The 72,089-nt window shown below is 38.8% G+C and overlaps 3 protein-coding genes across 7 annotated transcripts; all 3 read left to right on the top strand.

Annotated features, from left to right (window-relative positions):
- Positions 1 to 9,259: 9,259 nt before the first annotated feature.
- On the top strand, positions 9,260 to 10,835 carry LOC103699800 (transcription factor bHLH14-like). The gene has a single exon (XM_008781807.6). It carries the CDS (start codon positions 9,270 to 9,272, stop codon positions 10,668 to 10,670), a length of 1,401 nt encoding a protein of 466 aa, XP_008780029.5. The 5' UTR covers positions 9,260 to 9,269; the 3' UTR covers positions 10,671 to 10,835.
- Positions 10,836 to 35,202: 24,367 nt separating this feature from the next.
- Positions 35,203 to 58,432, top strand: LOC103721343 (RNA polymerase II degradation factor). 5 transcript variants are annotated; one of them, XM_008811515.6, is made up of 16 exons: positions 35,203 to 35,924; positions 36,007 to 36,057; positions 36,157 to 36,396; positions 37,290 to 37,388; positions 37,488 to 37,543; positions 38,500 to 38,611; positions 41,831 to 42,010; positions 42,203 to 42,469; positions 49,491 to 49,712; positions 49,843 to 50,013; positions 50,104 to 50,211; positions 50,342 to 50,653; positions 50,764 to 50,862; positions 50,945 to 51,471; positions 51,581 to 51,613; positions 58,033 to 58,432. In XM_008811515.6, coding segments are annotated over exons 1-16 (2,589 nt in total). In that variant the 5' UTR covers positions 35,203 to 35,813; the 3' UTR covers positions 58,034 to 58,432. The 5 variants fall into 5 exon arrangements, with proteins under 5 accessions (XP_008809737.3, XP_008809735.3, XP_088568801.2 ...); XM_008811513.6 differs by having other exon boundaries at positions 49,810 to 50,013; XM_088712677.2 differs by having other exon boundaries at positions 35,215 to 35,924; positions 36,163 to 36,396.
- Positions 58,433 to 67,486: 9,054 nt separating this feature from the next.
- On the top strand, positions 67,487 to 68,893 carry LOC103721342 (uncharacterized). The gene has a single exon (XM_008811512.6). The coding sequence runs from the start codon at positions 67,618 to 67,620 to the stop codon at positions 68,626 to 68,628; it is 1,011 nt and encodes a 336-aa protein (XP_008809734.1). The 5' UTR covers positions 67,487 to 67,617; the 3' UTR covers positions 68,629 to 68,893.
- The last annotated feature ends 3,196 nt before the right edge of the window (positions 68,894 to 72,089 follow it).

Below are 72,089 nucleotides of genomic sequence, written 5' to 3'. Positions count from 1 at the left end.
CACCATATCAGTCATATGACTCTGCCTCATCTCCTCTATACTTGTCTCATATGACTGCTTTATCTGTGCCATCTCTGTCTTCAAACTACAAACCTCTGCAGTGCTAGTACCTTGTTTGGCATCTTGGGTATATCGGCTCACTTAAGATAGCTGAGTGGGGGTAACTCCGACACCGTAACCCCTCACGCGACCATAACATTCTGGGCCCATCAATTCAGCATAGACCTGAGCCTCAATGCGACTGGCCGCGTCGGATGATGATGACTCCCCGACACGCTCTGAAATAAGATTTGTAGCTCTTTCCTATATCTCTCTCATAAAAAAAACAGTCACATTAATATTTTAAAAGAAGTAAAATTAATAAAAAAAATTGTAATTAAATAAAAAATGAATACATACAACTATATCTCTCGACTCGTCCCGGACAAAGTTGCCATCTCGGTGGGTGTGGGTCATCTTATAAAACTCTACCTCACCAGGCTCCCTTCCATGCTCTACTATCTACACATACGGAAAGTATATTGGCAAACTATATATTATGATACGTGTTATATGTTAGTAAAGTTTCAAATAGTTTCAAAAGAACTTACGAATTCATTTCTACGTCTCGCATAACTCTTCGAGCCTAAAGTATGAGGAACTGCTTGAGATGCTCGTGCAGCTCTACCAATATTAGAATATGTCTAACAAAATAAAAGCACACAGTATAATATGATTCAATGTATATATTTGCAATCTATATTAATAATAAAGATAATATAAGATATTAAAATAATATACGTGACCTGTCCTCTTTCAGAAAACTAGTAGTGAACAAGCTCCCTCCACTGCTGAGGGTATACATCAGGAGGAGTCACACGAGCAACCTCCTCCTCTGTCATACCCTCGCGCTTGAAGTTCGTCTTCAATTTTGCTTTATATTCTTTCCATTTGCAGTTGAGGGACTTTAGCACCCAATCATGGCTCTCTGGAGGGAGTACAAACTTACCCTACAACAAGATACAGAATGTTATAATAATATTAAACCTCAAAAGTAAAATTATGGTAGTAAGCAAATTAACACACAGGAGGTGTCAAATTAAAAAGAACAAATTCAATTCATTACCTGTATAAGTCTAAGAAGCTCAACCTTATACGAAGGAAGTATGCCATTCCACTTTGTATAGTTGAGCGGACTATTAAAGGAACCTTAAAGGTTCTTGGAAAAGCTGGGGGGTTGGATTTGTTAACTGATCCTAGGCCTATTAATCTCCAAGGAGGAAAAAAGTCCCACATGATTCAGGCCGGAGAGTGTTGGGTTGATAAAAATGGTACTCAAATGGGCTTACAAGCCTATAAATTCAGTAGAAAATTCAGTCCAAATCTTGATAGATTATCTAAATAGGCTCTTAGGAGAACTGATTTGATACTTAATTTTTTAACTTAGCCAAATAGCAACAAAATAATAAAAAATAATAATTGTTCAATGTGCATCAACGATCATACTTATCAGGGTTGCCGCTCGATCGAGGTTTGAGGTCTGCTCGGACGGCGCCGGAGAGGAAGGAGGAGGAGGAGATCCTCGGGCGGAGGCAAAGCTAGAGTATCAGTAAAAAAAGAAAAAAATACCCATGAACACATGAACAAGAAGAGGCGGAGAAGGAGGAGAACAAGTGAGACGAGAAGGAGGGAGAGAGGAGGGAGGAGGAAAAAAATACCTCAGGTGGAGGTCGGGGTTGGTCGGTCGGCGCCGGAGAGGAAGGAGGAGGAGAGGAGGTTGGAGTCGGACGCTCAGCACCGGAGAGGAGGAAGACGGGTGGCAAAGACAGCGCCGGAGAGGAGGAAGATGGAAGCTAGGGCAGTGCCGGAGAGAAGGAAGACGGAAGACAGAAGCCGAAGAGGAGAAATAGGGCAGAATGAGGGAGGGATCGATCGGGGTCGGGCGCTGGGTTTTAAGGGTTTCTAGCCTTAGACGACGCTTATAAGCGTCGTCTTTGATCGACGCTTATACGCGTCGTGTTTACTCGACGCTTATAAGCATCGTCTTAGGCCGGGGACAACAATGACGCTCAAAAGCGTCGTCCTAGGTCCAGTTCCCACGCTTCCCAGCAACGCTTTCGCTGGCCGACTTTGACGACGCTTTTAAGCATCGTTGATTCTTCAAAATGCCGACGCTCTTAAAAAGAGTCGGCAAAATTTGGCACGGCAGAAAATTTCGCCGACGCTTTTTCCTAGCATCGGCAAAAAAGGGTCGGCTTTTTCTAATTTTACTGTAGTGTATATTTTGGACTTGTTATAGCTTGGAAACACAATTAGACAACCCTTGCTATTAAAAGATGAAAAATTCATGTACTGCCATACAAGTAAACTTGGTCAAAACATGACAAAATATCAGCTTAATAATCATATGCCAAAGTATTCAACACCAATGTATTTCTCCTCCACTGTCGTTATTTGAACGTAACAAAGCGAACATTTAATATAAGAATACATAAAAACATATTCTGACATTATCCATAGGGTAAGAAATGCAATCCCACCCATCATTTGACAAGCAAAACAGATTGAAAAGTACAGAGAAGGCACATCATTTAACAAACAAATATAATAGATGTAAAGATTAGTATTTGATGTTCAGATTTTGCATTAAGATAATAACTTGGGCACAGCTAGAATAGAAAGGAAATATATTGGAAAAAAAATGCTACTAATAATTTTGATATCAAAAGTAATGATTGTTGCATACTACTTTTCTTAGATCCAAGTGCTTGTCTCCTCAGACATTCTAAAAGAAAGAAGCAAATCAGAATAATTTACAACATTATTTGTTGACTTAAACTGTATATGAATCTTGCAAAAAACAATAATAAGAATTAGAAGTAGTATACTAATAAGTCAAACTGCAGCATAAATCCACACCTTCTGAAATAACCTGCAACTGTGCTAAGGAAAGAGTCAATTATTTATATAATATGACAACACATTACATAAAACTGCACAGCTATTAAGATTCAACAAGCAATTTAATTATCAAAATCACCTAAACCAACCAACAATAACCCCACACAATGCTAATCCACAATCATAACCAAATACTTATCTTAGTGTTGCACCATTGTTGTCAAATAGCTCAGGTTAGTCTAGGTGATGGACCTCGCTATAATCTAGGGGATAGCCCAGGTGATTAGGCAATTGCCTAGGCGATGGAATTTTTTACATCATTATCAAACAATTTGTATCTTCTTACATATCAAATGCTTTGATGCTAGAACATACATGATTGACTTAGTGGGTGTGGGTTGAACCAACATTAGATGCAAAACTGGGGTGCATGGATCATGGGACTGTGCGGCGTACATGGGTCCTAACTCCACGGTCGCGGGTCCCAGCCGCATGGGTCACGGATCCCGGTAGCATGGGTCGCAAGTCATAGCGGCACGGGTCTCAGGACACAACTAATTTTTGAAGATTAGTTATTTTTCTGCCTTAGTTAGAAAAGTTAAAGTTAGCTAATTCTAGAAACTTTTGATTTTTTGTGAATTTTCTTTTTGAGAACTTTTGATATTATTAGAAAAGTTAGCAGTTAAGGTTCTTTGAGTTAGAATAGGATCTGGAATCCTACATTGAAAAGTTGAAGAAAAGAGTCCCCTTATACTACTTATAAATAACCCCCACTAGGGCTCCTCTTGTCGTCATACTTAGGAGACTTGAGTTATTTATTAGTGAAGATTCTATTATGGGAACTACTCTTTTCTTGCCTTCTCTCTATTCTCTCTCTCCTTCCTTTTAGTGGATTCTTAGAATTTGCGAGTGAATGTGTGAGAGTTGTATCCTTGGAATAGCCGGCCAAAATGGTGTTTTTGGCCTTAGAAGACATAGTGGGGGTTCTACCTTACCACAATTAGTTATGCCAACATATCATTCCTCCTTCAAATTTTCAGCCCATGTTCCGCACCATCCGACGTCGGTATTGTAGCATGGTTTCAAGATGTCGCCCCACCACTATAGCATTGAAGGGCATGTTCAATGTAAGCAAGATCTACAAGAAATCAAATTAGACGAAATACACCTACGTCTTCAACAACTCTGACAAGAAAATCAGCAATAAGAGCAACAGGAACATAATCATCATCAGGGTTCCAATCATGGCTCCAACAGAAAGCCCTTTGGTGATGAAAGCAAGCGTTCCAATAAACAAGTGAAAAATTTCAATATGTTTTTCAATAGAAAAGCATCTTCATTAGGCGAAGAAAATATCCGGCACAAATGCGAACGAAGACAACATCGCAACCATCGTGGCTTTGATATCAAAAAAATTGACATCCCCAATTTTGAAACTTGCCTGCAATCTGACGAGTTCGTCGATTGGCTCCACACTATTGAACAAGTTTTGGAGCTTAACGAAGTTCCTGACAATTAATATGTGAAGCTAATCGTCATTATGCTTAAGAAGTATGCATCAATTTTGTGAGAAAATTTGGAGCGATGATGTGATCATGAAAAGTATAACAAGACATGAATATGGGATAAGATGCATCGCAAATTCAAACGTAAGTTTTCCTCTAAAAATTCACCAAAATAAATTTCTTAAGCTCCATAATTTTCAACGGTGCAACATGACCATAGAAAGTACACAATAGACTTCGAGCAGCTCCTTCTAATATGTGATATCAAGAAGCTTGAAGAGCAAACAATAGTGCAATACAAGAAGAAGGATAAGTGCATCCTCAGCAATCCTAACCATTCCAACACCAGTGCCTCCAAGCCTCGCACGTATTTCAAGTACCAGAGGTTTAGGCATATTGCAGCCAATTGACCAAATAAAAAGCTCATCAACTTGGTGATGGAAAATCATGCATAGGAGAGGAGGAAAAAGATCGACCAATCAAGTAGGACGAGAAAAGCCCAAACGAGGAAGAGCTAGTGCATGCCGATCAAGGTGAAGCCATGGTGGTCTACCGCGGTCTTAATGTGACCGTGGTAGCTAATGAAAAAGATTAGTTACACAACAATATATTCCACACTGAATGCACTAAACACGGAAAGGTTGTTCTAGATTTGGATTTCTGTGATAGAGTTGCAAAAGAATTTTTAGTGATGGAAGGTAATATTGCTTGCAATTATTCGACCTATCCGGACGTCGGGTACCATTGCTAGATGGTCACTTCGATTAGTATAGGAAGTCGTTCTTGTGCTAGCGGCTTAGGTTCGAACCTATGGGGTCACATGCATAGAAGTTTTTAGGTTGATCCAATGACTGATCGACGATTAAGAATCGTCCAGGGATACATCAGTCAATTCGATTGACAAATTACCCTAAGCAAAAGTTGCAGTAAAATAATTATTGAATTATTGAAGGATTAATTAGCAATTAGATTGCTAATGAACTCAATTGATTGAATGATTGAGCTTAGGTTAAGCCAAATTGAATAAAATTCAATTTGGGCTACATTAGGGTTTGACCTAATTGGATTGGGTTCGATCCGAGTTGATTAGGCTCGACCCAATTAATTAGACTTGACGATTGGGCTTGACTCGAGCCTATTAAAAGTCCTTATTTGATAAAGATTATAAGTTCAAAAATTTAGAAATTGATAAGAAGAAGAATCCCTAAATTTTAGGACCCTAGCTTTCTTTCTTAGAAAAGAAAGATACCTCATCTTTATCCCTAAAAGCAGTGGTGCCTATCCTCTTTATTTTTGGACAATTTTTGGCATGAGAAAAGAGGAGGCGTGGGGCTATTTTTCAGCAAAATATGGCGCCTCAAATCTTCCTAAAAAAATAGAAATCAAATCCCTAATTTGTAAGGACTGCATGGCACATCAAGTAGGGTGGCGTGCGGCTTAAGTTTGGGGCGCAATAACCCCCTGATTTTTAGGGATTCATGGCACAAGATTATAAAAAGAATTTGTTCATCTCTTAGCTTCCAATTCATCAGAATTTTTTGGAAATTTTATCAACCAAATTCGTTGGCCAAAAGAGGTGTGAGGCTTGGGGGGTCTTTTGTCTATAAAAAGACCCCCATGCCTAAGGTTTGTATGAGATAGTCTTTAGAAAGGGTTCTAAATTCTGAAAAAATTCTGAGAGGTAGCCGTCCTCTCTCCTCCTTCTTCTCCTTCATATCCATCCTTCATCCTTTTGAAGAAGAATCAAAAGTTGAGTGTTTCGAGGAAGAAAAGTTCAGCCACTGCAGCACCTCTGCACGAGCTAGCACTCTTGCAGTTGTGGATCTTCCTAGAGTTTCGCGTGGACTATCCGTAGAAGCCGGATGCGTGTGCAGCTACACAAGGTGATCAAGGCATCATCAAAGTTCTCAAAGCAAAAAGGTATAAGATCTGATCTCAATAAAAATTAGGATTAAAAATCAACTAGGTTGCTGAAATTCTGCATGACTACATGTTAAACATAAAATCATGCATACTTGTTTAGGATAAATGTTTAAAGTTCTGGATCTATTTTTGTTGTAGAGATATGATCTCTAGCATGCATAGAAGTTAAATAGTTTAATTCATACTTCTACTGTAGAATCTTTAAAAATATATGCATGCGACCACTAGGATTCCCAACAATAACACTAACTAATCTTCTTACAGTAAGTTGCATATCATGTTGCAGTAAAGTTCTTTAGGACTGTTGGTCTGCTGGCAGTATGTCACTAATCATCTAGGGAACAACCTTCAGAACAAATCACGTGCCAACGAATTAGCCTCCATTGGCGAGGTCCACAATATAGAGAGGTCGAAATTCAAATAATTCTAGATTTCATATTTCAGTTCTAAGATCATGAGGTGTCAAATCAATCAATCAAATCTATAATAAAATCATATATCGTTGTAATATACTAAAATAATATATTACATAATAATATATTATCCATCAAATTCATGCATCATGAATAATACCACTAAAATTTACAAATATAAAATAATTTAATGATTCCTGATAAATTTAAAAAAAATAAAATATTACTTTCCATGCAAATATAATCCAATTAACAGATCCAATTAATTCTGAAAATCTTTCTTAAAGCCTAATTATTATTAAAATTTTTTATTAAAATTTTATCATAATTATTAAAAAAACTTAAATTCTAACATCCTTGCAGGGCTGACCAAGCGAAAATGCCCGACACCTTGGTTGGTCCGAACAAAGTAAAATTCATCGAATAATTCTCGGATTAGAGCATAGATGGTTCAACAAGGATCAAGGTGATCAAATCTAACAGTGTTTGGCAGGGGCCAGGGTGGGGGCTGATACGCCGCCCAACGACTCTAGGTGAGAGCCATTCACCAGGGTCAATTTAAAATCACTGTGAAGAGTTTCTACTAGATTCAACTACCTTAGAGAGAGTAGAGAGATAAAGTTCAGGTAGAGATAGAAACTTTGTAGAGAGAGAAAAATAAGAGAGAAAAAGAGAGATGAGAGAGAAAATAAGAGAGAGACACAAAAGAGGGATGGCTCTCTCTTTCCTCCTCTTCTTCTTCTCTTCTTTCTTTCTTCTTCTTTCTTAGCAAAATAGAGGATGAAGGAGGCTTTAACTGGTGGCTGACAATGACGGTCCAGCAATGTGGCAGCAAGCGGTGGAGAAATGAGGCGGAGGGCGGCCGGTGATGGCGGTCGGCCGGTCAAAATCGAACAAAAAAAAGGGCCGAACTGAGATGACTTCTTATCTTGGTGTACTCGAATCCCAGCCTGCTCATCGACGACTACAGGTCAAGCTCTAACTGTGGACCAACATGGGAAAGCGGTCGATGGCTTCGGCGATGAACGTTAACGAAGGGCATTGCTAGAAAAAGAAAAAAAAGAAGCAAACCATGGAATCCTTATCTGGTCGACTTTTGGCCGATTTCATAGTCGGTGGCCATTGCTCCGGGTCATGAGAAGAAGAACAAGGAATGGAGAAGAGGATCAGAGTATTATCTTAGCTCAATCGGCATCGTCGGCCCTAATTTCGGCAAGCACAATAACTAGGAATCGGCGACACATAAGAAGAAGAAATGGCAAAAGAGGCGATGATGGTTGGTGATTGTCGGTGGTGCTTGAAGAAAAGTTAGAAGAATCTTATATAGTAGCGGAGGCTAGGGTTATCCCAACCTCCGACGGAGTTTGTGGTGGACTTTTCCTCCTCCTTCTCCACGATCTACTAGGGCACTGCCCTCTTTCTGATTGAAACAGGTTTTTTTTTTTTGGTTAAAACGGCATTTCATATAGCTCTAACGTGAGTACAGCCTGACAGGTTAAACGAAAGTAAAAGATACAGAGAAGGAGATAAAACTACCAATGACGTCCACATGAACTTCCTGGAGTGGCGAGCTACAAATGAGGCGATCCAGTCTGCTGCTCTGTTCGTCTTCCGAAACACATAAGCTGCTTGAAAAAAGATAAACTTTCTGGTCAATCGACGTATCTTCCTAATTGAAACAGGCTTTCAGGCTACTGGCTTTGCACCAGGCCGGTGCAGTAAATCTGGTCCTCACATCAGTCCTACTAACTATACTTGTTTTTGCAGTACATCAACGTTGTCCACTGCCATATTCCTATCCATTTACGTCGTGCCCTTTGCCTCTTGCTTTCCGGAACCAAAGGCATGCTGGCAGAACTAACTGGGCGTCCGAATGTCTAAAAGGCGAAGGCCTAAACGACAGCCCTACGGTTCCTTGCGCGCGCCACCACTTTCCATGACGTTTCTCCTGTCGTCGGACTCTGCAACCTCTACTTGCCGTCCGGAACAAAGAATCTACTACCCCCACCGAGGCGGAGAGAGCCGCGCAACGGAACAAAGCCCGGCACGGTGTGGCCGCGCCGTTCGAGGCGCCCTTCCCGGTGACTAGGCGTCAGAGGGTCCTCGTCGGACGGAAGCCCTCACGAAGCATCGCTTCGTGTCCATATCCCCCATAATATCTAGATCTCTAGCCAGCATCTACTCCCCCGGTCCCGAACGGATAAATGCTCCGCACGGTGTCACGGATAAAGTAAAAAATATACGCAAGAGAAAGAGATAAATAAAGAGGTTCAAAGGACAAGGGACCAATCATTGTACGGGGTTTTAAGCCATGTGACCATTTCTCGCCTTCCCCCCCCTCCTCACGCGCAATGAACAAATCCCCGCTTTAACCAGCCTCCAAGGTCTTTTTGTATCACTTTCGGGGCCACGTGGTTCTGTGCCCCAGCCTCCAGCTCAGGCCTTTATACAACCAGCCATTCGCCTCCCAACCTCTCCTAGGTTACAACAAACCAAGGAACCCCATTCCCCCATTATTCATTCAACTTCTACTCCCATCATTCCTCCCATGCAGGCCCAAGGAGTAAAACCCCCGACCACATCATTTCCACCCTCCAATTGTCCGATACTCGAGAACCTTGATCACATGGAAGAGCTTATCTCGCCATCCTCCTCCTGCTCTCCTCCTCCTCCCCCTCCCCCTCCCTTCCTCCCTGTCCCTATCCTCCAGCCCACCGCGGCGGCGCCAAACCTCCAGCACCGCCTCCAGCACCTCCTCCATGCCCACCCCGAGTGGTGGGTCTACGCCATCTTCTGGCGTGCCACCCCGGACCACCACCTCCTCTCCTTCGGCGAGGGTCACTTCCGCGGCACCCGCGACGTCGACCGGAAGCATCGGGGGCCACAAGGCAGCGTCGGCGGCATCCAGGCCCTCCTCAGCGACGTCAGCGGTCCCGCAGCTGGCGACATCGCCTCCGACGGCGACGACTCCGAGTGGTTCTACGTAATGTCGCTGACCCGGTCGTTCGCGGTCGGAGAGCCGGCTGTCCCCGCCCGTGCCTACGGGTCCCTGGTGCCCGTCTGGGTGGCGGGCGCCGACGCGCTGCAGACCTGCGGCTGCGACCGCGCCCGCGAAGCCCAACTCCACGGCATCGAGACGCTGGTCTGCATCCCCCTTTCCGGGGGCGTCCTCGAGCTCGGCTCCAACGACCTCATCTGGGAGAACTGGGTCCTCGTGCAGCAGGCCAAGGGTATTATCTCTGCGCCCGACGACGCCATCGTCGGGCCGGTGGTCCCCGCCCTGCCCCTGGTGATGAATAAGGATGCAGGTGCCGGCGTCACCGGTCTGTCATCATCGGTGGACTCGGAGCATTCCGACTTGGAGGGGGCGCTGATGGTGGAGCGGCGCCGGCCGAAAAAGAGGGGGAGGAAGCCGGGGACAGGGCGGGAGACGCCGGTCAACCACGTGGAGGCGGAGCGACAGCGGCGGGAGAAGCTGAACCACCGCTTCTACGCGCTGCGTTCGGTGGTTCCGAACGTGTCGAGGATGGACAAGGCATCGCTGCTGGCGGACGCAGTGTCCTACATCAAGGAGCTGAGGGCCAAGGTGGAGGAGCTGGAGGCGGAGGGCAAGAGGGTCAAGAAGGAGACAGTAGTGGACCATGGCGTCAGCGGGGCTGCTGCTACTAGTACTACCACCACTGAGTTGTCAGGGCGGGTGACGATGGAATTGGAGGTGAAAAAACTTGGGCCGGACGCGCTGATCAGAGTGCATTCAGAGAATCTGAACCACCCTGCGGCAAAGTTGATGGGAGTTCTGCGGGACCTGGAGGTGCACGTGAACCATGCGAGCGTGTCCACCCTGAAGGAGGTGATGCTGCAGGACGTGGTGGTGAGGGTGCCCTACGCGCTACAGACCGATGACATCCTCCGGGCAGCGCTGCTCAGCCGGCTGGAGAGAACTGATTAGTTTCACCTCTTCTTGCTTGTTTGTCTTTGGTCTACCGTGCACGTAGAATGAAGTCTTTGTGATGAAGGTTCTAGATGGTTAGACTGTGTAGATTGGACGAGGTTTAGTAGGGTAGGGGTAGGGTTGCCCTAAATTTAGGAGAGCTTGTTCTCGAACAAATAAAAGGTTAGTCGCTGATGCTGAAATTGCGGGACCAGTATAAAATGATGTAGTAGTTGCACATATATCGAGGGTGAGAAGGCTACCAACCCTCTTCGGTATGCCAAATTCCGAAGTGATAAGCACTTAAAACTACCGATGAGCGTAATTTTTGGACAACGAAGCTACGAGAGAGAAGCCTTAATTTGCCTTGGTGATGAACCTTCGAGGGCCTATAACTATTTGGTATGATAGGTAACATAAACTAATTTTATAGGTTATTTAGGCCTAAAATTGTTTTTTTCAGTTGTTATTGGAGTTTCAAACATCTGCCTGTGGAATCATGGATTAGAGTCGGAATTCAAAGAGAACGGACATGATGCCAGTGATGAAGTCGGGCAATTTTGATCAAATATCTTGACAGATTTCACTACACCAAAAAAGAAAATTTCCGACTCTTATTTGCCGACGCTTGGAATTCAAAGAGAACGGACATGATGCCAGTGATCAAGTCGGGCAATTTTGATCAAGTATCTTGACAGACTTCACTACACCAAAAAAGAAAATTTTCGACTCTTATTTGCCGACGCTTATTCCAAGCGTCGGCAAAAAATTTTTTCCGTCAACATTTGCCGACGCTTTTTAAAAGCGTCGGCTAATGACGACGCTTAAAAGCGTCGTCAAAGTTGATACGTAATTCACGACGCTTTTAACAACGCTTTTTAGCGTTGTTAAATAACGACACTTTTAAGCGTCGTCAAAAGCGTCGTCGGAAGCCAAAAAACCACCTCATTTTAGTTCCACATCGGCGGATCTGAAAAGAAAGAACTGTTTATATAGCCAAATCCAACCACTCTGCATAAATGGAATGAAGATACCGATCGGGGAGGTTATTTATATTTCTCTTTGTGTTCCATCAGCACTAAGGAATGGAGGAAAAGATGCAGGCCGCCAATGGTAATTTTTTTGGCAAATGGTAACTAACGACGCTTTAAAGCGTCGTTAAAAAGCGACGCTTTAAAGCGTCGCTAAATTGTAATTAGCGACGCTTTTGAAAGCGTTGGAAAATGTTTTTTCCACTGTAGCATAGGCGACGCTTTACCGACGCTTTGTAAAGCGTCGGAATGGTTTCTACCGACGCTTAAAAGCGTCGCTAATAGCCAAAAAAAGCGTCGCTAATGTCCAAGTTTCTTGTAGTGCTTGGCATTAAAAAAATAAAAAAAAGCCATGTAATGCCAAATATCAGTATTAAAAAATTCAAAAACTCTCGGTTCACTTGGATTTCCATATATGTATATATAATAAATAAATATTAACTTATATATACATGTGTACGTATATGTTTATGTATGTAGATGTTGAAGGAAATAAAAAATAAAAGTTTCAAGGAATGAAAATATTAATTATCATATTGTAGAATTATATTGAGTCTTACACGCCATTACTCCAAATTGCTTTTTGCTGTGCAATTGAATTTCCTTAGCAACGCCTTCCTTCCACGTCTCTGTCCATCTAATGGTATGGACTACCCTATAAGGAATTGAAGAGAGAATTAGGGAGCAATACTATATATAAAGATGAAGTGAACAATAAGTCTTACCCATCATGGACTTTATCTCCTTATCTCTCTTATCATATATTATCTTCTCTTATCAAAACTTGATAAGATTAAACTGATTGAAATTATAGAACTTAATCCATATCTGTAATCACAAGATAACATGTGACTATAGTACATTTGTTACAACAATAAATGATCAAGGAGAAGTGGTGCGATTAGGTTCATCCGGCTCATAATCCTTGTGGCGATGTGAGTGCACTAAGAAACTCTTCAAAAGTCTTTGGTCGGAACCTCCAAGCCTACCTCAAAGCCAAGACGAGCAAAACAGAAGTAACCAACATTTCCCTTAGCTTAGCTCGGCGACCTTGGCTGAGTAGAACCTCCACCCCAACTGTGTGTAAGGTTCCAGCAATTCCATTATGTGCCAGGCAATTATGGCATGACCTCAAGTTGTTGTGCCATGTTAGAAGTTGTTATGGCACCACCAAGAGTTTGTTAGGATACAATTTGTTGAAGATGTAAGATCCTAGATATAAAAAGTCCTAAAATGCCATCTATGAAGATAAGAGAGAAGAAGAACACACTACTCTCTAGTATTGACATTATTATCTTTTTCTCCTTCTTCTTTACGTCCCACAAATAAAAACTCTCTCTGACTTAAGCATCAAAGGGCTCGGTCGGAGCCAATCCAACGAGCTTTTTAATTCATACTTGTCCTGCAGATCTACGGAGGCGGTTTATGTTAGTGTCTTAGGATTGGTAGCAATGTATTGGCGTCGTCGTGGGAAGGGAGGAAGAAAAATCATGAGACTCAAGAGAGCAACCATCGAGTATCCGTTCAGCCTACTCATGGTGGCTCCCTGTGCAGCCTTTCAAAATCTTAGTCTCCCCAGTTAGCTGCAGGAATTGTCAATGTAAATCGATTTGACCTGCTTGCCCAACAAGCGTAGGTCCTAACAGCAGCGGTGCAGAGCTTGCAGTAAGGAGCCAGTAACCTCCCTACCAACCGACTGAACCACCAAGATGCCCCAAGCAAGATAGCAATTGTCAACATCTCGAACACTCTAAGTAGGGCCGAAGGCATTATTACTCTTCCTCTAAGACAAATTCCAACCTTGGCAACTCCTCACACTGTCCGAAGAAAATCTGCAAGCAAGGGGCTGACCTCTACCGGTAGATCAAAGAGATTTGCCAATAAATTAAGGTACTACGAGAACAGAGGGTTGGAGCTAAAGATGATTTGGAAGCGATCAGTGATCCTGTCTTCACCAAGGACATTGGAAGAGCCTCTACCAAAGAGATTTATGTTGCCGCAACTCGAGCAGTATGATAGCACCATAGATCCAGTAGACTATTTAGGGAGCTTTAGAGCTCTCATGTTGCTCCAAGGAGCCAACAACATCATGATGTACTAGACCTTCCTAGCCACTCTTAGAAAGACTGCTCGACTCTGATTTTCGAGCCTTCGATTATGATTGATTGGCTCGTTTGATCAACTCAACCATTGGTTCGTCAGTCACTTTCTTAGCAGCAAAAGACAAATAGAGTCTCCACTAACCTGTTCTCCATCAAGAAAAGGAAGGATGACTCCCTCCGAAGCTATATTAGTCAGTTCAACACTGTGATTGTATAGTGATGAATGGGCCAAAGACATCACTCTTTTGCTTTTCGCTAGATAAGAGATCTCTGAACGATTTTGCCAAACTCCTCTCCTGGGAAGATAAATACATCCAAGCTGAGGAGGTTGTGGCAACTCAGCGGAGGTAGCAGGAGGAAGGAATGGCAAAAGATGCCCAAGTTACAAAGAGAAGGATGAGCTGAGAAGAAAGCATGGCCAAGAAGGAGGGGTTGCTATGCATCTTTGGAGCATGACTTGGAAGTTCGAGAAATACTTCCCCTTCAATGCTTGGAGGGCCCAAATCATGATGGAGGTCTAGAACCAGGGATATCCCTACCATCCCTAGAAGATGAAGGCCCCTGCTAATACGAGAGCAAAAATAAATTCTGCAGTCCCACAAAGACCACATGCACGACACTGAAGAATGCCTCTAGTTGAGGGATGAGATCGAAGCTCTCATTTGATGGTGACATCTCTATTGCTATGTTGGCAATCGATGGGAGAGTGATGTGCGCAATGGGCAAACTCTGGATAGGCAAGACAACAATAAGCCAGTTGCTAAGGTGATTGCCTCTATCCATGGAGGCATTGCAATAAGATAAAGCTCATGACCCGGTGACCTGAGTGACGAGACCAGATTCCAAAAAAAGTAAACTCTCATCCTAGGATATGATAGATAGTTTAAGTCTACTCCTAAGATAAAATTCTAAGGTAAAGATAAAAATAAAAATAAATTGATTGTCCCTTCCTTCTATAGAGTATAATTTCAATATTTATACTAATACATAATAATCATCCACCGTAACAGTTGTTATCCATATTTTCCACTTCTAGCGATTCTGGTAATTAATGTTGGCTATCTCCTAATATTGTACGATCATTATAATAGCAACTCCTCACTAACTGCCAGACTGATACTAATACTTTATCAGCCTTGACTTATTATCAATCTTCCTTCAGCCTATTCAAATATGGCTTGTGTTCACCATCTCTAATCATCTTGTAGCATGATCATTGCATCTTGGAACACCTTTAAGATCAATTTATCCGTCATGCATTATGGTCGATCATGACTAACTTGATCTTTTTGTCTTCTTGTAAACATCATAGCCGAATCCTCCTCCTTCAGGCTATCTCCCCATACTTAGTGGAATTTATCATGGTTGAACTCCATCAAGCCTCAAAAAGATCACATGACTTTTGTCTATTTGATTTCATCCAATTTGGTCTATATGGCTCTTGCTCCTTGTTGCTTTCTGGATCATTGAGATATGGTGGAAACAATCCCATATGCTTATCCCTTGAGAGTCTTTTAAGAAAATGACAAACGAATAAGTATGTTGGTTGAACGAGTAGTGGAGACCACTCAAAAACTACTTTTGCCATCAGATTACAAAATATAAGTCGATTTGAGTTACTTTATTTTTGACTTATCCTTATCTTGTACTTTAAATATACTTTGCATAAGGATTTTAAATTAGATCAATACAAGATTTGTGCAATGCACAAGATAAAGCAAAAAATTGTGAATATTTTCTAGAATTATGTTGATTGTAATCATGTTTTGTATGAAAAATAAAAATTAAATTGTACAAAAATGAGGTTTAGATATGTTTTATCATTTATTGTTACGTTCGGTGTTAAAAAGGGTAGTCTACCACAATATCGAGTCTCCATTGCTGTACCCATTGAGAATCACGATTGTAGATAGTTAGACTTAAAGCCCCATTACTACTTATTCCTTGGTTAACGCTTCTTTAGGGGGAACATCCTCCAACTGATTTATATTCAAGGACATATTTGGCCTATTTTCTAATGGTCCATTATCTCGAAAACCTTGTTGTAGTCCAACAGGACATTCAAGTTTGTTGTCTTTAAAATCAAAATTGTTAAACCTTTCTTCTAGGCCCAGGTCGAGTAGGTCTCCTAACCTCATTCTATTGATTTCAGGATCAAGCTGTTGAAAAGTATGAGTAATTTGATCAAGGCTTCTTTCTATAACTTGAATCACTTGATTCTCCTTAGCCCTTTGATCTTGTCTTGAGGCTTCTTGAGAACCTAGAATGACTAGAAGAAGGGATTGTATTGATTGAGCAACCACACCGCCAATTCTTTCATTGAGGCTTCATCAAATAACCCTTTCTCAAAATTTCTTGCCTTCTAGCCTTTATTATCAGGCTCACTAAACAGTGTCTTTGCCTTTAGCCATGATTTGGCTAGGCTAAGACAATTCGACCATTTCATGGCTTTGCAATTTAGGAACTTCTTGCAAAGTGAGTTAGAAGTCCTTTCATTACCATGCTGGTCAATAACCATTAGATACATCTTGGTTGAGAGGATTGTCATGTTCAATAATTGAAGGATGGACAGGTTTTTTATGGACATTCCTTTGAAAAATTTCACTGTAGCTTATTATCTTATAGATTTTCTTCAGCATTCTATTATACTATCTCCCACCAAGTGTGCTAAAAATTTTTCTTGAAAACTAAAATGATGGTTGATTGAGTCACTAGCAGGCCAGATGGAGCAATAGTTTTGATCTTGCCTCAGCAAGAGGATTTCACAATTTCTAGGACATGAATAACACAAAGAAATAAGACAAAAGGAAAGTAATAACTCATAGGTAAGTAAAACAAATTATTGATTTAATTAAGTGCATGATAGAAAATTCTTGAGACACGTCATATATATAGCCTACATGTATTTGACATGGTTTATGTCTAAGGCTAACTAAAGGAATAAAATGGTTCGACGCTAGGCCCTCGTCTAAGTTAGTTTTGGAAAGTCAATGCATATTAAGAAAATAATATTGGAGATATGATCAAATAAGGATGATATCATCAAATCTAGGCAAATTTTGAAAGACTCGATATCAGGATCAATAAGAGATCTTATCCAATCATGAGGAGATGCTTTCAATAACTACTTTCTAATTTTGTACTAAATCAAAACCCAGATTATAAGGAGATTCTTTTCTATGATTATTTTCCTCATTTGTAAAATCTAATATTTTTCCAGCAAGAAACGATTGTGAACACATTCATGGATAGGCTCAAAAGGCCCTACAACTACAAAGAGAAGAGCCTAGCAATTGTAAAAAGGTTATCTTGAATAAAAATAAATTTTTTATTATCTTTTCCATTGTCTGTGAGTTTGAGAGTTCATTATCGTTGCTTTTTCATCCTATCTTGTTACTCTTGAGAGTTCATTATTGTTGTTTTTTCGTCCTATCTTTCTACTCCACTATTGGGTAGATCTTCTTCCTTAAAGAGAAAAATCATTAGGTCTTCTCTTTGAGGGATCAAGATACACAAGGTTCATGGAAAGGTTCATCCCACTGTAGAAGTTTTGGGTAGTTGTTGGAGTGTCTTGGAGATGTCTTATTTGTGGCTTCAGCTTCCTTTCAAATTTAATAACTACAAGAAACTAATCACAGATAATTGTCTTAATAAATCGTTGACGCCCACGTTGCAGGGTAAATGGCAATGTTGCGGGAATCGCTTCGTTGCTCACATGCTAGTTTTAATTGCTCGTTAACTTGTAGTACCCATCAACCAACGAGGCCCAGTGTAGTCAAGTCAGCTTGTGTTAATCCAAATTTTCAGTTTCCGACTCTTATAATAGAAGGTCAACCATTATTTGCCACATAGTTGAAAAAATCCTGAGGGTTAATTTGGTTAGGGTATATCAAATTACGAGGTAATCTGATGGTTTTGGGGAATCATTTATGAGAAAATGATTGCAGGAAAAAATAAATTTTACTATATTTTATTGGTGGAAAAATTACTCCAAAAAATAGCACCTGAAAAAGTTACTATTTTTTTATTGAAAGTAATTTCACTACAAGAAAAAAAAGTTGCCTATGTTAAAGTGGAGAACTAAATTTTCCATGCTTTTGAAAAGCGCTGGCAAAAACCGGAGCTTTGCCAACGCTTTAAAGCGTCGTTAGAATTATTTTTTAAAAAAAATAAGAAAACCTAATTATTTTTTTGGGGAAAAAGTTTGTAGAAAAAAATTAACAAGAAATCCAATCTCTAGGCTCCTTTTGATTCTGCTTCTTCTAATAGCACAAGATATAACAGAAAAAAGAATAAAATTAGAAAAAAAATAATACAGAAACAACAGCAAATGCTCAATTTATTGATTTTTTTTTTACAAATTACAATAGAAATAACACAGGAAGCATAATTACAAATTATAAATTAAAAATTACAGTAGCAATGGAAGCATCCCTTGGCCTTCATCTTCATCTTCATCTTCATCTTGGTCTTCATCTTCTTTCTTTTCGAATCCATCAAATGCTAGCTCCCTAAGAATCTATCAAAAGCAATTTAAAATCCAAAAAGAGGATAACCTGAGAGCGAGAAGATATATAGAGTTGCAAAAAGGCGAGAAGAAAAACTCAGCTCGTTTCCAAAAGCTGAGAGCGAAGAATGATTTAAGGATTTGGTCGTTTCCAAAAACTCAGCTCATTTCAAAAAATATTGGAAAAAATTTTTCACACTGCTTATAGGCACAAAATAAGACTTAATAAATGGCTCTTAAACCATCGTCAAAGCAATGGTTCTTCAAGATTGAAGGCCGTTGTTGCGGAACAGAGAAAGTCGAAATAGGGAGAAAGAGAAGAGTACCTTCGATAGAAGCCCCACATGTGGTCATTGAGAACGTCGGAGAACCTAATTCCTAGAACTCTCCTCCCAAGAGGGAGGTTCTCATCGAAGACGAGCACCAGAATCTCATCCTTCTCCTCGAGGACGACCTCCTTGGGTCGTAGCTCGTGAAAGAGAAGGTGGCAGGTGATGAGAACCCACCCAAATCCAACAGTCGATACATAAAAGTTGGAGCTTACCCTAGGCGAATACCCCTAGGAGGAGGAGAAGGCTCTCCGGCGCGGGGAGGTCAGCCAGAAGGAGGAGAAAGAGGAGGAAGAGGGGGAGGAGGAGAACAAGGCCGGGAGGTGGTGGATGTCCTGGGTCTTGGTGGGGAAGGAGAAGGCGCCACGATTGAGGGCAAAGGTGGGGCACGATGCGGCAGAATGCCGAAGAGCTCAGCCTGGGGCCAGATCTTGTCCTTGAACTCCAAGGGGCATGAGGGAGGGCGGTGGTGGAGGGGGAGGGAGATCGAGGCATCGTAGTTGTGCCCTAGAATGCCCTTCTCAACTGTACGAGGTCGTCCTCGAGGCTCGGTGGGGGGTTTGGGGGGAGAGGGGTGGCCAAGTTGGATCTAGGAGGAAGGAGAGGGGAGGGGGGTAGTAGGGTGGGATGATGGCGATTAGGTGAAGGGGTTAGGGTTTGTTCTCCACGCACGCGAGAGCAAGAGAGAGAAAGGGTTGGGATCGAGGAGGGAAGAGGGGCGGGGGGTGTTTTACTACTGTTCTCCGATGACGCTTTAGAAAGCGTCGTCTTAGTTCCCATTAGGCCTCCGACGACGGTTGTTAAAGCACATTTTTGGAAAAAAATTAACCTGAAGATGACTAGATCTCCGACGGCACTTTGTAAAGCGTCGTCTTGGGGAGAGATTGGCCCAGAGATGATTAGGCCTCCAACGACGCTTTCAAAAGCATCGCGTTAGCTCACTAAGGCTTCCGTAAGAAAGTGCATGAAGGGATTGTTACGTTGCTTTTAAGCATCGTAGGATTCCGACGATGTTTTTAAGCGTCGTCTAATCTAAATTTCTTCCGATGCTACTAAAAAGCGTCGACAAATTTTGGCGTGGTGCCTAAATTGTCGCCGCTTCTTTCTTGCATTAGCAGGTAAGAGTCGGAGAAACCTATTTTTGTTGTAGTATCTTATATGCAAATATTGCTAAATTTCTAATAATATCCTTGAATAAACAATTCAAGTAATTATATTTTTTTGTTTAGTATATTTTTGGTCATTTATAACCCACTTATATGAAGGCTAATAGAATGGGCTATTTCAAATATTAAGATATATTTACCTGAGTTAATAAATATTTTAAAATTATTATACACAAATTAGAAATTATATTTTTTTATTACAAGTAAATTTTAGTATATTTTTGGTATATTAGTAAATATATTAATTAGAAATTTTATTACTGTATTTATTAATAAACCCTACATCAGATTTTTTAATAATTAATAAATTTTATTTATTATCTATTAATACTAGTAATTATTAATATATATTAATTATATTATTTATAAAATAATAATATTATTATTATTATATATTAATAATAATATAAATAAATAATGTATGCATATTAATTTTTATTGACTCAAAAGATTTAATTTTGATGATAAAAAATTTTTGAGTATAAGTTTACTAATTGTGTATTTTTGGAGTACTTAAGGATGCATGGAGGAAGCAAAAATAATCCCAACAAGATCTAAATAAATAGAGAAGAAATTAAATTAAAATGCTCAAGTTAGAAAGAATTTTTAAAGTATTTTTGATATTCTAAAGTAGAGGAATCGACCCCAAGACACAAGAAGTCAACCCCTCAATGCCCACAAGCCTAGATAGAAGATCTTGATTTTAAAGTGTTTCAAGAGTCGACAACGATTCTACACGAGTCGACCCCAACATATTGGAGAAGTCTGGCATGCTTTCACGAGTCGACCCTAGGTTCAACCAAGTGGGACCCAAAATAGTTTTAGAAGAAAAATAAAACGTAGTAAAAAAACATCCCTTTGCGAGTCGACCTAAGCAGCTCAAGAGTCAACCCTTGCTGGGCATAAGTCGACCCTAGGATTAATAAAATCGATCTTAGAATGGTCTCAGGTAAAAGACAAAAAGTAGTGAAAATTAGTATGTTTTCAAGTTAATTCGATGAAAGAAGAGTCGATTTCTAAAGATCACGAGTTGACCCTGAAGAATACGAGTCAACACCTACACATCTCACACTTCAAATAATAACTAATTTTCTACGAGCCCAAAATGGATTTCTTACTACCAACAGCTATTTTTGCCTAGAAATGGTATTCCAACCATTTTTGGAGATATAATGCATTAAAAACAAATTGGGATAGAAGAAAAAAATAAGAAAAAAGAAGGAAAAACAAAGAAGAGTGCCATTAAGTGAGATTCAAGAAAGCATTCAAGATCACATCTACATACCCTTGAGATCATTGAGGTGAAGCTTTCAAGCATCCAAGAAGAGCCTTCACTGTTTTCCACATGTAGCTAAATGATATTCACTTTTCTTATTGAGGACCTTTGTTTTTATTCTTACATTGATTGTATCTTTACATTTTTGTATTGTAACAAGTTTCAAAGGATTTAAAACTTGGGAGAAAGATCCATCCAAATCTTGAATTGGATTGTAAGGTAATCAAGTATAGGAAATTGCTTTAATTAGGATGATTTTGATTGAATTTCAAAGAAAATTAATTGGGTTTGATTGTGAGCCTAGGTAAAATAATCATGCTACAAGCATGAAACAGATTATAGTAAAATTTTCAAGAAGAGTGTCTTGAGAGTGGACATAGGTGTTGAGTTTGACATTGAGCCACTATAAAAATTTTGCATTTGTTGTGTTGTGCATTTCTCTTATCTTGCATTCATCTCTTTAAGTTTATATTTGCACATACATATTGTAATTCACTCCACAAACACTTTGAAAGTTGGTTTTTCTATTGCACATAATTGTAAAATTTTGAAAATTTAATTCACCCCCCTAGGTTGCATCGTTGGGCAACAATTGGTATCAAAGTTTTTGGTACTCTAGCTCCCTATTAACCTAACCATCAAGAGGAAAAAATTGATGGAAACCCAAATTGGATCCTTCCTTTTTGAGGGACAATTAACTAACCGACCAGGCTTTTCAATGGCACCAATTATATTTATTAGAAAGCACGTATGCACATTTTTATTCAAGCACTTGACTATGACATATAAGATGTCATAACCAATGGACCTCACACACCTCTAAAAATAATTGATGGTGTGTCCTCTCCCATTCTTGAGGGCGAATGGGATGAGTTTGATAAAAAAATGGCTCTGCTTAATGCTAAACGATGAATATTTTATATTGTTTATTAAATGTTAATGAATTCAATAGAATTTCTACCTATATTTCTAAAAAAAATATGGGATAGTTTAGAAATTACACATGAAAGTATAAATCAAGTATAAGAATCTAAAATAAATATACTTATACATAAATATAAACTATTTAAAATGGAGCCTAGTGAATCAATAATTGAAATGCTTACTAGATTCACTGATATTATTGTTGGAATTTGTATCCTAAATGTCAATCGTCAGCATATTGATGTTTGAATTTTGTAAATAAATTGACAAATTAATAAAGTGTTATTTGGCATTATTCATCATTTCATCTTCAAATGAACTCTTATATGATGAAGTCCTTAGGACTTATGTTATGATAAAGGAGGATTTATCTTTGAGTCCTTAAACTTGTTCGCGACTAAATGATATGTTGTTACTAGGACGACAGCATTATTGAGATTAGGTCGTTGTGTGACATATACGTTGGTTATCCTCTTAATCAAGAAGTGTGGAGACACTGGTATGCCACACAGGTGAAGTGTAGGAGTACATTTCACTGAACGTGACCAATTCCGGAATGCTCTACTGTCGAGAGATGTTCCGAGTGGATATGGGTATAAGTTTGGCCCTCTGACCTGAGACCGCAACCTGTGACTAGCAAGCAACTCACTGTACTTTGGTACCGGACTACCTGAATTTCTAATTCAGTGACGGAAGGTCACTGGGTGCAGTCAAGTACTTGCGTAGTCAGTTGTGAGTCAAGATGGAATTGATCTCTCCTGAAAATAGGAGATAATGTCTTGTGATTAATTTAGCAAAACCTTGGCCAGGATAATCCCAGTGAGGAGTCACGGGATATCTAAAGTTAATCACATAATGGATGTACTAATTATAGGGTTGACAGTGAGCTCTAAGTCATCCTGGCATTAGGAGTCAAAGGGATTGAATTATATAGTAACCATAGTTCAGGGTTCCAGAATATTTGCTTCGCATATATTCGGCCTATCCGAACGTCGGGTACCATTGCTAGATGGTCACATCGATTAGTATAGAAAATTGTTCCTATACTACCGGCTTAGGTTCGAACCTATGAGGTCACACGCATAGAAGATTCCTGATTGATCAAGAAATCTGATGAATGATTAAGAATCATTCGGGGTAATTTGGTCAATTTGATTGGCAAATTATCTTATAAAATAATTAAAGTAATTATTGAAGGATTAATTAGTAATTAAATTACTAATAAACTTAATTTGATTGAGTAATTGTGTTAAGGATGAGCCAAATTGAATTGGATTCAAGTTTGGGCTCAATCAGAGTTTTGACCTGATTGGATTTGGTCAGAACCAAAAAGAATTTAAGCTGATCAAATTAATTTTAAATTAATTTGTTCTTAATTAGGGATTGACCTAATTGGATTAGATCCAACACAAAGTAATTAATTCAATTTAATTGAGTTTGGATGAGCCAAAAAATTGAATTGGATTCAATTTGAGCTCAATCAGGGTTTGACCTGATTAGATTGGGTTCAACCAAATTGCTTTATTTTAATCCGGGTTTGACCAAATTTGATTAGGTGCAACCCAAGAGGATTAGGCTCAGATGATGTGGCAATTAGTGGTGACATGGAATTGGATTTCATGAATTTTAAATAAACCAAAATTATTGCATGGCGCATGGACCCATTGCTTGACACATGGCGACATTGTTTGTTGCTTGAATTTGAATTCAAACATTAAGCAATATATTAAATGATTTCATACATCAAATAACTTTCCTAGCTAGCGTGTGAACCTCTGAATCATTTAAATTCAAAATTCAAATGAAATATATGCGACAAGAGGTAGGAAAATTCTGCTGCATGGATTTCAAATTTCTCCCCTCTTACATATGTGTTTAAAATTTGAATTTAAATCAGATTTGGTTGAGATCTGATTTGGGTTGTTCTTATTTCTTTGCATGTGCCAACTAAAGGAGGTTTTCTGAAAATAAATTTTGAATTTTGAATGAAAATTCGGAGGCCATTAAAAGGGGTCAAACATGGGCACCGAAAACAAATCCATTGCAGCCTTCTTTCTCACCCGCCTCCTCCTCCTCTTCTTCTCCACTTTAGATAGGGTTTTCAGGATGAATATCTAGAAGATTCAAGATCAGATCTGAGTCCTTTACTTCCCTTATAAACCTCATCTCTATCTGCTTCAAGACGATTGATCAAGAGTTGATTAAATCCCGGCGGGCAGATTTCAGCTTTCAAGTGTTCTGCAGCTGCTAGCACTGTTGCGGAAGAAGATTCTTCAGGACTTTGCGTGTACTTCTCGTAGAGGCCATTCATGTGCGTGGCTGCGAAGTCAAGAATCAGATTCACAATTTTTATCCATCATAAAAGGTATTAATATAGCATTAATCATTTATTATGGTGTCAAGGTCTAGGTTCGATTCTCCGAGGTTTTACCCTCTTTTGGGGCTCCTCACGGAGATATCTCCAGAATCCATTCGATGGATATTCGGAGATTAATTGGAATAGAATTCTTAAGTTTCAGATCTAATAGTTAATCATGCATAAAAGTTTTAGCATAATTGTTTAAACGATTCCGGCATAATCCTATGTGTTCTTAATGTGCTGATTTCTAGATTTGATCTTGTAAGCATGCATGAATTAAATTGTTTGATTCATTTTTCCGCTGTATTTTTGAAACTTTAAAAGAACTACATGTGGCTTGATTCCCCTTGTGAAGGGGTACGTAGGCAACCCGATCAGGTTCAGCCATGGTTTTCAAAAAAAAAAAAAATTCAGCATGCTAAACACCGAAGAACCTAGGAATAACTTTCAATTATTAATGGGTTAAAGAGTTTTGAAAAATCTTAGTCTAACAATGATCTTGTAAGAAAAATTTTCAGATCTCTACTAAGAACGTGAGAAGCAAAAATGACCGTGATTCAAGAAGCCAAGAATCTCAACAAACTTCTCTTGGAGGAGCTATTGGGGTCCTTAATGACTCATGAGCTTACGATGAGACAAAACACTGATGAAGAGTCAAGGTAGAAGAAGACAATAGCCCTTAAGTTAGTGGCTATGAATAAGGATGAAAGCAAAGAGTTGGAAGATGCTGACGTGGATTTAAAATTGGCTGTAATTACAATGAAGTTTAGCAAGCAAGCAAATGAGAAGGAGAAGGAGTAGTTAGTATGCTATGAATGCAAGAAGCTTGGGCATTTTAAGACCAACCGCCCACTCCTCAAGAAAGTTCCCAAGAAGTTCAAGAAGAAGGCCATTTTGACGACTTGAAGCAATAGCGATGAGACAAGCTTAGATGGCGAACACAGGAAGTGGCAAATTCGTACCTTATGGCTCATAAGGATGAGGTAATTTCTAAATCCTTAACAGATTTTACTTTTGAAGAACTTCAACATGCATTTTGATGAGAGCACAAAAGTGCGACCTACATGTCACCAAAATTAGTGTTTTTGCTAACCGATAATAATAAATTCACTTAAATAATATTATATTTGGGTTTGACACAGGTTAGTATAAATTAAAGTTTAAATGCGCATTTGGTAGGGTTTAGAGGGATGCATCATAGCCCCAAACCGCGCGGGCCCAATCCTGTCATGATCTGATCAAGCACATTTGCAACCAAACATCCGAACCCGCGTGCGATCTCCCAGTGATCCTCGCGTTCCCTCCTTTCTGGATTAGCATCCGCACTCTTCCGAAATAGAGATTCCCACTCTCACTTCATCACAAAGAAAAAAAGAACTTTTTAATCTCCAATCCCATGAAGAATAGCTAAAAATAATATTCATTCCTGAAATTACTATTCATGCTGAAATCACTGTTCATATGGACAGTGTTCCGAGATGATACTGTTCATATGAACAGTGTTCCGTGAAAACACTGTTCATATGAATAGTGTTACGTAAAAACACTGTTCATATGAACAGTGTTACGGGATTTTTTTTTTTTACTTCACTGTTCTTCTTCCTCCCAGCAGCGTCTACAGCTCATTCCATTCCCGCATCCAAGTATCCAGCAGCGCTCTTCAGCCTCCCACGTCCATCCCGTGATGCATCCCACGCTTCCGTGGTCCAAAGAAGGAATTCCGAGTCAGCTCCCAGTATCCTGTGATGCTTTCCAGTGATCCCGCAGCTTCCTCTTTTCCGGATCAATGTTTCCAGCTCCTCCCAAATAATCACGCGTCAAGCTCCTCTTCAGCGCGTTCCTAGTTTCCGGATCAGCGTCTCCTCCGTGATCCAAGCCGCCCACGTCCGATCGAACGCAGCCAGCTCCTCCCTCCTTCCGCTTCATCAACGCCTCCTTCATTCCGTGATCCGGCGATCCCGCACCACGTTTTCCCCTCTTCCGTGATGCTAGCAGTGGTCCCGCGGCGTCTCTCCAGCAATCAAGCCTCCGTCCGCACCATCCGCGTCGCTGCCAGCGCACTCCAACCGCACCGTGCCCAGCTTCCTTCCGCGATCGATCTCGGAATCTCAGCTCTCCAGCCAGCGGATCCCAGCAATCACGCACTCTCCCCCTCTCGACGCTTCAAGGATTGATCTATAAATAGGAGGAGCTCTCGGTTGAGGGAAAAAAGAGGGGAAGGCCCTGTTTGTGAGAAAAAGAAAAAAAGAAACAGAGCATGGCTCTGTTTCGGGTTGAAAAGAAAGAATAAAAAATTAGGGAAGGAAGGAAGGAGAGTTTTCTTATTTTTCTTTCTTGGTTTTTATGTTTTATTTTTTGTAGAAGGAGGAAGCACTAGGCTTCCAAACTTCATTTTATTTTTTTTGTAATCATTCCTTTTTATGAAATCAATCAATTTCTTTCATGCAATCCTTGTTCTAGGTTTAGTTAAATTTCTATTTTCTTTATGCAATCGTTAAATTTTTCTTTTTATGCAATACATCTAATTTTCCTTTATGCAATTTATGTTCCAAGCTTCAATCTTCTTAAGCATTGTTTTCATCCATGTCAAAGTTTTCCTTTGAATAATTAAATATTTCATGAATTTATAAATGCTCTTCTATTTCAAGTATTTGTCTTTTCGTTATTTTCAAATGAAAAATAATTCTTCGGTAGGCTAGAAAATATTCAACATCTTCAACATAATGTTTTTCTTTTATTATCCAAAAATCGATTTCAAATCCGAGTGAATGTTCTAATTTTTATGCAACTTCAATCGCCTCCCTGTGGATCGACCTCTTACAACCGCTATTCTTCGAGTAGGAAAGGTAAGAGTATAATTAAATTTAACTTTTGTTCGTCGGTTCTAACAACGATCTGTCTAGCATATTTTTAGGTAGACAGGAAAATGACGAACACATTTCATAATCTTCTTAATGAATTAAGAAGCTTGGCCAGAAAAATAGGAAACTTAAAAGGATTAATCAAGTCTTAGCTAAAGAAAAAAATAATTAACTATAGAAGTTAATAAGCTAAAACCTATTGTAGATAAGTTTACCTTAAGTTCAGAAAAATTATAAATAATTTTAGATAACCAAAAAGTGGTGTATAACGAGGCGGGTCTTGGTTATAACCCACTGAAAAGATAAAAACTTTTGAAAAATATGTTTCTTAAAGCTTCAAATGATAAATCTACAAATATAACATGTTTTAGCTATGGTCAAGTAGGTCATAAATTTTATGTTTGTAATTCTAAAAGAATAGGCAACACTGTAATCTGGTTGCTTCATGACCACAAGTGGCCAATGACTTTAAAGTCCTCCAAAACGAACATGACAATGCCATTATAAAAATCCTGGATAGAAAGGTATGGGTTTCAAAAGAAACCATGGCAATTAACCTGAAAAGATCCAAGAAATCTTGAGTCCCTAAATTAAGGACTTAAATTTCCATCGTGAAGGTGTGTCTTATAGCTCGTGGCATAAAATTGAGATGGTATTTGAATAGAGGCTGCTTAAGGCATATGACAGAGGATGGATCGCAATTTATCATCCTAGAAAAGGATGGATGCTTAGGGTGATAAGGGCAAAGAAAAGATTATTAGTATTGATAGTATTGGTATCACTTCTTTCATCCTTGTAGAACATATATTACGTGTAGATAATCTAAAATATAATTTACCTAGCATAAGTCAATTTTGCGATAAAGATTTTAAAATTTTTTTGGAAGCATTTATGTGATTTGTCTCTAGTCCCAGTGATAATGACATAAAATTCATTGGACATAGACATAAAAACATTTACATGGTTGATGTAGATGATCTCTCCATACAAAATGTGCAATGCTTTATTGCAATGAATGCCAAAGTCCATGAAACTAGTTGATTATAGCATCATAGGTTAGCATATGCTAATATTGATTAAATTTCAAAATTTGTTAAAAAAGATCTAGTAGTAAGTTTGCCTAAACTAAAGTTTGATAAAGATAGAATGTATGGTGTATGCCAACTGGGTAAGCAAACTAGAGTTTTATTCAAACCAAAGAATGTAGCTTCAACTTTTAGACCATTAGAAATGTTTTATATGGATTTATTTAGACCAACTAGGATCAGAAGCCTAGGTCGTAAATATTTTATTTTGCGATTATCGATGATTACTCTCAGTTTACTTTACCTTTTTTTTAGCCATAAAGATAAAGCATTTACTGCTTTTTCAAAACCTTATCAAAAAATTTCAAGTGAAAAGGGTTTAGCAACTTTGCATATTCCAAGTGACCAAGGAACTGAATTTGAAAATCATAATTTTGAGAAGTTTTGCAATGAAAATGGTATTAAACATATTTTTTATTCACCAAGGACATCCCAACAAAATAGGGTAATAAAAAAAAATGGAACCTCAGAAGAAATAACATGTACCATGCTATGTAAAAGCAATCTTTCAAAATATTTTTAGATAGAAGTAGTTAATACAACGTATTATATTTTAAACGATGCCTTGATAAGACCTATTTTAAAGAAAACCCTATATGAAATTTAGAAAAGAAGAAAAATCTAATATTAGTTATTTTTATATTTTTGGTTGTCATTGTTTTGCTTTGAATAATTGAAAAAATAGGCTAGAAAAATTTGATGCAAAATCTGATGAAACCATCTTTCTTGGATACTCTTTCACTTGCAAAGCTTATAGAATTTTTAACAAAAGAACACTAGTGGTAGAGGAATCCATTATCTAATAATCTTCTATTAAAGAAGAAAGATGTTTATGATGATGCAGATTCCATTAAAAAAAAGATGAAGGAGCATACTTTGAAAGACATCCTAATGCAAAATGAAGAAGAAAAGGAAGATGAACATGAAAATGAAAAGAAAGGCAAGCAAGATCCACCAAATGAACCTCAAGGTAGACATGAATTACCTAAGGAGTGGAGGTATGCTCATAAGCACCCAAAAGAGTTAGGCCCTATTTGGGGGAGCTTTTGGAGGGCCAAAAAGTACTTTCTGGCCCTCCAAAAGTACTTTTAAATAAAAAATAGTGTTTGGTAAAATTTTCGGAAAGCTGTTTCAGCTTTTGCGGAAAGTTGAAAACAGTTTTTGGGGAGAAGCTCCAATTTGGAGCTTTCCGAAAATGTTGTTTTTAGCTTTATCGGAAAGCTGTTTTTTGGACCAAAATACCCCCATTTAAACCACACTTTTTTTTCCTAAAATTCTCATCCCGCCTCTTCCTCTCTCACCCATCCTCTCCCTCTCCCTCTCTATCTTCTTCTTCCTCTCAACGCCTCCGCCTCTGCTCCTTCTTCCTCTTCTTTTTCTTTTCTTTTCTTTGTTTTTTGTTTTGGGAGCTCGTGGCTGCCCACGGTGGCAGCCACCATGCCGGCTACCATCTATGGCCAGCGACCCCTCTATATTTCAATGAAATAAAATAATAAATAAATAAATAAAAAAAATAAAAAAAATAATGAGTGAGTGACAAATAATCTGATCTAAATAAATAAATAAAAATAAATATTAGTAATTATTTAACCAATTTTATCATCTAGCTAGAAAATTTGTTAGAGAGATAAATGGTCATTAGAAAGATAAAAAATTAATTTACACTAATAATTATAAAATTTTATATATTTATTATTGTATTATACTATAATTATAATATTATATTACATTATATCATAATACATTGATATGTTATATTAAATAATTTAATATTATATTAAATTATTATTCTATAATACATAATGTTATAATACTATATTATAATAATATTATATTACATTACATTAATATTATACTATATCATATATTTATGTATTAATAAATATTATATTTTATTATGCTCTGTTATGTAATACTGGTAATGTCCTTTATGATCATTTTGTCACACAAACGTACTTTCTCAGTTTGTTTACTAAACATATGTTAAAGTGCCACAGCACTTTAGAAATATAGTTACCAAACAACAAACAACTTTTTATAAATGCTTTGCTTCAGACAGCTCTACTTCCAACAGCTCTACTTCCAAAAGCTCTACTACTAACAGCTCCCTCAAACATGGCCTTAATTATAGGTGATCCATCTCATGGAGTTAAAAAGAAGTCATCACTTAGGGATATTTGTTATCGGTTAGCTTTTGTCTCACAAATAAAACATAAAACTACAAATGAAGCTGAAAAAGATCATAATTGGATAAATGCAGTATAAGAATTTAACCAATTTGAAAACAATAAAGTATGAAACTTGGTTAAAATTATTATGTAATTGCAACCAAATGGGTGTATACAAATAAGTTGGATGAAAATGACAATGTAATAAGAAATAAAGCTAGATTCTTTGCATAAGTTTATAATCAAGAAGATGGTATGGATTTTGATAAAACTTTTGCATCTATAGGTAGATTAGACTCAGTTAGACTGTTACTTGCTTTTGCATATTTCATGACCTTTTTAAATTGATGTAAAAAGTGTATTTTTAAATGGTTACATTACCGAGTAGGTTTATATTGGACAACCTTTTGATTTTGAAAATTATGAGTTTCCAAATCATGTTTTCAAATTAAACAATGTTTTGTATGGTCTAAAATAAGCATTCTATGCTTGGTATGAAAGATTGAGCAAATTTGTACTTGAAAAGTCCCTCTAAGTAAGATTCTTCTTTTCTTCTGGATTGTCACCACTAGTTGAAATATTGATTTCGAGTTTTGGAGTGGGGGTTTCTCAATTGGGAGAAAGTTGAAGAATCTTAGGTGGGAATTTGTTTTCTTCTTGAATGTACCTATCCAAACTTAGTGAGAGAGTTCTACAAGAATATGAAGTTTGGAGTAGGAAGTTTGAAATCTGTGGTGAAGAGAGTCCATATTGTGCTCAATATATAGAGTTTGGGTAGGCTTTTGCAGAAGCCGACTGATGACACCTCTACGGACCATCTAAATGAGAGGAGGATTAGCCTCCAATGTACTTTGGGATTGAAGAATGTATCAAGTTGGTGGAGGTGAGTGCCAACCATCTATTAGTCGAGATGAGACTTCACCATATGATCAGCAGAAGTTTCTTCCCAAAGATAGGAGAATTTGAATTTGTATTTGAAAAGGACATCTTAGTGATGTTCCATATGCTTAAAGAGTATCTCCTAAACATGCCCACACTGATATTCTAGTAGATACATGAGGCAGACAATAGGTTGAAGGTTTCACTATGTTACAACGTGATCCTGACCTTAATGTTCAGGAAGCATGGTGCCGAGTAGGAGGAGAAGATATCATGAGCACTAATGCATACTGACATCTATAATAAGTGCTCACTACATCGGATGGAATATAACAAGACCAATGGTCATTGGGTGAGGAGAGGTGCCAGTGGATGAGATGAGCATAGAGGGGATGATGACCTAGCATGACCAGAGGTCAGACTGAGTAAGCTAGTAGTTCCTTTTGATTAAGTTACCGAGCCACCTACCCCCATGGAGATTCTAGAGGAGACATCAGAGCCAGAGCATCCATTTGAGTATGCAGGAGGAGACTTTGCTAAGTTCCAACCTTAGTCCTAGTGCCTAAAGAGCATCACTAGTTAGACTATTGGATTGGACGAGGGCCAGCTAAGGGTTGTGGTCGAGCAGGTTATGGTTGGATTGATAACATCTAAGGCACTTTGATAGGGGAAGAGCAACGAAGACCCCCTGACTCACCATGTGACACATCTCCCATAGATCATAGATTGGAGCCTTATGTATTTTTATTAACTCAGTTGGTAGCAAAGTTGAGGCGAGACATCTCTAATATTTGATATTTGGTGATCAATCAGCTTCGAAGGATCAGAGAGATCAAGAGGGAGACAAGGACACTGTAGATCTCAGTGCAGAATGGTATCAAAAACTTTATCACTAGGTTGCGGAAGATGGGAGCTCAAATTCAAGATTTCCTCAAAGAGGTTCGGGATGAGTTGAGGAAACTGACCAAGTTTCTCACTTCAGCTTTCATCCTTGTTGACATGGTTGGATACTTTATCCAGGAGCTTGGGACTACTCAACCTTCCTATCATCCATCTACTTAGTGTGGATGCTCTAGACCTTCTAGTACAACCCCAGATCTTCTACTCTTCATTGTCCTTATTGATCATAGCTCATCCTCTTCTATTTAGTCATCTACGAATTTTTCTCATATTGTCTAGATACTTCACCTTAGATGCCTTAGATGCTTGTTTTCGATGTTATGATGTACTGATCATTTCTATATATGGTATTTTGGATGATGTACCTCTCTTTTATACATGCCACTGTTGTGATTTTAAGGAAGTTACTTGCCTTTCTTATGTTTCTTTGTTTTTACATTCAAATGCATGCTTCTTTTTGATAATGACAAAAAGGGAGAGAAATGGTAAGAATTGAGAAGAGAAATGGTAATATTTGAGAAGAGAAATGGTAATAATTGAGAAGGAAAATGGTACGATTTGAGAAGAGAAATAAGAACTTGAGCAATAAGAATATGAGAAATATGAACATAATCATAGAAAGATATGTTCCTAATCATGAACAATCAAAGAAGAAAATGGAATTTAATAGAATTAAATGAACGTTCAATTCAAATTGATTGAGCATTGAAAATAAATTGGTAGGATTGAAAAAAAATTGGTGGTATCAAGAAAATAGACTTAATTAGATATCAAATCAATTAATTATCTTTTGAACATTGAACATATTGGTTATTTTCATCCTAGCACACACTGTTGATATTTGGCAGTACGAAGTTCTATCATCATCAAAAAAGAGGATATTGTTGACTTAAAAGGTTTGATTTTGATGATACAAAATATTTGAGTATAAGTTTAATAATTGTGTAAATCCAAAATACCCAAATATATGGAGAAAAAACAACTTAAAATGCTTAAGTTGGAAAGAATGTTTCAAATATTTTTAATGTTCTGAAGTAGAGGACTCGACCCCAATATACGAGGAGCCAACCTTTGAATGCCCACAAGCTTAGATAGAAGATCTTGATTTTGAAGGGTTTCATGAGTTAACTCTAGCTCTATACGAGTACACCCTAGCACATTGGAAACGTCTAGCATGCTTTCATGAGTCAACCCCAGGTTCAGCAGAGTCAATTCTAGAATGGTCTCAAATGAATGATAAAACATAATAAAAAATAGCCTTTTTGTGAGTCGACCTAAGCAGTTTAAAAGTTGACCCCTGCTTAGCACGAGTCGACCCTAGGACCAACAGAGTCGACCCTAGAATGGTCTCAAACAAAAAATAAGAATAGCAAAAATCAACTCGCTCTTGAGTCGAACGGATGAAAAGAAGAGTCAACTTCTGAAGAGCACGAGTTGACCCCTCTACATCTGATACTTTAAACAACTAGTTTTTTTACGAGCCCAGAATGAATTTTTTCAATTCCAAAGGCTATCTTTTGCCTCTCTAATAGCTAGAAATGATGTTCAACCATTTTTGGAGATATAAATGCATTGAAAACAAATTAAGATAGGAGAAGAAACAAGGAAACAAGAAGAAAAACTAAAAAGATTAGCATTAAATGAGATTCAAGAGAGTATTCAAGATCATATCCACCTACTCATTAGAGCATTGATTAGAGTATTGAAGTAAAGCTTCCAAGCATCCAATAAGGGCCTCCACCACTTCCCACATCAAGGGTATTCATTTTGCTCGTTAAAGAGCTTTATTTTTTTTATTAAATTGATTGTATCTTTATATTTTTGTGTTGTAACAAGTTTCACAGAATTTGAAACATGGGGAAAAGATTCATCCAAACCTTGAATTGGATTATAAAGTATAATCAAAATTATGGAAGGTTTTAATTGGGGTGGATTTGGTTGATTTCTAGAGAAAAATAACTAAATTTGATTGTGAGCATGGGTAAAACAATCATGCTGTAATTTTGGAAAAGATCATAGTAAAATTTTCAAGAGAGATATCATGTAAAGTGGATATAGGTGCTAGAAGATCTCCTCGATGGTTTGAATACAAGAAGAGGCAGTTGTCCCGTCAGACCACAGCCGAAGCCCCTGCCGCTTTCCCTGAGACTGGTGCCTACTCCCATGAGAAGGAGGATAAACTACTATAAAGACTTTGTATTTGTTGTATTGTGTATTTCTCTCATTTTGTATTCATCTTTTTAAGTTTATATTTGTACATACATATAATAATTTACTTCATAAATACTTTAAAAGTTTGTTTTTCTATTACACAAAATTGTAACATTTTAAAAATCCAAATAATCCCAGTCTCTCGATTTGCATCATTGGGCAACAATTACAATAATTGGTAAAGATAATTAATATAAATATATAATTACAATAAATATATATTATATTAATATGAATAATATATTTAAGGATATATATTAATATTTATCACAATTAATATATAGATAACATATTACTATTAATATTTATTTATTATATATCTACCTTATATATTAATATAATATTAATAAAATTAATATATTAATTATATAATTTAATTAATATAATACTAATATAATATAAGTGGGGATATTTCCATCAAGTAATGATGATTTCAGATTATCCCCACTTGGTAACCTGGTGTGAGAAATTAATACCATCTTCTTTGTGGTATTTATTTTATCTTCTTTATCAATAAAATAGGCATGAGATCTATTATTTATTTTAATATCTCTCTCATTTTATTTATGCCTGGTATTTTGATGTGCGATTTATTTTTTCATACTATATTATTCTTAATTAAATGAATCCTAAATTTATTTTTAAAACATTACCTAAATTTCTAAAAAAATATTATTTTATTATAACAATATAAAAAACAATAAAAAATATTTTTTAATTAAATGTCCCATGATCTTCCACCTTCACGATCTACGATTAGCCCCAGACCTATTGGAAGTCTTCCATTAAGGGGACCTATTGGAATTCGAAGTCCCAAGCCAATCGCAGTCCACAACGCAGCCCCTCCCTCCGGTTCCCAACTCTTCAACTAGCTGTGGACTCCTGCGGCTACCAAAATCGACGGCGCGGTGATCGGACCCGCTTCACTTGGACCCCGATTCCTCTCCCTTCCCCCTTCCGACCCCCTTTCTTCCCCTATAAATGGCGGGAGCTTTCACTTCTCTCTTTTTCTCCCTCCTCCATTAACGCCCCATCTCCCCTCCTCTCATCATCCCAATCTCTCCCAAATTCTCTTTCAAGATTTCCCGATTCTTCGCCACCTCCCCTCGATCCATGAAATCCTAGAACCCAACGCGTCCTCGTAGGTCTTGCCCCAGATTAGGGTTTCTCGAGATCCCTCTCTCTCTCGAACCCTATTCCTAAACCCTACCCCTTATTTGTCTCCGGCTTGTTCTTGGAGGCTCCGCCTTGCTCTGCAGGGGCGGAGAGCGATCGCTTCTCTTGGTGACAGCTCTTTTCTTTGCCCTCGGAACTCAACTCGATCTGGAGAGTTGAAGGGGGCCCGAGAGAGATCTCGATCTCAATGGAGGCTGCCGCGGGCCGCGGCGGATCCCTTGCCGTGTCCTCCTCTCAGCCGGCCAGAAAGGAGTGGCGCGCCGTCTCCGAGCATCCCTTTCGCAACAATGGGGTAGAGGTAAAAGACGCTTCCATTTCTCTTGTTCGATGATGTCGTTTTGGTTGTCGGGTTTGTTTCTGAAACCCTTGATGGTCTGCAGGAACAGGAGCACGTTAAACTAGGGCTATCCGATGAGAGAACGATATATGAGGTATATAAGGCAAATCTTAGATTTTTTTTTTTCTTGCAGTAAGAAGGTTTCTTTGAACCGTTTATTGATGGTTTAGGAGTGACGGTGCTTTGTTGTAAGGTGCAGGAGGGAACGGGGCCACTGGATGTGGACTTCTGTTCGATCACGATCGTTGGCGGGGGTTTGAATGATGATATATTGCAGCAGAGGCTGCAAAGTATCACCAGGCAGAGAGAGGAGCTTCAGCAGAGGGAGATTGAGCTGCGAGCTCAGGTTATTGCCAGGATGGAGATTTCGGAGGTGCAGAACAGCTATGAAGAGCAAATCAAGGAGCATGCAAATGCTGCTGTCGAACTAAAGGTTCCCTATTCAATGCACCTTTTTTCTTGATTCTTGCTTAATGTGCATTTATGGTGCATTCATTTCCTCATTGGGGTATTTCAGAATCTATGACTACTGAATATTTTGTCTTACTCAAAATGTCTGTCTTTTCTTATTCTGGTTCTTTGTAGTCTCTGTGCTTAATTTGCCACTTCATTTATTGTTGTAAGGAAGGCACCATGTTGTCTACCCCTACAACTATGTTCTACTTATTGGGATGTTGGACATAATTGCTTAATGAAGTTGGGTTTGTGATACACTCATCGTTTAATTGGACATTCTGCTTACATATTCATCAATCAGTTTTAGTTAGACACAGATGAATACTTGGCAAATATGATTCGATAGTTAATGTCATTGGCCAATCTTGGATACATAAGACAAGGCATCCCATAGATGCTTGTTTCCTTATTTAATCTATCTATGATATGTAGCTTTGATTGAACCCATCCTGTTGTGTTGCTGAATGAGTCTTTGATCATAGTTGCATCCAACTTGCTGAAATTGCCTCCAGCCTCTGTAGCACATGACATTTAGCAATGACATTCCTTGGTTGCTTGCACAAACATTGAGTTGTTGCTGTTCTTCATTGCAAAAATGCTAGCTTTTCTAGCTCACTTATGCACTTAGCCAATTTGATCTGAAAATGTGGTTGTGTTGTTTTATGTTTGGACAAATAGCTGAACAAAAAAGAGCTTTATATCCATTGTTCTCATGCCCCTATGTTCTGCTAGTTGATAAATGGCATACATTTAGCTGCTCTTCCCGAAAATCAATAGATTTCATGAAGCCTGTCACTGTTCACTCATCTATTTCCTCTCTCTCTCTCTCTCTCTCTCACACACACACACACACAAAATTTGATCACACAGGAACAACTACAAGAAAGAGAACAACAGTTACATGAGTTGGAGATGAAATTGGAAGAGAAGGATAGAGAGCTACGTGCTATGAAAATTGACAATGAAGCGGTTTGTTTTGATTTTTCAGATTTAGTATTGCTTTCTCAACAAGAGGCTCGGGTATTGTTTATAGAGATATAAATGATGCCTTTCCTTTCTTTTGCTTAGGCTTGGGCTAAGGAGGATCTTCTTAGGGAACAAAACAAAGAGTTAGCCACCTTCAGGTATGCGGTCGGTATCATGATTTGCTGTAAACTACATAATGTATCCTTTTGTTGTTGGTCTTGTTCCAATGTCAAATTCTCTCTAGCGTATAATATATGGAAATCATTTATGGGCTAGTTTGGTGAAAATCGGCTTACCATCTCAATTTTGGCTTTCCAGTTTATATTTGAGATTGCCTCTTTAGTAGGATCTTCCTTGGCATATATTGCTTATGCGAATACTGTCTTAGTGAATTTTCCGAAACTTTCTCTTGTATTTTGCTCTTGTAACCTTCTGCAGTTCTGCTACTATGCCCCATTTTTCATCAGCTCGACTTTTTCCAAAAGTTCACGTTAATATTCTCATCTTTGTAACACTCATTCTATTCTAATAGGTATCCTTCATTGATGCACACTTTAATATGTGCAATATCTCTTACACATGTTTCTCTTCTGTATGCTGTCATATTCCCTGATAGATTAGGAATCAATCTGTACTGTTACCATCTGCCATGCTTTAATTTTAATGCATGCATCCTCTTTTAGTTTCATCTTTTTGTCTAATGATAGAAGCGATACTAGTCAATATCTATCCTTATCCAAGAAAGCATCGATTCAGTTAACCTTCATTGCACTTGTCCTACCAGAAAAAAAAGAAAAAACTTAATGCACTTTGTAGTGTCATCAAATAACACTATAAGGTTTTGTGGATATTAACACCAATGACTTCCTATTGGATATCATATAATTAACATGTGCATCTATTACGACTATACAGATGGTAGTTCCCTAGTGATTCTTATTCTGTAATGAAAAAAATTGTACTGAAGTCATTTTGGCCTACCTAATTCAGAAACTAAATAATTGTGAATGGTCTACTTTTAGTGGTTTTTCCGTACTTCTAATTGGCCTATATATGGGTTTAATAAGCAACTTTTGTTAATGTGGATTTTCTTCTTTAAAAATTTTGGTTGCAGAAGAGAGCGAGATAACTTAGAAGCTGAAAGAGCACAGCACCTTAAGAAAATCCGTGATTTGCAAGAACATATACAAGAAAAAGAAAACCAGTTTCTTGCTTTGGAGGAGCAGGTTGTTCCTCTCAGATTTTCTTTTTTGATTTATGCTCTTGAATCATCTATTTCTCATAGATCTGCAGTCTGTGAAGTTCAGCACATATTTTCAAGTCAATTTAAGTTATGGCTTCCTTGAGATAGTTCAGGTTATTTTTAAAGTTATTGTGTTTGAGTTACCAAGGAATTTACAAAACTAGGATGCAAATGCTCAAAAAAATGTAACAATTTCTTAAGATATGTAGCATAATTAACTAATTTTTTCACATCATCCATGCAAATAACATAATAAAGCATTATAGTGTGGTAGGAGATAAGATTTATGCAAACCAAAGCATCACTTCATTGCATATGAGTTCACAACATCAAATATTAGTGTACCAAACAATAAACAATAACCAAATTCATCAAAGTCATAAATCTAAAAGAAAACAGTACAAATCTAATGTGTCGAAAACAAACTTGAAATTCAGGAGAAAAATATGTTAGAGCAAGGGATAAAAGGTGACATAGGAAAAAATAAGAAGAATAAACGAAACAGGGGTAGAAATGGAGAAAAGAGAAATGAGGTTCAAATAGGGGTAGGAATATGGAAAGGAGAGAAAAAAGTAGGTAGAAGATGTAGAAAAGGACTAGAGGAGAAGATAAAGGAGAAAGAAAGGGAAATATAAGAAGGGGAAGCAAATGGGGAGAAATGGATCACTTGAAACAGAAACAAGTAGAAAATGGAATGAAGAAAGGAAGTAAACGGAAGAAGAGGAAGGAAAGCAGAGCATATTGGTGGAAAAAAGAAATGGGGAGTTAAAACCTTGCCATTGGGTATTCAGATGGCAGCCAGCAGGCTGTTTTCAATGGTCGGAGGCTTGTAGGAGGGCTGCCAGAGGCTGGAAAGTTGCTGGCTAGAAGTCCTGGAGCTAATGGAGTAAATGGGAGCCAATGGAGTTGCGAGGAGATGAATGTCTATTAGGGTTTGTGGCTTATTAGGAAGGTAGTTATTTTCACTCCCATAGGGCTTTCTTCAGTCACAAAAACAGCCAAATCTGATGAAAAGATGGGAGTAGAATATAAAAAAAGAGGTGCTTATATAACATTTTCAGAAAAAACTGCCTAATAGACAATTATCTGGGTATCTCAGCCTCTCTAGGTTCCGAGGCGGACTGCCTAGGCACCTACGTGCTGCTTTTGACGGCCTGTTACCCACCTAGATTAGAGTTCCATTGTTGATGTGGATCAGGATGTAAACATGATTGAATCAGTCCCAACTCAATATTATCTATTAATTTAGCTGGTTGCCCGTGATTAGAATGTTGATTTTGGACATATTCAAGAAAAGAGAGTTTAGGCTTCTTGGGTATGGGACAGGAGATGAAAAATCACTTTAAGGTATAGCCTCAGTTTAATGTTCACCAAATCAAACAAAATTTGGCATGTCTGGCTATAAATAAGTTGTCTAGCTGGTTTCAGCTAACTAATCAGCCATTGAAATAGAACAGTTACATGCTCTTGTTCACAATTAATTCATGAGAAGTTCTTATATTCATGAATTAAAGTGTAGTTTGTGGCTGATTGGAATAGAGTTGCATCTTTCATGTAAGTGCCCTACTGTGTGCTAGTACATGTGTGCCTATGTAGGCTGTTGTATACCAAGTGTATGCCAAGCACTCGCAAGGCACATGCCAAGCCAGTGCCGGGCTGGAATGACATGCCTGTGGCAGGTAAATCTAGCTTATATCTAGCAATGCTTTAACTTAAGTTTATGAAGCCAAAGGCATAAAGCAATCAAAGTGTGAGGTGCAACTCCTATTAATATTACTTTATAGTTTAGAAATGTAAAAGAAATTGTGAAATATAAATCATGTAAAGGATGTGGGTACTAGACATTCACATGCCAACTGCACACTCAATTATATTGGTTAGTTAGAGCTGACATATCTTGTGTACATTAGTTTAGAATTTAAATTCACTCACCATGTCATGTAATGACATACATGATATATGTTTCTTCTGATCTATTTGGTTGCAGAAATAATGAAATTCTAACATGCAGTCTTCCTACATAACCTAAAGTTATATGGTTTACATCTTACAATAGCCATTTGATATTATGCTTTTGTTATGAATCCTTAGTGATAAGCCTCATGGTGTTATTCGAGGCCTTGCCTTGAGCATAGAGCAATGAAAACCTCATGTTGGACATCTTAAAAAAATAGATTTCTTTGGGTGAAGTTACGGTTTTCAAGACTAGCTGGTGATGATTAGTTCTGATGCTTAAAAGAGAGGATGGATGAGTGGAATTTACATTGGCAGATCTTTAAAGATTGTACGAAAATAAAGACCCCACAAAAGAAAGTCTGTAGAAGTTCTTGGATTAGGCTTGGATCAGAAATCATGGCAAGTTTTCATGTAAAGTGGGTATGGACGCTAAGTAACCCAATTCAAATGCGAACTTATCAGAACCTATACAAAAGTATAACATTGCATTTTACACAACTCTTCTTGAATTTAAGAAAATAATTTTCTCTTAATTGTTGGTTTACAGTATATCATCAAAATTTGTTTTTAGCTGTAGTTCATATGTGTTTGTCAATCAAATCTTATGCTGAGTGGTTGTTGATAATATCCAGATGTTGTTCAATTATACACGTTATTAATGGTTTGTATTTGGATTATTTTTTGACCTGATTAGATCTGAAAAATTCAATGGATCAGTAAAATAAATCTTTAACCTGATTTGGTGCTACCTGAATGGAAATAGATTTGCTTGGATTCAACTTTTTGACCTGATTCAAATATAAATTAGTATTGGGGTGTGCCAAAAATCTATCCAATAAGACCTGCTTGCAGTCTTACTATAACAGACTGTTATGTAGTACGCAAAATGTGCACATAATATATGAAGATTAGGTGTTCTCACATTTGTTTTATAACTAGAGCAACCAGTTTGTGATAGATAAAAATCGGGTACAGAAAATATTCAATCATACAGAAAAGAGAAATTCCTAACAGAAATTGCGTCACTTTTTTTTAAGCTGGATTGAACTGAGATGATTATTTCAGTTTTTGTTGACAAACAGTGAAGGTGGTAAAACAATATGCCTTCATTTTTTTTGAAAGACTGTATTAATTTGGATAAGTTTCAATTCTTGTTAAATTATTTAATAGAATATTATGTCATGTTCAAGCAATTATGAATAACACTGTTTTTGACATCAGATCCTAACAGTTATTTGCCTTTCAGCATAGGGTTGCACAGGAAACTATTCTTTACAAGGATGAACAATTAAGAGAGGCACAAACTTGGATTGCTCGAATTCGAGAAATGGATGCTTTGCAATCCACAACCAACCAGTCGTTACAAGCTGAGCTACGAGAACGTACTGAGCATTTTAACCAATGTTGGCTTGGTCTTCAACAACAGGTTGCTTTATCATGTGCCTATTGTTACATTTTTTCCTTTTTTATGTGCTACCATAATGCATCAATAAATAGATGAGCTGCAATAAGTTTGCCAGTCTGTATTTTTACGATTTCATTTATGATATAATTGGAACTCTGCAGATTCACTGTTAAGTCTCGATTCTGATAGTCCTGTTTGATAAATTGATGCTAGTTTGTGGAAATGGAGCGGCATCATCTGCAAGCCATACAGCAGCTCCAATTAGAGTTAGCTGATGCAAGGGAACGAAGTGGAATATATAAAGATAATTCACAAGTGTCTCATGAGAACTCAAAGGGTTTATCTTCATACGCACAAAGCAAGGGAAACCAGATTAATGCGAATGATGGTGGCACAATAAATGGAAACATGGGGTTATTACCTAATGGAAATTTGGATGGCGGTTCATCTTTTGTTTCAGCTTCCAATGCATCTATAAAGGTAGTATACAGGTTAAATATTTTAAAAGTTATACTTTTACATCAGTCAAATATTCAAATGTTTTCTCTCCGATTTACAGCTGCTGGTAATACTTGTTTTACTTTGTTTAGTGTAAAGCTGAGATACAACTATCATTGCTTGTTTTCTAGTTTGTTAATGTCTAATCCAACTATTTGCTTGATCATGCCCAAAATAATTTGTTTGCATATATGTGAAATTCTTATCATGTTGCTTGAGAATGCAAATCTGCATATGTAGAGGCATTATCCTGCCCAATAAGATCTTATGACTAAAATTTATGGGAAAAAACTCTTGCTATTTATGGTGCATTTAGGTCATAAGGAACCATTCATTTTCTATTCTGAGAGCCTTTTATTGTTGATATCAACTATCCATATTCCTCTATGTAGGTTTATGTAAAATGTAAGAATTAATGTATCCTAACTTGCATATAGTTTATTTGAAAGTTGTTTTAGAAAACATTTATTAGTGCTTGTTAAAGGGCCCATGTATCGTTAAACAATTCTTTCATGTCCTTCATACAACTTACCCAAACTTTGTTAATAAAATTAAACTTTGTTAATTCTTTCATATTAATTTTAATAGCAAAACCTTCTATATTAGTTAGTGTTGCCGCCGATCCTCGGATTGAAGATGTGGGCTACTTCCATGGACTTGCAAGGCAACAAATGAGGTCAGAGAGCTCACTGAATTGGCTCCGATTGGGCCTTCTGATGCTCAAGTCAAAAAGTGTTTTTTGTGGGAGATGAGGAAGAAGGTAGAGAGAATAAGGAGCTTATAGTAGATGTGGTAATGTTGGTATTAGAGGATTCTGGTATTAGAAGACTTGTTTCGTTACCTTTCTTGCAAGGGCTCATGGTTTATTTATAGCTAGGATCTTCTGGGAATCGTATCTTAATAGTTTGGAGTTGTGTTGTAACCTCTGGGGTTGTGCTATAACCATTTGAAGAGTTGGCATAATTTTTGGAGGCTATCATGGTGATCTTTATCTTTGGCTTGATGGAGGGAATGTCTTGCTGCATAGGGTAGGAAAATTGTTTGCCGAGGTTAGAGAGTTCAAGTCGGCTTGGGGCAGATGTCGAGTTGGAAGAGTGTTCGCTTCACCTCGGGTGATCATGACCTTGGAGGTCTTCTTGTCTGCTTGTTCGGTTCCTCAATTTGGTTAGGTAGACTTGGTTCGGTCACGTGGAATGCCATATTAGTTCTGTGACTTGACTAATCAGGTAATGCCACGTCATTAGGCTCAGTTTCCGCCACATCACTTGCCCTCCCACTTCTAAGTCCGACCCGTCTTCTTTGGTCTGGGCAAAGGAAGTAACTAGATCATCGGACTCTATGCTGCTTTAAGAGGGACATTAAATTTTCAGTGGGAATGTTCCAAAGGGCGAGTTGCCTTGTTCTAATTCTTGAAAGCATTATTGATCATCCGGAGGAGGATGGATGTGACACGTGTTTGCTGATCCGGGCAGAGAGACGATCGGTCGAGCTAATCTGGACCCTTTGTGGCCCTATATAAGGGGAGCAAGCTTCAACAGTTTCACCATACTTGGAGAGATTTTGTAGATCTTCTTGAACCCACTCGGTCATACGGAGAGTTTTCGTTAGGCTCTTCCTAGTAGATAATCACTTAGGTTGCCGTACAGTGGTGGTTCCATAACTTCTTTCTTCCTTGTCTTTCAAAGGCTAGACTTTCTCGTTAACTCTGTTTTTAGCTTGCAGGCTTTATGGCTTCACCATACGAAAGGCGTCTTAGGCGCTAGGCGGAGGAGCTTGAGTGGGCCTTGCGTGAGGCCAGGAAGAAGATGGTTGTTGTAGAGGCCAAATTGAGATTTGCTAAGAGCAAGTTAGGGGTTGTAGAAGACTGGGAGCTTCGAGCTGCTGCGACTGAGAAGGAGCTAAAGATTGCCAAGTTCTAGGCCGCCAAGGCCGAGAAGAAGGCCCTCTGAGCCGTGGAAGAGTACAAGGTTTCGGGGGACTATCATGCCAAGCTCGCCCACACTACTATTGAGACCTTTGTGGAGGGCTTCAACAAGTGCAAGGGTTAGGTGGCGAAGTTTTTCCTTGAGGCTAATCTCAACTATCTCAACCCTTCCATGGCTAGCAGCGGTGATGCTGAGTCTTCAGGCCCCAAGGAGTAGGCCTATGTGTAGGCCTTCTTCTTGCGCTTCTTGGTGCCGCCGCTGAGTTGGGTGACCTTGCTGAAGCCGTCAATCTTGTAGAACTAGAGCCGTCAACCTTGTAGAGCTAGAGCCTGACGAATTTTGACCTTTTGTAATGGATCTTTGTCTAGTTTTTGACATGTTTTGCAATCACATATTGTAAATGTTAATGGCATAGAATTACTTTTATGTGTACCTCCTTTTTTGTTCGTAGTTTGAATGACTTAACTTCTCGTTCCGAAAATTTGAGGGCGTCTCATGGATGCTGAGTTCGGCCGAATTAGGTTAGAGTACTTTAAAAGTGAGCTTACGTATATGAGGTCGGCCAAGTAAAGACGAGTGAGGAGAAGAAAGACAAGATAAAATCATAAGCACTTTAAAGATAGTTCCAAGTGCTTGAGTTTGGCCGAATTAATTTAGAAAACCTTACATGTTGATTGAGATAAGATCACAACGCCCTTGGAGATAGGCCAAGACAAGTCCATAATGCCATAATAAGATAAAATGAGCTACGATAAATCTAGAATATCTGTTAAGACAAGATAAAGCCATAAGCACTTTAGAGATATGTTGAAATATGGCGATAACGTCTTCCAGAGATGGACCGAGATACAATTAGAATGCCATAAAGACGTCTAAAATAATACTTTCTAGAGATAAGCTGAGATCTTTCTGCAAAGGTCAAATAAAGATATAACCATAACTCCATAAAAATAAAGCTAGAATTTCATAGAAATATAACCAGAATTCTGTAGAAGTAGGGGTCGAGATAGTGAAAGCCGGTCCTCGGTAGTCATTCAGTTTTGCGCCATAGCACTTGTTCGAGTCATCGATCCTCGGGAGCCATCTGACCTTTGATCAGTTGGGTTGTTTTGGATAGCTAGTAAGCTAGTACACGAGCAGTTGAGTATGTTTTCTCTTATCCGAGCTTAGTTTGTCCTAGGACTTTTCATCTCAGTGGTCTTAATGATTGGTCCCTAGAGTGTCTCCTCAGCTCAGTCCAACTGAGACTTTTCATCTCAGAAGTCTTGGGGATTTGTCCATAGGTGTCTTCTCGACCTAGTCTAACTAGAACTTTTCATCTCGGAGGTCCTAGCGATTGGTTCCTGGGGTGTCTCGGCCCAGTCTAGCTGGAACTTTTTATTCTCGGGGTCTTAGGGATTGGTCCACGAGGTGTCTCCTGGGCTTAGTTGTTGGGATTTTTCATCTCGGAGGCTCCAGGCATTGGTCCTGGGGTGTCTTCTTGGCCCAGTTTAGCTGGGACTTTTCATCCTGTAGGTCCCAAGGATTGGTCCCTAGGGTGTCTCCTCAGCCTAGTCTAGCTGACTTTTCATTTGGAGGTTCCGGGGATTAGTTTGTGGTGCGCCTCAGCCCAGTCTAATTGGAAATTTTCAGAATGCTGTTTCGGGGAAAAGCTGAAACACGATTTCATTGATCGTTGTAACAAAAGGTACAAAATTTACTATCATAGTTCTTACTATGGTCTGCCTTGAGATTGTTAGAGCTGGCTGCTTAGTGCTCTTCTCGTTTGGTGACCTTGGCTCCTTGGGTACGGTCCTTTTGCTTAGGTTGCTAGATTATCGACTTTTCTGAGTTGAAAAGTAGGATCCTCCAGCCTCAGCTCCTTCGCAGATTGAGGTGACCACCTTGGCGAGCAGCCTACTGTTGTCTTGCTTGTCTGGAGTTCATTTGCCTTGCTTAGCGCTCTCTCGCTAATCGTTGACGTAGCAACGGAGATGCCCTTGTCGAATTAGGGCTTTGATTTCTCATTTAGTTGGAGGCATTCCTCGGCAAGGTCCGCCGTACCGGTACCGGTCGGCGTACCGGTGGCCGGCCGGACCGGTACGGTACCGGTCCGGTCCGGTACGTACCGGCTGGTACCGGTCCCGTACCGGCCGGTACGCGGTGGTTTCAAAAACCACAGCGCGCGGCGCTGTGGTTCTAAAAAAAAAAAAAATCGTACCGGTGCGAACCGGCCGGTTCGCACCGGTACGAGGTGCGTACCGGCCGGTACGGGCTCCGAACCGGCCGGTACGGGCCCGAACCGGCCGGTACGCACCCGTACCGGCCGGTTCGGATAAAAAACCGGAAAATACCGGTTTTTTATCCGTTCCGGTACCGGTCCACGACCGGACCGGTACGTACCGGCCCGTACCGGCCGGTACGGACCGGTACGGCATTCCATGTTCCTCGGTGTTGTAACTATGGTCCTTGTGGAATCGGCAATATCTGTTCGGATCTCTCTTATTAGTAGGGGTTCTCATCCTTTGAGGTCAGTTGAGATATCCTTGGTCTCGGATCTCCATCAGGATTTGAGCTTTTAGGGCATTTAGAGGAATATACCTCCTAAACTTCCAAGGCAGGCCCCAAGGTCACATGATGCTTCTATCTTCTCAGCTTTACTTTCTCCTTGGCTCGTCGTTCTCCTTATGGCTTTGGCGTTTTTTGCGTCCTTCCTTCTCAGCTATTACCTCCTCGGCACGGATGTACTTATCCGTTCGAGATAAGAGCTCGGCCAAGTCCTTGGGACGCTTTTTCTCCAGCAAGAAGCTAAAGCGTGATCTCTTCAGTCCATTCATCGCTGCGATCGTTATGATGGAATGATCTAGCTCGTGCACCTCCAGCATCTTGGCATTAGACCGGCTGATGTAGCTTTGGAGGGGCTCATTTTTCCTCTGCTTGACAGCGAATATGCTGGTTGAGGTTTTCCTCTTCCTCTTCTTATATATGAAGTGGCTGATGAACTAGCGTTGAGCTAGTTGAAGGATCCAATTGAACCTGGTTGAAGGCTCGAGTACCAGAACCAAGGGCCTTCCTGAAAGTGGCTAGGAAAGCCCAACACATCACGACATCATTGGCTCCTTGGAGTATCATGAGAGTTTTGAAGCTCTTGAGATGGTCCATCATCGATCTGTGGTACCATCATAATGCTTGAACTGAGGCATCTTGAACCTCTTTGGCAAGGGCTCCTGCATGATCTCTTTGGTGAAACGAGGTGCGCTCATCATCTCCAGATGGCCTCAATCTTGTTACGCATCTTGGTCTTCTGGTATGCTTGTCTGGTTCCTCGACTTGGCTTAGGCGGTCATGCAGAACGCCACATCAGTTCTGACTTGGACCAATCAGGTCATGCCATATCATCAGGCTCATTTTCCACCACATCGGTAAATATGCCCTTGCATTTTTCTGTGTTGCATATTCTAATGACAGCAATTCATTTATTCTTTATGCTTTATACTTTTCCTGATATTTTGAGTTCTTATCTTATGTATTATTTAAAATAGAGCCATTAATTTAATGACATATGCTAGATGCAACCAATATTAGGTGTTATTTATATAAAGTTTTATCTTATTTTGTTGTTTTACACACTTCTATTTTAGCTAGCTTTTTATAAATTGCTGAGAGAAACTTCCTTCTCCTCTCATCAAATGAACTCTTTCACCTGCTACCTTCTCAGTCTGCTAAGAGCTTATTCTTAGTTGGAAAGCATCATTTGTCTATTGGTGCTTCGCTTTGGTGTTTAGATGAAAGGTAACTAATCAATTGGATGCATTGTTATTTTTAGTTAATTTACACCTTTAAAATTAACTCTCTTGATCTTCTTGTGTTATTCTGATTTCGTAGATATGATGAAAGTCTAGTAATAAGATCTCAAGAAATAAAGTTTAGCAAGAGTGTTGCATTGCTGACATAATTACCTTAGAAATGAAACCATTTCCAGTCACTGAATTCTAAATGTCATATCATTTTTATGTTTGGATCGTTTAATTGATATCTGCTGATTTAATTTGTTTTTGGTTTCTTTTTGATTAACTATGGGATGTTGTGACTATGATTGTTCTGCAGCTTGTTTTTAAGCTACATTTCTAGGCCTATCATACTGTGGCAATGCTTTTATTTAGTGTCTTGGGGTCCTTAGCCCATTGATTGGCTATACTTTTTGTTAGTAACATTGATTGGTTATTTTATAGTCCCAAGTAACTGATAACTTCTGGTAAAATGAGATGGAAGATGATTGGATGTACAAAAACTCTGTCTACATTGTGATTGTAGAGTAGTTAATTCTTGGGGTGAAAAGTGAAGATGCTGATAGTTTGATGCTGTAGCTTCCTCATTCAACTAAATCATGTCATGGCCTGTTATCATATGTGGGTTAAATTTGAAGTGGGGTCATTATATTATCCGAGCTGTAGTGTTTCCATTAAATTTTTGAAATATTCTATTTCTATATTTTCGTTGCTGAAGCTGGTGGTAGATGAGATAATGGATGGGACTGCATTAGTCATGCTCTTAGTATAACTACATAATGCAGAAAGGGACATTACTAATTATCTTATACTTCTTCCTTTAGAAAGCCAACTCCAGAACCAAGGTAGATTGGGTACTCTTTGTTAAATTATCATTTTCTCCCATGGTGTAACCATCTTATATACAAGGATTATTTGAAGATTTGAAATATAGATTAAATTCTAGTTATCCATATTGGTAAATAAAATAGGTAAAATATAGGTATAGGAATGGTCAGTCAGTAGTAGTTTAGCTATTTCTGTCTTCAGTGAAGCTATCTCTATGCGGTTTCGCAATCTCAAAATATTGCCTATATGGTCATATATGGTTGTATCACTGATTTATGATGCTCATGACTATACTAGTTTGATAAGTTAACCAAATTACATACTCATTTTTCATGTATCATGGTCATGTTAGAAAGTTCTTATTAGTTATATAATGTTTTGAGATTTTTGTTGCCTGATCTCAGTTTAGTTCTTATCAACGTGTAATATAATTGATAATATATGTATATATTTCTGAGAATCTTTGTTTCTTTTCTTTTTCAGAGTGAACATGGTGCTGGTGTTCCAGTTGTTCCATCTTCCATAATTGGGATGGGTGCCTTTCTTCCTCCTGGCCAGATGACTGCATTGCATCCTTACGTGATGCATCCGCAAGGTGTTCCACAATCTGTATCATCAACCAACTCACCCATTCCTCAATCTCAAATGGGCCATTTTCAGCCATTATCTACAATTCCAGCTCACCAGCAGCGGCAAAATCAACAGGTATCAATAGCATTAAGTTGAGAAGATCATAGCTTACTCGTAACAAAATGGCTATTTTCTTTTTAAAATAAATTCTTTTTTCTTGGTTCTCCTATAGGAAGTACCTGATATCTCACAACTACCTAATCAGAACAAATATCAACCATCTCAATCAGAGCAGAATCTTTTAAGACCAGATGCCAATTATAGGTTTGAGCTCGCTGCTGAAAGGCAGGTGGTCCATCCAGACCATCTTCACAACCACATCAGCCAACAGCAGAGATCTAGTCCTGTAATCAGCGGATCAAGTGAAGAAGTTCAGGTGACGAGCAAGAACATTTTTCTTTACACGTGTATTACTTAAGTCATACCAGAGTTAAATGTCATATTTGTGCTAAATCTCTAATATCAGGTGCTCAAGTTGAATGGAAAACCATATCCAGTGTCCCAAGAACCACAGGACACCTTGAATGCAAACTCTCAGTTTAGTCCTACATTAGGATTTGAACCACCAGAACAGGTAAGTGAGCTTAAGGTTTGTTCAGTTATTTTAAATGCTATAAGATGAAAGCATGAAATCTGTCTACTCATTTCTCATGTTTTGATTTTAGAAGGCAGCCTTAATGATGCTCCATCTTTTAACTTCTCAGGTACAGGATAAGAAGACAGTTGCTGCAGTCAACCAATCACAGGAGACAGTTTTGACATCAGGACAACAACAGTCTTCTAGTGTGGTTGAGTCTGTTCCTCCAAACAACTCTGTAAGCTCCAATATTGCAGCAGAATACAATGAGAATGAAATGAGTTTTCCTGAAGTTTCTGTCTCAGCTGTACGAACACCAAGTTCAATGATACCTGGGAAATTTGTGGAGCCCACTCTTCTAGATGAAAGGTCTCTTTTGGCATGTATCGTGCGTGCTATTCCAGCTGGATCTGATGGTCGAGTCAGGATCAGCACAACTGTGAGTACCTCTGTTTAAAAATTTAGCAGTAGCTCAGTCAGTGGTCAATGATGAATGTTCTTTTACCGTCTTTTATACGTGAACTGATTGGCACTACATGTTACATTCAGTTACCAAATAGGCTGGCAAAAATGCTTGCACCTCTTCACTGGCACGATTACAAGAAACACTATGGCAAGCTTGATGACTTTGTGGCTCATCATCAAGAAGTATGTTTTCTTCCTTTGTCATTTGAGCTGTTTCATAATTTTGTGTTGTCTTATGGCTGGCATGCTCGCTATGCAATTTCAGTTATTTGTAATTGAAGGGGACCATATTCACCTTCGTGAAGGAGCTCAAGAAATTATATCAGCTACTACAGCTGTTGCGAAAGTTGCGGCTGCTGCTGCATCTTCTGCACCTTACTCATCATTGCTGCCTTCAGTAGCTGTTACTCCTGTTGCACAGAGCAACCGCCAAAAAAAGTTACTGTCAGTTGATTCCAGAACGGCAAACAATGTGTCATTTATGGAAGGTGCTGCCCTGACAAACCTTGGAGATTCATATGACAAGCATTCGGAGATTTCACAAGTGCATGATCAACAATCAAATGGTGTCAGCTTTAACATCATCCAAGGGCTCTTAGATGTTAAAATTTCAAGCAAGTCAAAAAATCTCGAGGACCTCAATGGTTTGTCATCTGAAATGAGATCTGGTCATTCATCCATACACATCACAGTTGGAAATGGAACAAATCTTGATAGAACAAATTTGCGATCTACCCAAAATAAAGGACTAAGTAATGGTAGACATGGTTTTGGAGGGAAACAGCAGGGAAGGTAGTGATCTTTTTTCCTGGCACCATAATGCGATGTGGCTCTGTTTAAATTTATTGCAAGTCTTTGTCCTATTTCAGTCTAGGAGGCTAACTACACATCTCTTTTCTAGGTCTTCTGGTGCTGGCTTGATTTCCAGAAGATAGTAAGTGCCAATTACTTGAGTTGTCCAACACGTGTTTTTCTTTAAGAAAACATATGCCCCTTAATCCTTATAGCACATATTACTCTTAATTCTCTTTTTCATTTTCTGAATACTTATTGTTAATCTTTATTAAGTTCCATGTTGGATGTTAGGAAGACCTTAAAAAAGATTAGGATAGTATGAGACAACTGGTTATACATCTACCAAATATTTCTAAATGTGAAGCATGCTTTGGCTTGGGATTAGTCATGTTTGGTGATTTTTGGCTGAAAATAACAAAATAGAAAATTTGTCTTTAAATATAAGATAAAAGTACTTAACATGCAGGTATTAATGAAATAGTTAAACTATACACTAAAATGAAGCCATATGTTAATAGATATTATAGCATCCTGGCAAATGAGAATTGTCATGATCTGTACTCGAGGATGTTGAGGAACAAATTTATCCAATTTTTATCAACACAGCTCCAAAATGTTTGTAACAATGCCAATGTTTTGATTCAAATGATAATTTAAGCCATGAAACTTATTGTTTGGACTGGTCAAATTCCGCTTGACCTATTTTCATATTGGTTTCTAATCTAGTTGTCATCATATACATATTTTAGTTCGAATTGTTTGGTTTAAGTGAGCTATTTTACATAGTAGATGCTCATGGATGAATCTCCACAAAAGAAACAGACCATGTTATCTGTGTTTATGCCATAGATTGGTATGTTTTAGTCCACCAAGTAGTCCCAAAAAAGGTGTTGTCCGAGGCTTAACTCACATTATGTAGTTATAGTGACATATTGGTTTATAAGCAAGGGTTATAACCATGGTACGTCGTATCGGTCGGAATCGGACGGTATGAGGCGTATCGTACCATACCAGTTCGGTACCAGTACCAACACTTGGTACGCCAAAAAAACACTGTGCTAGTGTGGCACCGGTATAGGATTCGGTATCGAGACGACGAATCTTGGTTATAACCAATATTGGCAGAACCGTACCGGCAGGCATGCTAGCCGACAATTGGTGTAGTACATTATTGGTATGTGCCATACCGAACCGCAGTGTATCGAAACCACAGGAAGGTGGAGGGAGAGGCCCTAAGAAGAAGAAGAGGGAGAGAGGGGAGAGGAAGAGAGCTTTTGGAGGGCTTTGAATAGTGTCGGGAGGGGGAGAGAGAGAGAGAGAGAGAGAGAGAGAGGGAGCTTCAAATGGTGTCGAGAGAGCTGGATAGAGAGAGGGGGATATTAGGGGTCTCACTTGGCCGGGAGGGAATAGTGTCAGGAGAGCCAGAGGAGCTTCGCCTTTGAGCCTTCATTTTAGAGTCGAGGGTTTTGGAGTTGTAGAGTGATGAAATGTCTCGACATTATAAACCATGCCGGTAATCGATCGGTCTGGTCGATATGCAGCGAACTAGCTGGCTCAACATGGTTTAACCAACACTAGTTATAACAATATGAGTCAACTAAAATGGCTTTCATGAGGCTTATATTTTGTCTCAAATTATGCCTTCTATGCAAGGCATATACTTTGGGCTTTGATTATTTTTACAACTAATAAAGGAGGATTCATCTCTTTCTTTATATATTACTATGTGATGTGTCCATGGTTGGTCGTACCGTTCGGTTTGGGACGTACCAAACCGAACTGATAGGAAACTGGGGCAGTTCGTCCTGTCGACTTGGTAAATAGGTCGAACCCAATTAGAAATGCCCCATCGGTTAGCCTATTTCATTAAATAGGCTGAACCCAATCCCCTTGGTTAGCATGTTGATTAAATAGGCCACACTTCACCCCTGGTTTGCGATCGCCATCCCTCCCCCTCCTTGGGTGCGTCTTTTAAAACCCTCCTCATCCATCGTCGCTGCCTCATTGCAGATCCCCCAACCCCTTAGCTTCCTCCGGCCTCTCTCACTCTCTCCCCCCCTCTCTCCCTCTCCCCTCATGTGGCCCTCTGAAACTCTCGCCTCTCTCCTGCCTCCACTCGCCGTCGCCGCCCTCCTCCTCCTCCTTCCAACCTTTCTCTCACTTCCCATCCTTCCTTGTATATGGCCGTCGGATATAGGAGACCGATTGAAGCTGGTAGGTCAGTGGACCTACACCACCAGGCATCTCTCCATTCGCTTTGCAGATCGATCCATGCCTCCGGATGAGTCCCTCCCTCCCCCCCCCTTCTCTCTCCCTCTCCCTCCCTCTCCTTCCTCTCCCCTCTCCCCCTTTCCCTTCCTCTTCTTCTTTGTCTTCAGCACTGCCCTTCTCCCTCCCTGTGGTTCTGGCATGCCGTGGTTCCGTACAGTACGGACTAGTACTATACTGTGTCAGTTATCAGTTGGCATGCCAATCGGTATTGGTTCTGCCATCTTTCAGTGAATCGATTCAAATTATAAATCTGAATATGGCAGTCCGTGTTTTATGTGTTGACCATTATGGCCAAATCTTCATCAATTCCCTTAATATCCAATCACAAACTATGCGCATTTTTTTAAAAATTTCTAACTTTTTTTTAAAGATTCATGAAGCTTCTGCTTTGCCTCATTAACAGTCAGGATAGTCATAGAGATACATATGCACGTGCTCATACACATACTTGACTGGAATACCACCATTAGAGAGAGAGAGAGAGAGAGAGAGAGTTGTTTTTAAAAATGCCACCGGTAAAATTTGAACCCAAGTCCATTGGTGCAGTTCACTTGAGGTATTGTTCAAAGTTGATAATTGAGAGAAACAAAGATGACAAGATTGCCACTGAAGATTTTAATCCAAGTAGTAATTAGTACAGTTTCAGTTTACATGACAGCATGAGGCACCGGTCAGGGTTCATAAATTTCTATTTATTATGATCCAAATCAACTAAAATGTATGAAAATGAATGAGTGCTTTAGAGGTTTGTTTTTATCTTTTTAGTGGCTCATTTTTTTTCTAGATTTTTTTTAATCTTATCCTTATCCAGTTCTTTTTACTTCTTTCTTTTCTTTTCTCTTCCATCTGTTTTCTTCTTCAACGATTCTTTGCTGCTCATTTTCTTTCCTAAACAAGTGCTATAATTCCCCTTTTCTCTAAGTTTGCTCTTTAGTAAATTTGTTATATTTAGCCACCAACGTGATTTGTGCAGTAATAATAAAAAGAAACAAATGAAAGTGCAAAAAAGAAAAGGAAAAAAGGTATAGAGTCCTTTTTAACTCATTCTTGTTTAAGACTCAATCCAGTTCGTCTATGGGTCCAGAATGATTACTTTTTTATGTATTTCAATAGCAGTTCCAATAAAAATGTAAGCTTAGACATGAATTTTGATTTGGATTTTCTGCCTCCACTGCATAGAGGTTTCTTTCTGACCTTTCAAGCTTCTTTAATACTAATCAAGCATTCAATTCTCATCTTTTCATGGGTGAGAGGATGACTAAGATATCTCATTATAAACTGTACCCTTGTGCATTTAGTGTTCTAAACCCATTGTCTTGGATCGAACTGATTTGGTAGCTGGTCATGAGTTTGCGGTCAGACCGCTGTTCAAGCATGAGTTTACCAAGATTAGAGGTAAATAGTATGCATTTTAAAGAATCTGTCTTCATGTCCTACCTTCTTGTCTCTGTTTTAGAGCCGTTGGGTTTGTTTTAGCACCCTAATATGGAGGCCATCTCCTTCACCATATCCTCCAATGCTTGATCACCATCTTCTTCATCATAGGACCACCCGCTTCTCCCAAGCCTACATATTGCAATGTTGTCATCGAGCTGTGCCTTTCAACATCTCAAAAAAATGTTCCTAGATTACCTTAAACTTAAGGCCTATCACATCACTCTCTTTATTGCCTTTGACGAGAACCCCATCAACATTATTTTCCTTCTCTATAGCCTTCAAATCGAGAGCTCTCCAGCACTGTCCCTCTGTATCTTCACTTTTGTCGAGCCTTCTTCTATCGTTCCTCTCATTTGCTGCCTTGATAACAATCTCTCCCTTGATTGTGCATTGGCCAATGCGCCAGCCACAGGAAAACCACTATTTTGAAAAGTGGTTGGATTGAGTAAATTGAAAGTGAGCTTGGGACCAGGGCATCTGAAGGATTATTGAGGTATTTTTTTTTTAAATTTTTCTTCTTTAAGCAGCATAAACAGACATGACCCCAATGACAATAAATATCTAGGTAAAATTTGAAAAAAATCTATAGTTAGTTTTACTAGTTTCATCGAGAGATTGAAATTGTTGATACTGAGCGAAACTCAAAACTAACCTCAATCTCAGTTTGATCCAGGGGTTCAGGACAAGGTCTGACTCAGTCCTTTTCGGCTATCGTGGATTAGATCAATGAGAAACTAGGTCTTGGGATGGCCATGGGACTCTAGTCTATATGGACCAGCTGTCCTGATCTGCTATAGTTGGTATAGGTCTGGATGGACTGAGACAATGATCAGGATGGATGATTCTGATGTCCTGACATTTTGTGAGGGTACAGTATTGTAGTAATTCACCGTGATGCCTTTTTTTTCAATTTTTATTGTTTAAATTTATTTCTCTTGTTTGTTATTTTTAATAGTTGTTCAGATGCTTTTTAGGATTTATTTGTATCATTGTCTAGGATAGGAGATGTTATTGAGGGATTAGGTTTTGTGATTTCGCACAGGTTGAAGGCTCAATGAAGGATCCTGTGCTAGTACATCCTTTAATACAAGACAACTTAATAAGCGGAGGGAGAAAGAGAGAAGAATGGGAGAGAACCCAGATCACGAGCACCATAAATCCAGTATCGGTGCTTACCAGTAGTGGTACCATAAACCGAATTGTGGGCTCAAAAACCTTTCCTAATCCTAAATTATAACAAACCCCACAAACCTTCTTAATAATCATTAAAAACAACAAACAACAAAGAAAACCAGAAACAAAAAAATTGGCATCCTAGTAAATCACTGGGATTATAATCTGCACCAAATGTCAGAACGATATTGTCCCGACCATTCTCTTACTGATACTGGCTCCAGAACCAGAGCTTAAATCCTTGGTTTGGTCTTTTGCCAAGGCCAATTTATATTGGCTGAATCTTCTAACCTTGTACAAGATAATTCTGCTAACTTGATGATCGCAAGAATTCTTGATGGCATGGGGCATGTGGGCCTGTGGCTGGCATAGCCAAGACAATAGCTTTTTTATGTTGAAATGAAAAAAAAGGGATCAAAAACTCATTCTAATTAAAATATTAGAAAGTATTTAATGGTTGTGCACTAACTTGTATTGGATGCTAGTACTGGCTTGACAATGTGTGTGCTGGCCTGCATTAACCAGCACAGTGTGGCATTTGCAAGCTTGCAGAATTTGACCAAGGGTCTGTTGGCTTGTTTGAAATTCATTGGAAAGAAACAATGTAAAAAGTTCTTCACGGAGAAGGAAAAATTGAGTCAATTTTGGCAAAAAATTCTTCCCTATATTGTTTTTGCTTTCCCACCATCGAATCAGCTGGAAGACTTGGTTTTCCAAGAACTTAAGTTTTCCAAAGCAAAGAAGCCAAACATACCGTAAATGTCAGATCTTGTACATTCTTGTACAGCAATAAAGAAATTGAGAAAAATCATTGGTAGATGCATGTTGATTTGGACTGACATTATTGCAATAAATTTTTGCAGTTGATATTTTTTCATGAAAGAGGTCAATTAGAACTTGGAATAATTTGTAACATGAACTTTGTCTGCTTGTGAATCTGAGAGGTCTGCTTGAGGACTGATAATGGTAAAAAATGTTGGTTTTGACTCCAGATTTTCGAAGCTGTAGTGTGATGGACACTTTCATTGGCTCCAATATTCATCTCCATGGTCCATGTTAATTGCAACTAATTATCCATTTTGCAACATGCATGCTCTTATCTTGTGAATACCTAGTAAATAGCTTCTACTAATGGATCTTGCCCTGTTCTCTACATTTCAAAAATCTTTGTTTGCTATAGCTAATAATAATGCGGATGGGGCTTCAAATCAGTGAATTGTGTTTGATTTTAGCTTGAGAACTGTGCACATGTTAATATTTCTGTTTGCACCATAACTCTTACTGTTCATTTGGTTCTACTGATGTCTAGTATTGGTATGATTAGGATAATTTAGGAATTTGGTCTTTAAGGGGAACATAATTGAGACGGTGATCATGTGCTCAAATACCATTTTAAGTTTTTTGAGAATATCTGATCAATATAAAAGGGTCAGAGCAGATTTCAGTTTGGAAGTGCTTGTTCTCATCGAGGATGTTGTCTTCATAGGAATTGGCAGTGGAAAACAACCCATAAACACAAAATCTTATGCGTGCAATTACCCGTAACAGTTGTATCACCTCTTTGTATTGGAGGTTATTTCTATGTTGAAGTTATAATTACAGAACACTGCTTGCTATAAGTTTTGAGTGCTTTATTCTTCATTTTTTGAGCCTGACATCAGCTATTTGTTTTGGCAGAATTTGATGGGCGTGAAGTACTACTGGACCTGAAGAAAAGCTCTGAAACATTGCATTTTTCTTGATGCCCGCAGGTTGAATTCTAGCTGACCACCTTTTTTGAATTTTCTTATTGAATCTCGTACCTTTTATTCTGTGGAATTTTTTGCTTAGTTTGTCAATCTGTACTCGAAACTGTGTTAACAATGGAAGGCAGGAAAAATGGAAGAGATTTTGCAACTGTGCAATATTTGCTGCATTCTCTTTAATCTACTGGATGAGGTTAAAAAGGACCAGAACTGTTAATTAAACGCCTGAAGTTGTAAGTTGGCCTGTTTTGTCCTGAAATTTGCTAGAGAACAACTTTAATGTGATAAAAAGTTTTTTTTTTTTTGGTGCAATGTGATAAAAAACTTTGATGTATGCTTTCATATCGCATTGATATGAGTGTTGCCATTCGCGGAGTGATATATCCATTTTTCATTCAGAAACACACTAAATGATTGGTATTCCCTTCCATCATTCATGTATTGTTTTAACTTAATAGATCTGCGTGTTGCGGGTGTCATTAAACAATAATTGTGGCCAATAGACTTGATATTACCGGCCTGAGTTGGATGCACAGATTCAGTGATGCTTTGCAGAATGTCCTTGCTTGATTACAAGCTAACTAAAACGCTAGGTAGCTTCCATGTCAACAAGGTTATTATCAGCCAGTTAAGATGCTTGGTTGCTTTTGAGCCAGCGCTGTCACAAAGAAAGGAGCTTTGAGAGATGTACTTGGTTGAATACGATTGTTAATTTAGAATAACAAAGGATGATGTCGAGGTTCTATGAATTGGGATGCGACGATGCCCAATCAATGGTAAAGCTGCTATTCCTCACGACTGATTGAGGGTTAAATGTAGCGAATTAAACATCACGTCGTGTGGTTGTACTTGCTCGGATCTGACTATAGCTGGAGCCATTTGGCCCGTGCTTATATTTCTGTCTTCTTTTTTATGCCGTAGGTGGATGCCCATTTGGCGTCGTTGTACGTACTCAAAACGCCACCAAACTTTTGCCCTTTTGTGTTTTATTGCGATGGAGACAAGGCAACAACCACCCAAATTATCCGCAGCCCTGCAGCAGTGTCGCGCGGAGCACCAGCATGCAATGTCCAAGGCCTTCAATCGTGAGAACTGAAATTTGTAACCCTGTAACCGGGGGTGGCAATGAGCTTGGTCCGGCCTGGGGCCCATCATGCAGGGCTTTGGGCTAGGTTCGAAAAATTTAGACTGAATTTGACCTTAATGTAGAGTCCATTTATTTTTCGAGCTAAGTTTATTGGCTCGACCTGAGCCAGAATAAGGTTTGCAATGGAGCTCAAATTCAGGTTTGAATTAATTTGTTTTTATATGTTGCTATTTAGAAAGAATAATTAGAAAGTAATAGACATTAAAAATAGTTTAGTTGAGAAGAATGTGTCATATATTATTTACTTGTTATAGGAGAGAGTTTAATTTTTAACTAACTCATGTGAAGCAATATTATGAAATATTAAATTTCAATTGGATTCGGGTGGATCTATTTTTGGCCTAAATGGGTAAATTCTGACCGGGCTCGAGCCTAGACTTGGGACAAGATTATCTAAAAATTTTTGAGCCTAAGTCCGGTCTGAAGTCTGAAAAAAATTTAGGCTCGAATTTAGATAGGAGTATGGCCTGACCTACTTCCAGTCCTACTCAAAGACAGCTCTTGAAAGAGTTATAGGAGTCGGTGCTTGTTTCCCTGAAATGGTGGAACAACTTAGTAGTGTGTTTATAGGATATCAATTAATATGAATTATAAATTTTAATGTTATTATTTCTAATTAAAAAAAATGATATCATGTATTATATTAATATATTCTTCTACATTAATGTGTTACCGTTTTTTTTTCAGTTAAATTTAGGTAAAAGAATATGTCGTTGTTACTGCAAAGCTGCTCGCAGGCAATCAAACAAGCGTTACATGAAATCCTGTTATAGTTGTGACTCAACAACTTGTTTACTGTAACCAACAATAAACAACTTGTTTACGTGGTGATGATCCGGTCAAACCATGGAACCCTACTGTTGCTTCTATCAGTGTCGGCGGGACGCGGCTGACGCACCATCCCTTTGCTAGATTTCTGCCCTGCTCTTCTTTTTCCCTTTCGCCGACGGAGCTTTTTTTTTCCCCCTAACAATCGTACATTTTGATGACTTGGACACGTTTGGAATATTGTCCAATCACCTTTCCCCATCTTCGCCATTTCTCGTTCCGCTTCTCCGTTACCGCGCCCTGATCAGCTGAACTAATCCATTCAATCGAATGGGTCGAGGTCGGAAGATATTGTGGCCGCCACGTTGGCGCTCGGACGTTCGGTTGAATGAACTCACTTGACACGTATATTGCGATTACAATATCTTTAGAAACACACACAGGAGAGAGAGCGAGAAGGAAGACGAGGAGGAAGAAAACTATCCAGACAAAAGAGCAGGCTGGCAGAAGGCTATGAAGTTCGGCATGGCATATATCATTCTTTCAAAGGTCATGGTCGCCCATATTCCAAATTTTTACTTCTTGGACTAATTTTGAAATCTTCTAAGCCTCTGGACCATTTGATATTCCTTGTAGTGGAACCTAGCTCTTTTCTAAGGAGCCTTACTAAATTGCACTCCTTAAATGCTATACCTTTATTTATTTTATTTTGAGGTAAAAGCTATACGCTTAAATAACCACCAGGCCATAGCTAAATGCATCCTTCCTTTTATTATTATTATTTTTTTTTGAGAAGGTTTAGGGCTGGATTGAATATCAGCAATATCCATATCTTTATTGGTTTTTATTTGATAAATTTGAATGTATATTTCAATATTAGCTAAATAAAATATTTTATATTCATATTTATTCTAAACAAGAATGGATACAAATTGGATATTGAAAGTAAGAATATAAATACTGATATAAATTAGCTAGTTAAATTTTATATTCACCAAATCAAAAAATATAACTAAATGGAGGACAAGTTAAGTCAATAGAGTGTTAATATAGTTATTTATTTATTTATTAAAATTTATAAATATTATATAAGATTAAATAAGATTGTAAGCAAAAACGGATATTGGAATACAGATATAGATATTCAAATCTGTATCCAGATCCCAAAAGATTCCGATATGACAAGGATGGATATTATCCTATCCACTTTACCCTCTAAGAAGGTTCCATATTTGACCCTCTCTGTCGATGCTTCCGTTAATTTTCTAACTAAATTGATTGAGATCCGTGAAGCTTAATCATTGTTTATAAATCCAGCCCTGATATTTACTTGACATTCTACAAAATCACATTACAGTTTCTAAAATACATAATTACCCAGAAAGTACGCCTAACCACAAATTATATTTGCTAAACCCAGTCCCGACATTTACTTGAATGGGCCCAACTGCTGCAACCCATGCAGAACTTGCAAAGTAGAAGTTGTCATTATTGCACTAATCTTGATCTAGAAAACTCATTTAATTAGGGAATCCTGCAAGAAGATGACTTAGTGTAGAGACTAGAAGGCACATGATCTATTATTTATCTACTTCTTCCCAGTCCAATCGTCTAAATTTTCCCATCTAAACTCTGTTAGCTTAGATGCACAAATATAATTGATAAATCAATAATTCAATATTTCTAATATTTAAAAATAGTAAATAAGAAAAATAAACTAGCAAATAATTGACTTGACAATAGAATAATAAAATGAAGAAATGAAAGAAGATGGCCTGTGGATCGAAGCATGCTAACGCGTTGTCCCAAAAAAATTTATGCCCCCCATGCACGGGTCTGCTGGTACAGATCTCCTAGAGATACAATGACCCAGTATAGAACCACGTCTTTTCTGTCAGTGCGCCTCCAGGGAAGAAAGAAGAGCACGTTTACGCTTGTAGATAGCTCAAAAGAAACCTAGAAAAATAATTGAAATTATAAGGAGAAGAAAAAAAAAATTTATTTTTTTCTATTTGATAATCTCTAGAGCCCTTTTTATATAGGCTCTTGGAATAGGGAGAAGAGAAACTTTTTATTGTGTTTAAAATGATCCCTAGAGCCTTTTATATAGGCTCAGATGCGTCAAAAGAAGCAAACTCTCCTTCCGTGGATTGATGACGTGTCTTCTTGTACTTCTTTAATCTTGCGGCTTGTTGCATCTTGGCTGCCCATGCTTCCTTCCTTCTTCGAGAGGCCTTCCATGCTTGCTCTTGCGTGTGGATGCATAATACTTATCATGGCCTGCTTCCTTTGGGGATCTTTCTATGTTTGCTCCGTTGCTTGTGCGCAGATGCTTGCCACTTGGCCGTTGACTAAGTCAAATATTTGGTTGGTCGCGGTTTGCTCTATTTGGCATGCGGTTTTCAAATTTTAAAATATTTAATTTAATTCAACAATCCCCTACATAAATTAAATATTTAAAAAAATTAAAATCAAAATAAATTTTAAAAAAATTTAAAATAAAGTGTTGAGTATCTTATATTATGTAATAGGTGTAGGTATTTTTTGGTTTGAACCTTTACTTAATGATAATTAATTATCTCTATGGAGCCAAGGTGGACTATGCCTTGAACATTGGTCCATTGCTTAGATTTTATCAACAGTATACATAATATAGCGTGAATAATGCTCGAAGTGGGTTTGCACTTTACGGCCATGCGCATGTATTTCTTCATGTGTGTTATTGGGGAATAACCCACTTCTCACAGTCGCGGCCTCACGACTACACACATATAGTTGAATCCTCAAAAGGGTACGAGCAAGTAGGTACCCTGCCTTATGGGTTTCAGATTCATTAAGAGTAAAAACTCAACCTAAGTCTTGCTTTTTATGAGTACTATTGCCTTAGGGATGGAAAAAATAAATAGTGCTCCTCATTAGTCATCTATCTTGTTTGTTTCAACCCATTGAACCTTTTCAGGTTGGGTTACCACCGTGATGACTTTACTTATGAGCTTAGCCCCATCCCCCTTGACAACTCTAGAACCCCCGTTCTAGACAATCCTTTGGTAAACTGATCAGCTAGATTCCTTTCGGATGTTACAAAATTTAGTGCAATCAAGTTATTCTTTAATTTGTATCTCAATGATTTATGTCACACTTTCAAGTGCCTATTTATTTTCACATTTGCATTTTTTTGATTCCATTTATCTATAGCAGATCTGCAGTTACAATGAACAGATATAGAATGTAATGGTGAAGTCACAAGAGGTAAATCTACCAGCAAATCTTTAAGCCACTCGGCCTCAATACTAGTGGTATCTAGTGCAATCATTTCAGATTTCATGGTGTTCCTAACCATTACAGTTTGTTTGATAGACTTACATGATACAGCTGCACCTCCTAAAAGGAAGACAAGACCAATGGGGGATTTGGTGTCAACTGTATCACTGATCCAGTTGGCATCACTATAGCCTTCTAGAACAGCAGAATAACCACAATAGTATAATCCCAAAGATATGGTACCTTTAAAGTACCGAAAAATTATTTCTAGAGCAGTCCAATGATCATTATTAGGATTGTGAGTATATCTACTCAGTCGGTTCACAGAGTATGCAATATCAGGTCTGGTATAATTTGCAAGAAACCCTAGGGAACCAATGATCTGGGAATACAAGCTTTGATTGACTGGATCACCTAAGTTCTTCCTTAGATGAAGAGATGGATTATAGAGAGTAGATACAAGATGACAATCAGAGTAGTGAAACTTTTTAAGAATCCTCTCTACATAGTGGCTTTGGGACAAGTTATTCCATTTTCATTTCTTATGATTTTAGTATTTAGGATTAGGTCTGCTTTTCCTAAATCTTTCATGTCAAATTTTAGAGATAAAAATTGTTTTACTTCATTAATAATTTCTAAGTCTGTTCCAAAAATTAGGATATCATCTACATATAGACATAAGATTATAATTTTGTTATTCTTCTTTTTATAATATACATATTCATCTGTGTTATTAATTTTAAATCCAGGATTATTTTATCAAATTAAGATGTCATTGTTTGAGAGCTTGTTTTAGACCATAAAGAGATCTAATCAACCTACATACTTTTTTTCTCTTGACCTAAAACAATGAAACCTTTGGGTTGGTCCATGTAGATCTCTTCATCTAGGTCCCCATTCAAAAAAGCGGTTTTAACATTCATTTGATGTATAACCAGCTTATGAATGGAAGCCAAGGCAACAAGGATCCTAATGGTAGTGATTCTAGCTACAGGGGCATAAACATCAAAGAAGTCAATCCCAGATTTTTGAGTAAAACCTTTAGCTACTAACCTAGCCTTGTATTTGTCTACAATTCTATCTGGCCTAAGTTTCTTCTTAAAGATCTATTTACACCCTATGGGTTAACTTCCTGGGGGTAGGTCTGCCAATTTCCAAGTGTGGTTTTGAACTATGGATTGCATTTTATTGTCTATTGTTTCTTTCTAGAAGGGGGCATCTAAAGATTTTAAGGCATCCTCTAAAGAAGCAGGAGAGTCTTCTATTAGGAATGTGTAGTAGTCTTCTCCAAAAAAAATTTCAACTCTAGTTCTTTTACTTCTCCTAGGTTCAGTTTCTTCTTTTTCTTCTTCTTCTCTAAATCTGGTTCTGTTTGAACTAGTCCCTAGGTTATTATTGGTATTTATTTGATCATTTATCCTTGTTTTAAAAGAAAATATACTTTCAAAGTAGATTGCATCTCTTGCTTCCATTATGGTATTGTTATTAATTTTATTTATTTGAGAGTTAAACACTAAAAATTTATTAGCATTACTTTCAATTCCATATCCTATAAATATTGCATCTAGTATTTTGGTTCCAATTTTTTTTCTTTTATTTTTTGAAATTTTTATTTTAGCTAAGCACCCCCACACTTTTAAGTATTTTAAGTTAGGTTTTCTATGTTTCCAGATTTCATATGGGTTTTATCATTATGTTTGAATAGAATTCTGTTCAAGATATAAGATGCAGTTACTAGTGTCTCTTCCTAAAGATTTTCTGGTGCACTTAAACTAATTAGCATAGATTTAACCATATCCATTAAGGTTCTATTCTTTCTTTCAGCTACTCTATTAGATTGGGATGAATAGGGAGCTGTCACTTCATGAATTATCCAATGTTCTTCACAGAACTAGGTCAGCGGTATATTCACCTCCTCTATAAGACCTTAAGATTTTAATCTTTTTATCTGGTCGGTTTTCAGCCTCTGCTTTATAGACTTTGAATTTATTTAAGACCTCATTTTTAGCTTTGATAAGATAAAGGTGATAGTATTTAAAAAGGTTATCTATGAAAGTTACAAAATATTTGTTTCCATCCCTTGAGGTTCTTCCTGAGTCACATACATCACTATGTATGAGTTCAAGGAGATTAGAATCTCTACTTATAAAGTAGAAGGGTCTTTTAGGTAATTTGGCCTCTACACATATCTCACATTTGTCATTATTCTTGAGTTTTGATTTTGGGATTAAGTTCAAGTACATTAAAGAGCAAATACAATAATCAAAGATATATATCCTCACAAAAGGCCTAGGACTCTCTTATATAGACCTAAGATTCATGTGCCATACATGGCTTGTTGGCGGGATAATTGAAATTACTTCCTAATCAGTCGAATGGGGAAAAAAAATTAAATTCAAATTCAAACTTCTTCCATACAGAGCACATGCCGAAAAGTAAATGGGGAAGGCGAGTATGAAATAAGTTCCTAATCAGCCGCATGGGGAGATTCAAAATCAAACTTCTCCCATGCCAGAATCGCATTTGATTCTGCCACCTCCTAAAGTTTTGACCATTAAACTTTTCAGGTCCAGCACTAAGATTTTCAGATGTGTGGGAAGCCAATGATTTGTAGTTTAATTAACATAGTTTTGACATCTGTGAAAATGAAAAGATTTATGTCAAATTATTACACTGATATCTAATTTGAACTTTAGATGTCTAGTTGAAAAATCCAAACAATAACAGCTAAATCAGCTCCAGATCGGTGGTGGAGCACTTGGCTTACTTAAGTACCAGCCTTTCTTAGGTGCGTAGGCTTTTTTGACAAGCATTTCTTAAATACTGTTATTCAATGGATAATTTCACTAGATATCGTTTAATTTCATCCTAAGTGCAATATTAAGCTAGCTCCTATAAATTAACTAATTTTCGAATTTCCGTTTGAATAGAATCTGGAAATTACTTCATGAGGAGTTCAAATGGAGGTATTAATAAACCTCTTGGAGGTTAGGCAATCTAATATTTTGCTTAAAAATTAAACACTAAAGTGAAGCTAGCAAAAATGTATAACAACTAAAATATACTAAATCCTATGATTTGATACAAATACTAATTTTGAATATGATAATCAGATTTAATAATTTTTGGATATTGATCTGTGGTATCATACTATGATTGTGCATGCAATATATGACAGTTGTGATATCATACCAAGATTGTGCATGCAATATATGACAATTGTGATATCATATCAAGATTGTGCATGTAATATGTGGCAGTTGTGATATCATACCAAGATTGTGTATGGAATATGTGGCAGTTGTGATATCATACCAAGATTGTGCATGCAATATGTGGCAGTTGTGATATCGTACCAAAATTGTGCATGCAATATATGGCAGTTGTGATATCATACCAAGATTGTACATGCAATATGTGGCAGTTATGATATCATACCAAGATTGTACAAGTAATATATGACAGTTGTGATATCATACCAAGATTGTGCATGCAATATGTGGCAGTTGTTATATCATACCAAGATTGTGCATGCAATATGTGGCAGAATATATAATAAATATTGCAATTTAAAATCTAGTGCTAACAATATATAAACTTTTCTGGATTGTTAGCCTAGATGCGCAAATATAATCAATAATTAAATGTTTCTAATATCCAAAAATAGTAAATAAGAAGAATAAATTAGCAAATAATTAACTTGACAATAGAATAATAAAATAAGAAAAAGAAAGAAGATTGCCTGTGGATCGAAGCATAGTGACGCGTTGTCCCAGAAAAATTTATGCCTCCCACGCATGGGTCCGCTGGCACAGATCTCCTAGAGATACGATGACCCAGTACAAAACCACTTCTTCCCCATCAGTGCGTCTCTAGGGAAGAAAGAAGAGCACGTTCATGCTTGCAGATAGCTTAAAAAAAACTTAAAAAATAATTTAAATTATGAAGAGAAGAAAAATTTTCTTTATTCTTTTCTTCCCAATGATCCCTAGAGTTCTTGTGCGTGGATGCATGACACTTGTCATGACCTGCTTTCTTTGGGGATCTTCCATGTTTGCTCCCTTGCTTGTGCGCGGATCCTTGCCACTTAGCCGTTGACCAAGTCAAATATTTAGTAGGTCGCTTGCTCTGTTTGGTATGCGATTTTCAAGTTTTAAAATATTTAATTTAATTCAACAAGCTCTAACCCGTTCTCCACTAAATTCCTTAACCCAACCCATCAGCAACTCCAGAATAATCCGAGGGAAGAAAATATCCACCCAACCTCCTCTCCCTTTCAAACTCTTCTATCCGCTCCACTTCAATTCTCAACCATAACCTCAAAACAAGCAGGAGAAAGACATGAAGCCCCACCCGCCATCATCTGCTCCCGCCTTCCTCCGCCTCTTGCCGAGAGCCGTCTCGTTCCTCCTCCTCTTCTCCCTCGGCTACACCCTCGGCTTCCTCTCCACCACCACCACCTCCTCCTCCTCCTCCTCCTCCTCCTCGTCCTCCTCCCACTCTCCTCCCCAATTCCACGTCCAAACCCAATTCCAATCCCAACCCGATAGCGCAATCCTAGTCTCCACATCGCCCCCGCATCCACCTTCGCCACCGCCGCCGCCGCCGCCGCACGACCTGCTACGCTTCCGCACTAAGTGCGCGGACCCCATCCCCCAGCCGGAGAACCTGCGCACGGTGCTCGACCGCGTGTACAACGGCAGCTCCCCTTACGCCGGCTTCCCTCCTCCGGCCATCGCCCCGCTTCTTTACCCGCCGGCCCGCCGCCCCCGCGGCTGGGGCTCCACCAAGCCAGTCTTCCGCGAGCTCATCGAATCCGTCCGCCCCCTCACCATCATCGAGCTCGGCACCTTCCTCGGCGCCTCCGCCCTCCACATGGCCGCCATCTCCCGCAACCTCTCCCTCCCCTCCCTCATCCTCTGCATCGACGACTTCCGCGGCTGGCCGGGCTTCCGTCACCGCTTCCCCCGCGACGTCCCCCGGCCCCTCCACGCCGACGCCCTCCTCCTCTCCCAGTTCATGCTCGCCGTCGCCGCCGCCGGCGAGGCCGACCGCGTCATCCCCGTCCCCTTCTCCACCGGCTCCGCCCTCGCCGCCCTCTGCGACTGGGGCGTCTACGCGGACCTCATCGAGGTCGACGCCGGTCACGACTTCCACTCCGCCTGGGCCGACATCAACATGGCCTACGCCGTGCTCCGCCCCGGCGGCGTCCTCTTCGGCCACGACTACCACACCGCCGCCGACGACCGCGGCGTCCGCCGGGCCGTCACGCTCTTCGCCAAGGTCAAGGGCCTCCACGTCCGGCCCCACGGCCAGCACTGGATCCTCTCCCCCAAGCCGCTCGATCATTGATCCATCCTTCCATCCCAGAATCGTAATAATAAACCTATTTGACTGTTCTTTACTTTTGTTCCTACCTTTGAGAACAAACTTGTACCATCTTTTAGTTTCACTGTTAATGTTTCTTTCATTTGACCCCCATGAAACAATATTCACATGGTGGGCGAGACGTAAGAAGTTAAGCAACTACAGAGAGAAAATAAAGAATGGTGTTTCACTGATTATTTTTCAAGAGAATAAAACGTGATGATAGTGTTGATGGGGTGGATTGCTTGCATAACTTATGTTTGTAGTTGGCCCCATCAAATTATAATTATACGGTGGGCAAAACAAAAGGAGTTAAACAACTATAGAGGGAAGAAATAATGGGACTTCATAGATGATTATTGTCAAATAAAATGAAGGGTGATGTAACGTTGATGGGGTGGCTGCGTGGGTTGCTTGCATAGCACGGCTTGGGAGAGTCGAGAAGGGATCCGGAGGAAAGGCATCACCTTTATTATTGGGAAATCGAGCATGGATCTGTCCGTTTCTTGTATTAGTCTAATCTAAGGGATAAGAGTGATGTATTGCATATAATAGATTACATGTATACATCGAGAAATTTGCGTATCTTTTTATGTTTTCCAATGTAATATCTTAATGAGAAAGAAGGATTCCGGATTGGATAAGATATGACCCTTCTGTATTTAATTGCATAGTTTCATATAATTTTTATTTTCTATGGTTTGGTCTTGATTAAATTGGGAGTCTACAAAATTTTGCGTGATCAATTCTGTAACAGTGTTCTATATTAGACGGTGGTTGATCTTCCGAAAGAAAGGTAATAGGTCACTCGCTAAATGAACTTGGCTAAATTCACTGAAGGGAGCGGAAGTCAAGGAATGATTGAGTACTGTTATAGGACCCTACCGGCATCACTGATTCTGTCGTGTTTTGTATCGATTTTCAATTGCCACGGCCTGGGTAGACAAAATGGAGATCATTAACCGGTTATCGGTGGTAGAACCCTCTCCCAAAACGTATGACGTCACATGAGAGGTTGAATGTCGTTAACTTGCTATCTTTGCTTGATCGATCTGACATGGCCAGATTTCAACTTGTGTTACTTGATAGGTTTATGTTGCGGGAAATGTGTTGGTAATAAATATAAATAATTATAAATAAAAAAGTAATCCACAATAAATAAATAAGAATATATTGTGTAAGTAAATTTAGCAAACGTCCTTTATGATGAGCCTCAATAGCAAAGCACTTTATATAGGAGAAGTTCGAGATGAACATGCACTTGCTCGGCAATACTATTAACCACACTCAAAGAAAAGAAGCCGAAGGAGATGTTGCCTATTGAAGGCTTCGACACCCAAGATGACTAGAAGCAACAGTGAGGGGAGCTGGCCGGGGAGCTTCTTTCGGTTTCCTTGAACAAAGCGAAGCAGAGCTAAACAGTGCAGGTCAAAGCCCACCTTGACAACATTGCTAAGGCCTACCTTGTGGAGTTCCTTCGGGCTAACACTGACGTCTTCGCCTGGTCGGCTTCAGACATACCGGGTATAAGCCCAGAAGTCATCGTCTATAGGTTGAGTGTGGACCAGATTCATCGACCTATTTGGCAAAAGAAAAAAATATTTTTCTCCAGAGAGACAGAAGGCCACCGATGAAGAGGTAGACAAGCTTCTCTATGCGAGTTTCATCCATGAAGTTGATTACCTCAACTGGTTGGCCAATGTTATCCTGGTTAAGAAGGCTAATGGGAAGTGGTGGGTATAGATCGAGTTCACTGATCTCAACAAGGCCTACCCGAATGATAGTTTTCTACTACCGAGGATCGACTAGTTGGTCGACGCCACCTTGGGACACTAGAAGCTAAGCTTCATTGATGCCTTTTTGGGCTATAATCAAATTAGGATGGTTCCTAAAGATGAGGAGAAGACATTTGGACAAAGGGCTTTACTATTACGAGGTCATGCCATTTGGACTGAAGAATACGGGAGCCACTTACAAATATTTGGTCAACAAAATATTCAAGGAATAAATCAACCATAACATGGAGGTCTATGTTGATGACATGCTGGTGAAAATTCGACAAGTCGTACACCATGTTGCTGAGTTAGATGAGATTTTTCAGATCTTGAGAAAATATCACATAAAGCTCAACCTGGATAAGTGTGCATTTGGGGTTTCCTCAGGAAAGTTTCTTGCGTTCATGGTGACTCAGCATGGGATCGAAGTGAACCTCGAAAAGATTTGAGCTGCGCTAGAAATGGCTCCCTTGAAGATCAAGGAGTTTCAACGCTTTGTAAGTCACATCGTAGCATTGAGTAGGTTTGTAGCGAGATTAAAAGAGAGGAGCTTACCCTTCTTCAAGGTTTTGAGGCAGGCAAAGAAATTCTGCTAGAAAAAAGAGTGTCAACCCATGTTTGAACAATTGTGGAGCTACCTCAGTACTTGGCTGCTCCTTTCCAAGTCGAGCCTGGTGAGATGCTATACCTTTACCTAGTTATCTCCTCGTTGGCCATGAGTTTGGTCTTTGTTCGGGAGGAGAGCGGAACCCACATGCCCATATATTACATGAGTCAGATCTTCCAAGATGTAGAAACGAGGTACTCAAATTGGAAAAGATGGCTTATGCTCTCGTTATCTTGGTTAGAAGACTCTAATTGTACTTCCAAGCTCATTCGATCACTATTAAAATAAGTCTTGCAGAAGTTGGATTCATTGGGGAGGTTGGTCAAGTGGGTAGCTGAGCTCGAAGAATTTGGCATCCACTACTAGTTCAGACCCAACATTAAAGTGCAAGCATTAGCAGGCTTCATCGTGGAATGCTCGATCCTCGAGAACATGGAAGTCAGCATGCTTCCAGAGGAGTGCGAGCCAAAGGATTTCTGGATGCTTCACGTTGATGGGTCCTCCAATCGAACTGATCTTAACCAGTCTGGAATGAATGGTTGCAGAGTATGCACTATACTTCGGCTTCAAGGCCTCTAGCAATGAGGTAAAATATGAAACCCTTCTTATTGGGTTGATACTTGCTCAAGAGTTTAGGATTTGACACCTAAAGACTCTTACCAATTCCCAGTCGGTCGTTGGACAAGTCTGGGAGGGACTTTGAGGCAAGGTCCTCAATTACGGTGCATTACTTGTAGAAGGTAAAGAATTCCCCTCGACCTTCAAGGAGTTCGAAATCCTATAGATCCCAAGGTCAGAAAATGCCAGAGCCAACTTGTTATCAGCTTGTCACCTCAAATTATCTTGACCTTTGTAAGATGACCTATTTGGAAGTGCTTGACCGGCCGAGCATAGAGGAAGCACCAACCCCTATATTACCGACCAATCTTGAACTAAGCTAGATGGACTCGCTTGTGGTATATCTTCATGATGGAAAACTCTTGGAGGACCAGAAAGAGCTTGAAGGCTGAAAAGCCAAGTTGCATGTTATGTCCTCCTGGAGGGAAAGCCCTATAGGAGGTCAT

The sequence above is a fragment of the Phoenix dactylifera genome, chromosome 16 (assembly GCF_051530095.1).
Source record: "Phoenix dactylifera cultivar Ajwa chromosome 16, Ajwa_hap1_PhDact_Kaust_v1.1, whole genome shotgun sequence".
Classification (NCBI taxonomy): Eukaryota; Viridiplantae; Streptophyta; class Magnoliopsida; order Arecales; family Arecaceae; genus Phoenix; species Phoenix dactylifera.
The sequence above is the reverse complement of the archived record's forward strand: the minus strand, read 5'-3'. Positions and strand labels throughout refer to the sequence as shown.

Bases quoted from the DNA above. Each gene is read 5' to 3' on its own strand.
- LOC103721343 (XM_008811513.6), top strand. From the start codon at position 35,814: ATGGAGGCTGCCGCGGGCCGCGGCGGATCCCTTGCCGTGTCCTCCTCT. The intron at 50,863-50,944 runs GTATGTTTTCTT...ATGCAATTTCAG, and splicing joins TTGTGGCTCATCATCAAGAA to TTATTTGTAATTGAAGGGGA. The intron at 51,472-51,580 runs GTAGTGATCTTT...TCTCTTTTCTAG, and splicing joins GGAGGGAAACAGCAGGGAAG to GTCTTCTGGTGCTGGCTTGA.
- LOC103721342 (XM_008811512.6), top strand. From the start codon at position 67,618: ATGAAGCCCCACCCGCCATCATCTGCTCCCGCCTTCCTCCGCCTCTTG.
- LOC103699800 (XM_008781807.6), top strand. From the start codon at position 9,270: ATGCAGGCCCAAGGAGTAAAACCCCCGACCACATCATTTCCACCCTCC.